Source organism: Amphiura filiformis, chromosome 18 (genome assembly GCF_039555335.1).
Source record: "Amphiura filiformis chromosome 18, Afil_fr2py, whole genome shotgun sequence".
Lineage (NCBI taxonomy): Eukaryota > Metazoa > Echinodermata > Ophiuroidea > Amphilepidida > Amphiuridae > Amphiura > Amphiura filiformis.
The window spans coordinates 1845327-1917415 of record NC_092645.1 but is presented as its reverse complement, the minus strand read 5'-3'; the positions used below and the strand labels follow the sequence as shown (position 1 = coordinate 1917415).

General features: G+C 35.4%; 1 protein-coding gene across 2 annotated transcripts; it reads right to left on the bottom strand.

Moving 5' to 3' along the window:
• Positions 1–27874: 27874 nt before the first annotated feature.
• Positions 27875–56034, bottom strand: LOC140139341 (uncharacterized). 2 transcript variants are annotated; one of them, XM_072161122.1, is made up of 9 exons: positions 40840–40964; positions 39757–39908; positions 39034–39125; positions 37073–37208; positions 32773–32972; positions 31207–31370; positions 29862–30046; positions 28730–28783; positions 27875–28068 (listed from the first exon to the last, which is right to left on the bottom strand). In XM_072161122.1, exons 1-8 carry the CDS (start codon positions 40854–40856, stop codon positions 28731–28733), a joined length of 999 nt encoding a protein of 332 aa, XP_072017223.1. In that variant the 5' UTR covers positions 40857–40964; the 3' UTR covers positions 27875–28068; position 28730. The 2 variants fall into 2 exon arrangements, with proteins under 2 accessions (XP_072017223.1, XP_072017222.1); XM_072161121.1 differs by lacking the exons at positions 27875–28068; positions 28730–28783; positions 29862–30046; ... (2 more) ...; positions 37073–37208; positions 39034–39125 and adding exons at positions 41742–41830; positions 52234–52395; positions 53541–53864; positions 54186–54461; positions 55582–56034 and having other exon boundaries at positions 39771–39908; positions 40840–40975.
• Positions 56035–72089: the final 16055 nt, after the last annotated feature.

Genomic DNA, 72089 nt, shown 5'->3' with positions numbered 1-72089 from the left:
TAGTACAGTGTGGTCCAAAACAACCCAATGTTATAGATTGATTTTGGAACAGTCTGTTTATTGTGTTAATGCATATTCTGAATGAATTTTATTTTAAAAGTATTTGATGAAAAAATGACTGAAACAGAATGCAAAGTATAAATGGCGCCAGAATATCTATATGCTCTATCAAACGTGAATGTTCATGAACCCAAATTTTGGTCCTGTGCCATCTCATCTATCCCCGCACCCAAGCCAAGCTGTTTTGAGGTACTCCGCCCCTTCCCCTATATGCTATTGGGTTGGAGATAACAGCAAAAGTGTGAAAAAAATTAATATTATTATAAATTGCTTAAAAGTGACGGATAAGTCATTCAAATTGTCATTTGATATTTTTGAAATCAAAAATATGGCAAAACACAAAGAAAACAGCAGTATTCATGAAGTTGAAGACCCATTCAAATACCTGTAGCTAATTTATATACTGTCAGTATATAAATTACAGATTCACGTAAATTCCTTATATTTGTGTTAAATACACGGCTTTCGACTGAACCACTAGCAGGTAATGTTAACATTTTTTGACAAAGGTACCAACATCTGAGTTTGATGATTTTTATGATCGTCCGGATGAGCAAATCACTGAATGGGCCTTTAACTGAATTTGATTGCGCAACATAATATGTACATTACATAAATGACGTAATGCGTTCATGGACCGGGTTCACGTTCGAAAAAAAAATCTTTGTAAGTTTTTGACTTGACAATTTACGTACCACTCCACGTAATGATGGATACAGCAATCATATGTCTATTGCTTTGTCCATTTCCGGCGACCAAAGCTCGTAATGGATACGCTATGGCCTTGTAGCGGTCGTAGGAAAGGTAAGCCAAGATAAAACACGTTTCTTGAGAGGTAACCGGCAAGTTTCACGATGTTTCAAATAAGAATAACAGAGGTGCTTAAAGAGTTTCTATTGTAGTTTTAATAAATGCATGATTAATTATATCAATAAATTAAATATACTAGTATATCAAATAAAGAAATCAGAGTTGTAATAAGACACTAAAATATTTTAGTGTAGTGAAATCATTTAGCTTATTTTCAGCTCAAGTTAAATCTTTCGAGTCACTGTACAAATTCACGCGGTCGAGGCATCGAATGTCACTCGGATCAATACCTTCAATACCTTCGAATAACATCGAGTCGGGTCGGAACAAGGCACATAGTTAACGTGGCTGTGTACTCTAGACATTGTTTCTTTCGCGAAATTGAGCTTTTTTGAAATGCATTTACTTTGTTATGGTTTTTATAAATACAAGGAAAGAAAATCCAGATTTGTTAACTCTAACTGCTCTATTTTATGGATTTTATTTCACTCGTTTCCGCAATTTAAAAGGAAAGAAAATCTTTGTTGTAGGCCTACCATCGGGGTACACTCGCGCAACAACGCATCGCGTTTTGAAGTCGCGCAATTTGTTAACGCACAGATACGCAACGCTTATCTGCATTCGAGGCGCATCTTATGGAAGCACCACGGAAACACTGATTTCACAAAAACCTAGCGGTCAAATGGCTCCGTTTTAGCTAATAAAATGTGATTTTTTCAAGTTTTTCCCCCGATTTAAACATCAAGATATGAATAGATTTCGCCCAGACTTCTCAAGGGGTTGTGGATTTACCCGATGTTCACGTAATGTAAGGTAGAAAAACGAGAAATACCGCATTCTCCTGTGAGCTTCGATCAAAGTGCAAAATGTGCCCACTTTAAACTTCAACGGCCTTTATTTCAATGTTCATTTTCTCGGTAAAATGACGATTTAGGTACACGATAACTCAATAAATACAGCATCTATCATGGGTAAGCAATTATGCTCATCATAAAAAGCATGATCGACTTAAAAAACGGTTTTCTCATTTTTTTATATTTTGGTCTATTTCCGCTTTTAGGCATCATTTTGTGCAAATAGGCATTTGTGAATTTTAAAAAGTTCATTTTGATGCCGTATATGGTCAATATCTCAAAAAATAAGGCCAATATCAGAAAACTAAAAAAAAAACGTTTTTGGAATGGTGCCTTAAGACTAAGAAAAAAACAAAACAAAAGTTTTTGGAAAGAGTGTTATTTGGGTTATGACGTACCGAGCAAAAAATTCATTTTTGTGTGATTTTCTTCATAATTGTTGTTTTTACACCGAATCTGTATTAATATTGAGATTCATTGATGTCTTGCCTTTATAAAAATGTATACTTTTATATGTCGTAAATAATTGCAAAGTTATGGCACTTTTACTACATGCATGTCTGCGAGTACACAGCCTCCTTAAGAGAAGATGCGGTATTGTTGCTCGAAGCAGCCAAAATATTGATTTTTATTATCTGAATCAATATATTATTGAAAATTAACTCTTTGATGTTTTGCAAAATTTATTCTAAAATCATATACTTTGAAAACTAACCGGCCCGTTATATACGTTTTACAAAAAGTGTTGTTGTTTCGGCCCTCTTTACAACATAACTCAAGAACCACAGGACCTACAAAAGTATACCTATGATTTTAGAACTATTCTACACACTCGCTATGAAATGATCAATGGAATATTTGTCAAAGCACGCAAAATATCGTTAAGTATAATAATTAAACTTTATAAAAACACAAAGAAACACATGTTATACTTTACTATATTCATTAATACTTACCATTCGTATGTAGTAAATCACTTTACAGATATATTTAAATGAAACCCGGTCCGGTTGAACATTTCGGGCACAGCGAAAAAACGAAAAAACATGAAATCAGTTATGGCTAGGTTGCAGAAGCTGTAATTGATTGGCGTATGCATATCACGGTATCTGATTACGATGTATATGACCATAGCATTAGCCAGGTAACCAATGGGCTATTCCAGTTGGAATCCATACATCCCTATGAAAGACACGACCTAAATCAATGGGGTTCCCTTAGTGGGTGATTCCATTTGAAATCTTAACCCCCCTGTTTGGGAGATTAAGGCGATTTAATACCCTGATTTTCATCAGTACCCATCTTCTTTTTTTGTTGCAAATTTATAAAGTATATAAATATGTTCATCATCTCATGTCCTGAACTTATAAAATATCTCTACATACAAAGTGGTTTTAAACCATTTTAGAAAATCATTTTAGCCCTATATATTTTTTTGTTTACTGTATCCTGGTAACTGAGATGTGTGTTTCATAACAAACCATATAATTTATTCTATTGAACATGTCCAAGTAGATTACATGAATAGAATACATTAAATCCTTTGTTATACTATCTATAGAAATATACTCACTGATTATAACACTGAATAAATTAAATAGGCCTAAATAATCTCTTCCACATAGACAATTTAATACTACTCCATGTATGTATCTTCTATAATATGTTGTTAGGAAAAGAGATTAAAAAAGGCTATAAGGTCATCAAAGGTCAGGTTATAGGTCAATTGGTTCAGGTCAAATTCAGGCATCAATTTTGAATACATGTGATAGTCTGTGATATCATACATGTCATAATGAGGCATCAATTTTGATATTTTGTCTGTTACTGTATATATAATGGAAATGTGTGAGGTGGATATACTAAAATACCTTGGGATGTAAATGGTGAGTACAATTTAGATTGCCTAGTTGAGTTGGATTGGGCAAATAAATATAAAATGGTTACCAAAATCACAAAAATGAAGCTTACGGAAAACTACCCAATATGGTGGTATAGGTGACAAAAAATACACTCTATTTCAACATTGCTGTAGTGTAGTTGTGGTAACCTGTTACCTATGGCTTAATTAAGTTTCAGTGACATAGTGTTGCAAGTTCAAAATACAAAATATAGCTCGACATTGAAAATAGAAGCATTTTAACCGGTTCGTTTTTTGATAGTTGTGGAGCACCAAGTTCATGAAGTCATAAAAGAAATCAGGGACCACTTATTCTCATTTTACATATCAACATTATTTCCCTAATGTGTTAGCAACACATATCCAAAATTTTAACGAAATCCGTTGATAGTAAGCTTTCCAAAATGAAGTGAATTTAAATCATCAGTGATGTACCTCCTTTTGGCTTCTATCTTCAAAAGCATGTAAGCTACATTGATACCGATGCCACCAATAAAACGAGAAGATTTGCCCCTTCATTTTGCATACCACTTTGTCCAATTTTTTTTTGTAATTTCGTCACAAAATGCAAAAAAATGCAAAGCCAATGTTATGCTGCCCATATTATTAGCTTCTACAGGGTGTCCCAGAAAAAATTACCGGGCGAATAAATTTGGACGCAAGTCGAGAAATAGACATCAGAATCCAAATATCTAAAAATCAGCGTGTAGCCCATTTTATTTTGCATCTGATACGCTAATTTGAGTGGAATCGGTTGACTGATTGCGAAGAAATGAGCAATTACATAACGTATGCGTCAATTCACTTCATTCCAAGTTTGAAAGAAAGATCATTCAACACAATGCGCACTAGTGGTTAACTGTCAATCGACTTCATATTTTGTTCGGTGAAATCCTTTACGTTCAAACAATCTGTTTCTTGCAAAACATTTAATTAGGTTTTGTTCAAATTTGAAAACCTGCATGATATTAAAAATGAAAGCTTGCATGTAAGATGATGCTCGGTACTTGTAAATAACTTTTTTGGTTTAATGTTGATTGTTGATATAAATGTTACATAAAGAATTATTGCACAGAGAATTTCAGTTGGCTTAAAAATATTCTCACACACATTAATGTTGTTGGAATATTTCCAAGAAATTGTAATGCAAAGTTTAAATCGTTTAAAACTTCAACATTAATGTTGCATGGTATCAACAATCGCACACATACATCTTTAAGCACTTGATCTTGGCTCAAATGTTCATTGTAAAGTTAAAATATAACATATTTGCACAACCTAAAGAATTAAAGTGGGAAAGCTTCGAATTGCAGAAATCAAACTGTTATTCATCTTCACGTGAAAGCATGAATAAAATAACACCGTCGGATTATAAAATAGATAATGTGGACTAAATTTAATGAAATACACAAACTTTAGGAAGCGGTGAGCGAGTATGAAAAAAGCGCCTGTTGATCAAACTTGGAATGAACTGCATTGATGCGCGCATTATGTAATCGTTAATTTCTTCGCAACCAGACAACCGAATCAAATCATTTTTTTGTATGTGATGCGCAATAAAATAGGCTATGCACGACATTTTAAATTTTCTTATTTTGATGTCAATTTCTCGACTTACGTTCAATTTTATTCACTCGGTAATTTTTTCTGGGACACCCTGTATTACGAAGATTTTCCTAATGCTGTGATACAAGCTGTATCAAAATGATTGGTACCCATCAATTTTGATGTTTATTGAAAAACCTGCTTCTTCCACATGCAATATTGGATACTCTTGAAATATCCAGAATGTATAGTTTATGACTTGTTATACAATTAACCTACAAATTATTTGGATCTCATGTTGAATTCTGATGTGTCAGAATTATCCATTATTAATGAAAACTGATGGGTACCAATCATTTTGATACAGCTTGTACTTAAAGTTATGAAATTTTGAAATCTAAAAACAATAGACCCTATACAGTTACTACACATACGCACAAACCCGCCCACACCTTATGTGTTCACCCTACCTCTGCATAGACATCCTGAAATGACCTTCTACAAAGCCAGGTGGTCTTCCTGTACATGTTAATGCAAAGGCGGTAAAGCGACACCAAATTTTGCAGGAAATTTTCTATTTGGTCAAATTTGTGATATTATTTTAAGGGTTTCCGTCGATAAATACGTTATAAAAGTTATTACTAACTGTATAATGATATTTGTCTAAAAAGTTGCCATCATTTTCTGTATAGTGATCAATCGCGTGAAGATTTGGTAACACTTGGTGGTCGTGGTATGGGAGCGCCATGGGTCAAATGCTTTTTATAAATACGTATTTATAATATAGTCGAAACTAACTGATCATTAAAGGTAGAAAAATGATCACGGGTGACCGTACTGTTGCTGTTGAACTAGTACTATTCGTAGGTACATTGTGTAATCGGGTAGAAGACGATCATGTTTACTGTTATCTTCCTCTACATCTACATCTACAAAATACTCAATAACGAGGGCTAATAGTTTCTGATCAGATCTTGAGTGACTGTACTGTTACTTGTGTAATTGTGTAATCGGGTAGAAGACAACCAAATTTACTGCCATGCATGCGAAAATCCAATATTCCTGTAAAAGGACAACAGCGAAAGCCCATTAGATATTTCGCATGCAGCGGTTATATTAATATAGACAAGAAATTTATATCTTAAAGCCGTATTATAACATTTCTGTAAAAATAGATTTACGCGTCTGCGTGGTTTACTTCGCTCGGGCAGCTAAAGCTGCCCTCGCGAAGTAAACCACGCAGACGACGCGGACGCATCGTTGTTAATCGGTGATGAACAACGGTGAAACATGATTGAATCCCTTTCAACAACGAAAACAAGCTAAAGATCGTATAATTCACATGATTATTTCCCTGATTATTTCATGAGGAATGTTAGTTAATCATTGACAGTCAGCCTTACAAAAAGATCCGTAATTTCTGTTGATATCAACAATCTGAATAAAACGGCAATCTTTATCCGATATTTCCAAAATACTGAATTAAATTTGTAAGCGTGAAACGCACACAGATTCCAGACATGACGAATTTTACGCGCTCACGCGTAATGCGGATGAGAGTTGTTGAATAGTATTTATTTTCCATAAAATGTTAGCTTTTACTGTCAGATATGTCCATTTTTAATTTTGAGCCGAACAAGTGAGGTTAAGCATAGAAAATTGGAATTTACTACTAGCGCCCATGCATGTTACTTGCGCGGTTGTAATACGGTACGATCCACTGGGTGTGTGTGTATGTGTATCACGCACGCCGTGTACGTACTGTGCATACGTGTTCGACTAATTTCAGACGCCGGTTCCATCGTGTTATTCAAAATATCGGATTTTGACAAAACTACAGCACCTAAAGTCTTGATTTTTGCAGAGTATCTTTATTGACTAAAGTACATTACAATCGTGTAAAAACCAGAATTTAAAATTGTTTTGAGGGCGTTCTCCTCAGCAAATGTTATAATATGGCTTTAATTTTTGTGTTTGACTCATTGGTTTCAGTGTAAAGCTTAAGGGAGGTGTTAAGAGCGAACAGTGGTTTGGATTCCAGAGGGAGGGTGTCTGTAAGAGGCACAGCCATCAGAAAATGAATAACTGAGATCGCACGCCAAATAAACTTACTGCAGTAATTATCCAAGTCTTTTAAGTAATTAGAGCATGAAAAAACCCACCGGGCATGCCGAGAGGACTACGATACTTATTCATAGCCAATCTACATTCTATTATTTACAAAAGCCGATGATCAAAGTAAAATTATAAAAGGAGCAGGACCAGATATCAACGTTAAATCCCGGTAAGCTTAAAAACGTATCGAAAACGCCAAAATGCAGTCACAAAATTTATAATATTACTAAATCACCAAAACGAATTGTAACGTAGGTATGGAAAAAAGAGTTGTACATGTATTAGCAATAACAAAGTATGTGCAAAAAATTTGTCTTTGGCATGTCGCCTTCTTGAAATATCACCAAAATATCAAATTTCGGAAAAAACGCCCCAAAATTTAAAACAAACATGAACCTTCCAAAATAAATGCACATTTGCACTTGGTGACCCGGTCATTACATGGCGCTGTGATTTGGGATTCCTCGTTGCTTTCTCTCTCTAGTTACCAGTAGTTTTAGTTTGCCCTTACCCCAGCCCTTAATAAACCCTAGAACTACTGAGCTATATTTTATAACACGGACTACGTCATATACCGTTATATTTGATACCAATATATAGCTATGGGTCTCCGCTATCCAGTGATACCAAAATAAGTACAAACAGTCCCCACTTAATGTCGCTATGACGTCATAATGTGAGGGCGCCCATACAAATTTGGGAAATTCTGCCTTTTTACAAAAATGTAGGGAAAATTGATTTTCGGCCAAAATGTCTCTCCTAAAATTTTCTTCTGAATATAAAAGGAAATGACTATTTCAACATAACTAACTAGTAAAAAGTCAGTAGCTTTTGGAATAATTTTGCAAGAGCAAAATGAAAATCACTGATTTTACTGTAGAAGCCAATGGTGGGCGCGTTATTTATGACAATTAACAAATCTTAGGTGGTTGTACCACCCCCTTGTAGTTCTAGGGTTAAACAAATTCTACAGATTTTTGATAACATTAAAAAAAAACACCCATCTCTAAACCAGTTTTCTGACAAATTGCACCAAAAAGCCGGAAAATGCACCCCACAGAATATCCCTGTATGTCCACTAAGAACTAATTATCAAAGGAATATCAACACGGTTTGAATAATCTGAATCTGTTTTAAATATACATGTAGAGTAAACATGAGAGTGCTGCAGAAAAGTCTTCTTGTAAAAATCATTATCAGGTAGAACATATTTAGAAACGCGACGACTGAATCTCGCCCATTTTGTACTAAAGACAAGAAGAAGATTAGGCTAGATACAAAGACTAGTTTGTATCTAACGTCATCTGTCAATCAAAATCCCCACCACTCTTGATTTGTTAGCGGCGCGTATAAAGGAGGTTGATTCATCTCAGGAATAGCAGAAAATGGCGAAAAGGAAAAGGGTACCTGCAGGCCGGACCATCCACAACTAGTCTTTGATTACAGAACTGTACACATTTACTCTGCCCTAGGTTAGCCTAGACCGTTCGTTTTTTAAGACAATATAAACAATAACAACGTCTGATTTAATTAGCTTTCGCATCACGACTGTTTCCTTTTTTAGTCTTAAACATAGTCAGAATCCTTGTAATTAGGCAACATAATAAATCAAAATGGATTGAAGGTAGAAAAGCTTCGAGTCGTTTTAAATCAGTCTTTAGAAATACACGCTTTTTAAAAGATCACAATACCTTTCGCACATTTGTGACCCGTTCTGACAAAACCAGGAAAAAGTCTCATTTTTGATATTTCATGATTTGAATAATAATGTATGCACGGGACAATAAGCTTCAAAATGATACCAAATTATATACATAGCTAGCATCAATACTTTTCAAGATATAGATTATTTTGTAAATGATACCTTGATATTTTTTGTCGAACGGCTATTTGAGTAATGTGCGCATTAGTTTCCTGCTTTACACAGGGATTATAGGGATTATCACAGTTAAACTTGTTCCGGGTTTTATTGGAGCTGGTCACATTTATTGAAAGAGTAAAAAGGAAGTTGCAAATTGGTTCGGGATTATTGTCTTTAAGGAGGTACTACACCCCTAGCCAATTTTGTGCCTATTTTTGCATTTTTCTCAAAATTATAGCGCATTGGTGACAAGTAAGATATGTATATTATAGGGCAAGGACTACAACTACTGCACTGAAAATTCAGCAACTCAAGGCAAGTAGTTATTGATTTATTGATCAAATATTGGGTTTCCCTCATTTTTTACTGTAACTCCACAACTGTTTTCTGTGCTGAAATAAAATTTCCAGTGCAGTAGTTGTAGTCCTTGCCCCTATAATATACATATCTTACTTGTCACCAATGCACTTTAATTTTTGAGAAAAATGCAAAAATAGGCACAAAATTGACCAGGGGTGTAGTACCCCCTTAAGATTGATCTTCCCAAAAATAAAAACTAATTTTTAGATGAAACATATATTTTTGCTGACAGGAAAACCTTTTAAAATCGAATTAAACCTCATATGTAAAAGTGGGCGACAATAGTCTGTTAGCTTATGTAATAAAAGCAAATTTTTGGGTAGATTCTTGGCAACCATGTTTAAACACATCTAGAAACATCACTGATTCAGAAAAAAGCGGGTGCCAGTTTTTCCCTTTGAATTTCAAAATGGCCGCAAATTTTGTAAACAAAATGGTCAATTAAAGCCATATTATAACATTTTCAAACAAAATAGATTAGCATTTGTTTGCCATAAAATGTTAGCTTTTACTGTCAGATATATCCCCTTTTATTTTTGAGCCGAACAACTACGGCAAAGCAAAGAAAATTGGAATTTACTACCAGCGCACATGTCGCCAATACGTACCACTCCTTCCGTCATGTTGTGGTACGACCCTTTGTTGTGTATATCACCGTCCCGCACGCCGTGTCGTACTGTGTGTTATGAACATCGTGTATGCGTTCGACTAATAATTCCATCGTAATATTCAAAATCTCGGATTTTGACAAAACTACAGCACCTAGAGTCTTGATTTTTGCAGGGTATATTGGTTTAATAAAGTACAATTTAATCGTGTAAAAAAAAGAATTTTAAAATTCAGTGAGGGCGTCTTCCTCAGCAAATGTTATAATATGGCTTTAACCATAACTATTTATTTAAATGTCATACAATATTTACTATATTTTATAAAATCTCATATATAAGGGTCAACGATTCATTAAGAACAAAATAGTAGCACTAGAAATACTCTTAATTAGTAAAAATCCAAGATGGCCGCCATATTTCATGCTTTTTACGTAAAATGCCATAACTTTTGAACCAATGGCCATAGGAAGACGCTTTTGATGACTAACCATATGTTTTGGCATTTGAGGATTCCAATAATAACAACATATTTATGATTGGAACACTTTTACTGCTACCGTTAAAACGTCCACCTCACTTCCAATTTGTAACAAGTAGGTGCCTATGTTAAAACTCATCTCTTTGTTTAATTATATGCTTTTCATTATTATCTTGTTCTTTGAATTGTATTTGTCATGTATTTGTACGCGCTTTGCGCCTCTTGGGAAATATATAAAGCATTATTTTTTAAATGCTATGTAATATAATATAATGTATGAACCAGGGGGTGTCAACATTACTGAGTAATTGTGTTCCTAATTGTCATTGCTTCAATGATCTTCTAGATCTCTGTCAATCATTGGTGGTGAAATGTTCCGACAGCTGTCGCCTTCCCAAAAACATTTGCAAAATTTGGTACAGACCACATTGTTTCCTGTGCATGAGCACCTTCCCGAACACTTTCAGTTCTGACAGTTACATAATTATGACGAGCTGTAGCAACAGGGGTTATTTTAACGTGCAGTGAGAATAAAAATTCGTGCAGTGAGATTTAAAAATCCGTGCTTAAAATATATCTATTCTAGTTTCAGCTCGGAAAATGACCAGGATATTAAAAAAATTCTTCCAAAAAGTAAGACTGATTGATTCGGAAAATCCTATATGGTCAATTCCAGCCAAAGCGGGCCAAAATTCTCTCTGGGGGCCATTTTGAAAATGTTTTCCTTTTCAATTCTAGACTTATCAAATGAGACGATCATGTCTAGTGAATCATCAGGTGGAAGTGCCATCGGATTGAAAAATAACTTTTCTTTCTAGACCAAATAAAGTGTTAAATGCGCATATGCATGTTACCCACGAATTCAAGCATTTTTCACCTGTTGTACGCCATAAAATTTCACTTTCTTTAATATCTTTCAATATTTTATGTGTGACTCATATACACTAGAAATCGGTGAAGACTTTGAACGTAAAATAGAATTTTATTACATATATCTATACAGAAATATTTTGGTTATTACAAACTTTAAGAAAGAACCAGGTGTACAGTTAAGATTGTGTCAATTCTTCGAACTCTTTCCAAAGTGGCTGTCATTTAACATTACTGTATTATTTCGAAAGATTAGAATAAATGCTTCATATAAATATAAAGTTAGATTTTGTATCTCGTCGCAGGATGAGGATCTCGGATGGATTCGTGGGTAACAGCGTCTGGAAAATAGCAATTCCTATTAATTTGTTTTAATAAAAATAAAAAATACTTTTCCGTATGTCAATAATTCAGGCTGCAATGGCACTAAAATGAATTTTAATCAAAATACAGACTACATGAAATATTTAGAATGGATCATTATGGCATTTTGGGTATAAAAATTTTGAGAATAATAAAGTTGCCAAATTCAAATAGACAGAGCAAACAGTTTTATATTATTATTTTAGTAAAATCATTCCATATATTCATGCAGCAATATTCTATTAACTCGTGTTTGACAGTTCCTATGAACTAAAACACTATCAATACATTGTTAACTATAATTTAAGTAGGGATTCGTGGGTAACCAAAATGTTCGTGGGTAACACATATTTGAAGGTATGTATTGGTAAGCGGCAAAATAGAAAATATTACAGAAGGTTGGAAACCACCATGCGGTTATTCCTCCATTGTGTTTCAATGATTCCCGTTTCTCTAACCAAATGCATTTACCAAAAAATGGTAATTTAGGATAATCAATCAAAACTTCATGATGCAGCTTCAGTATACCTTCAAGAGGACGCTATTAAACAGGACTGTTTTGGAACCTATTTCGCATGTTTTCAAAATGTTAAGATGCATAAGAAACATATAATTTACGAGTAAATCCTTGGATTCGTGGGTAACGCCGAATTCGTGGGTAAAGCTATAAGTACTATAGTACCGTTTGGGGTTTGCGTTTCTTAGGTGTATAAACTGTAAGTACTGTCAAAATTATAGCATACCCATGGCTTGAATATGTGCTGATTTAAACTTAAAATAAACAATCTCCTTATTTTTCAAGGTTAGCATCTATTCGGGATTCGTGGGTAACAAAAGTTTAAACCGTCGTAGATTCTTTTTTAAAGCGGTGAACGTATTTTTACGATTTACAATTTTAAGCGCTTGTCAAACTAAATTCAGTGTCCAAAGTCATTAAATGTTAATTTAAGTTATGGCAATTATATTTGCTGGACTCGTGGGTAACAGTTGATACGTGGGTAACGTCAAATTTGATTTTATGGAATTTTATGGGTAAAACGTATTTGCATAAAATAATCACTTGGACCTCAGAATTATAGAACGAAACTTCGTTTCATGATATAGTCATTTATGGCATATTCACTTAACATTTTTCAGAACGATCATTTTATTTTTGATACGCGGGTAACAAAATTATTAGCCAAATTGACTTAATGGCCTCTAGAGTCCACAAACTTTGGTGGAATTCAATCGTTTTACATATGATGAGAGATCGTGCAAACGTCTTTCCAACGGTAATAATTTCATTTTGATTGAAGGACATTCAATGACAAATATGGTGCTTTATCTTTGAATTCGTGGGTAACGCCAATTCATTTAAGCTATCATAATTTGTCCCCTGGTATGACTTGCTAGTAAAGGCCTATATGCACAAAGAGAGCACATTGGGCGTGGCATGATATGCTCCATCAATAACGTGATTTCCTTTATTAATGAAGATCTTAAAAACTCGATAGAACATAACAAATCGCTAAATCGCTCTATGGACGAACTAGAAGATAGAAACAGACGTAATAACCTGATTTTTTCAGGTATTGAGCAGGGACGTGCGGAATCTTGGGAGCAGACGGAGAAAAAAGTCAGACAGGTGATAAAAGACAAGATGGGGATAGATACTGAAAACATTGATATAGAAAGAGCGCATCGTTTACATAATGGGCCTAGTTCGAGAGTAAATAATAGCAAACCAATTATTGTAATGTTCTCTCGATACAAGGACAAAGACAATGTACTTTCAAAGTCTTTTAAATTGAAAGGTAGTGATATGTATGTGAACGAAGATTACTGTAAGAACACCCGTCGAATCCAGGGATCTTGCGAGAACGGCAAAAAGAAATAAAAGCTCATGTAAAAAAGGCCGATGTACGTTACAAAAAACTGGTGGTCGTCGATAACGCGGATAACAAGTCGGTGTTTGTTTTCGACGAAAACTCTAATGAAATAGTGTCGCTATAGGGGCATGGTCAAGGCCTAAATAGTACTATTCCATTGTGCAGAAGAACTATAAAATGTATGTCGTGGAATGTGAATGGACTTAAAAACAAAACAACTGATACTGATTTTATGCAATTTTGTAATACTTTTGATATAATTGGTACCACAGAAACGTGGTCAATTGATGAAAATGATTTCTCGCATATGTTTGTTGATTATGATGTTTTTGCATGTAATGCTGAATACAAAACAAAGTGATTCTGTGTTTTTACTTCTGGACAAACAATTCTTTGGTTTTACAAATGATATTGTTTTTGGAGTTGTTTATTTGCCACCAATCGACTCAAAAAGACATGAAAGAAAGTCTGATTTAAATTTTGATTCGTTGGAAGATGTTCTTCTAGATTTAAGAACGTCTTATTCTACAGCAAATTTTCTTATCTCGGGTGATTTCAATGCCCGGTCAGGTACTGAACATGATTTTATTTTGGACGATTCATATGACTATATTCCAAGCATTGATCATGTTGATGTTTATAACGTAGATTCTTTCTGTGCAGCTCGCTGCTCTAAGGACAAAGTTGTTAATGTTTGGGGTCGTAGACTTATTGAGTTGTGTAAAGTACTTAATATTCACATCATGAATGGACGGTCAGAAAGAGATAAAGAAGGTGAATATACCTTTGTTAGTCACCAAGGTCTTAGTCTTGTGGATTATCTACTGGTGAGCAGCCAATTCTTTAATGCGGTGAATGATTTTGAAGTGACTATGCGTACTGAATCCGACCATCTACCTATCACCTGGTCTATTAAGACAGGAGCTTTGCATAACATGTTCACAAATAATATCAATGATACATGTAGTACAGGTAGCATTCATGAAAAGTATAAATGGAAAGACCAGTATGTTAATGAGTTTAGGTGCAATCTAGCTTCAAATGAGGTTTATGAACTTTTAAATGGGTGTGACAATGCGATAAATTCCAGTGACGTAAGTAGTGCTACATCCCAGCTGATTAATGCATTGAAGTTGGCTGCAAATAACATGCTGTGTAAACCAAGTCGTAGTAATAATAATAATATGAAAAATGATGGTTGGTTTGATGATGAATGTAGAAGTATGAAAAAGAAAAAGCTTAATTTACTTAAGAAATTCAGAACAAAAAGAACTGAAACTGATTTAAGAAATTATATTGCTTGTCGGTCAGATTATAAGAAGTTATGTAAAACAAAAAAAGACGTTTATAACAAAATGTTACAAACGGAGTTGGAAAATAAGGTCAATGACCCAAACGAGTTTTGGGAAACTCTTAGGAACATTTATTCTAAAAATGAGCCTAGAGTTGCAAATAATTTGGGTATTGATGATTGGTTTAATCACTTTCAAACTGTTTTTCAAAAAATGATTTTGTGAATTTTGATCAAAATGAGGTTGAAGAAGAGAATTTGTTTGATCCAAATCGTGACGTCGAAGAGCTTAATGCTCCAATAAGTAGGCATGAAATTGAAGTTGCTGTTTCTAAAATGAAATGTAAAAAGCTGTTGGTCCTGATGGGCTACCAGCTGAGGTGTTTAAATTTTCTCTTGATTACATTTTGCCTTTGTTGGAAAGATATTTTAATTTAATTTTTGATACTGCTGTCATTCCAGATTCGTGGACAGTAAGTATTATTGTTCCAATTTTTAAGAAGGGTGATGTGAATAGTCCCTCAAATTACAGGCCTATTTCTCTTCTCGATGTCATAAGAAAATTTTTTATGTATATTATAAACAGTCGTTTGTATTCTTGGTGTGAAAATAATAATATTTTGCCTGAAAATCAAGCCGGTTTTAGGAAAGGCTATATGACTGTTGATAACATTTTTACACTCCATGGTATTATTCAAAAAATTTTGGTCAGAAAACGTGGTAAATGTTATTGTCTTTATGTTGATTTCTCGAGGGCCTTTGACAGCATACCTCGGGATAAGTTCCTTAAAAAAATTAAGGATATTGGTGTTAATGGTAAATTGTATAATATTCTTTGTAATATAAACAATATTTTAAAATCGTGTATTAAAAGTGGCTCACATCTTTCAGATCTCTTTGATTGCCCTTTGGTCTTCGTCAGGGCTGCCAAATTAGCCCTCTTTCCTTCTCAATTTTTATTAGTGAGCTTTCAAGACTTCTTGATGTTAATGGTGGTCGTGGAATTCAACTTGATAATAACACTGAAGTCAAATCATTGTTCTACGCAGATGATATTGTTTTAGTTGCAGATAGTGTTGGTAGTTTAAAAAAACACATCGATGTTCTTGAATTGTTTTGTAATACTTGGGGCATGTCAGTAAATGTAGATAAGACCAAGGTTATCATAAACCGAAAAGGAGGCAAATCAGGAAGGTATGAAAAGTGGTTTTTCAAGGTAAAGAGCTTGAAATTGTTAGCGCCTATAAATATCTTGGTATAATGGTTTCAACTGGTAATACTTTTACTGAAGCAACCAAAACGCTTGCTATGCAAGCAACAAAAGCAATGTATGCTTTAGAAAGTGCAATGAAAAAGGTTGGTGGTTTGCCCTTCTCTGCATATTTCAAAATTTTTGATTCAGTCATTGCACCTATTTTGCTTTATGGTTCTGAGATCTGGGGTGTAAAAAGATATGATGCGATTGAGAATGTACATATTAAGGCCTGTAAAAAGTTTTTAGGTGTATCATACAATACATCAAATAGTGCTTCTTTGGGTGAGTGCGGAAGACCCCCTATGTATACTTTTCAGGTTGTGCGTTGTATAAAATATTGGTTGAAATTAATTTTTATGTCAAATGATAGATACCCAAAGAAATGTTATCTGATGCTTTTTAATTTAGATCAACGTGGTATGACAAATTGGACTACAAATATAAAACACTTATTGCAGACGTCTGGTTTCGGTGTAGTGTGGCAAACTCAAGATGTTGGTGATTTAAAATTATTTTTGAATATTTTTGCCACCAGAATTAGAGATATTTCCTTTCAAAATTGGTTTTCTGATATGAGTTCAAGGAATAAATTAAGAACCTACATTCAGTTCAAATCACTCCTTGCTCCTGAAAGGTACTTATTATTGATTAGAAATTTTGGTAAAAGAAGGGCCATGGCAAAATTAAGATGTTCCGATCACCCTCTCAGAATTGAAACTGGCAGGTGGAATAAAATAAACGCCGAGGAGAGGTTTTGCGAATTGTGCAATGATGGTAGTGTTGAAGATGAATATCACTTTGTTTTGGTATGTCCCTTTTTCGGATTTTAAGAGATAAGTACATTCCTGTTTTTTATAGAGTCAATCCATCATTATATAAGTTTATCTCTTTGATGAAAAATGAAGATATTAATGTTATTCAAACACTTTCAGAGTTTATTTATATTGCTCTCAAACTCAGGTATAATATGCATTCTGATACATAATGTTTCTCTATTAATCTAAATTGTTGATTTTTCTTTCATATGCATGTAAATAATGTCTGTCACCGTGTAATTATTGTTTGCTTTGTACTATGGGCTGGAGGCCTACGTACTTAATAAAATACAATGAATGAATGAATGAATGACATTTTAAAGTGGAAAGTTAACATAGAGAGAATTTGGTCCCGCTTTCGCTGGAATTGACCATATACAAAAAGTGTATAGTTTGTGGTAATCAGTGAAACATTCATTTGGCGGGAAAATATCAAACAAAAACAAGAATCGTTTTGTAGCCAAACCTTTCCATATGAACATACCCTTCTAAGTAAATCCAAACATTGAAAAATATAGGCCCGTGATGATCTCAAAACATGCTAAAAAGTATCGATATCAGCGCGGGCCTTTAAGATTAACCATGTCATTCCGAGCAGTCAATATTGCTTCCGATTTACCCCGAGCTGATTTAGTTTTCTAATCAAGTCATTTGATCACAGACATTTGTTGGTTTTACCTGGCTGTCAGGGGGTATATATTTCTGAAAAACGTTTAACTGTTGGATTAGATATTTGTCATACTCGTAGACTCGATTTTAGCATGACCGATTACGACTTCTGACTTGCGAGACGCCAGACAGGGACATTTTACGGGCATATGTTTTGCAAACCCAGTCCCGGCCAATGAATACAAAAATGGATTTAATGCACTGTTTAGATAAAGCAAAATATGGGACCAGGAAATTATATCGATAATTATGCTCAAGGTAGCATAATCCGGAGACGTAAAAATTATTGTTAATAAGAGTGAATGCCGAGGTAGCCAGCAGACGGCGAAGAACAAAATGGCGGTCGTAACGATACAAGTCGTCTTACGCTTGCGTTGCTGCTGCTTCTTCGCATTGATAGAACTGATTACGCCCAGGTTAGCATTGGCATGTGTGATCATCAATAATTTACCGTAACAGATGACAATAACGGTGAGAGGCAATACGTATATTGATAATGTGTAGATGATGAAATGGGCCTCTTTAGGATATGAGTATCCGACGAAAGACATTGTACAACTCCCACGCCTGTCGATTGTTGACCAAATGGTAGACGGTGAGTGAACCACGAAGGAAACTAAAATTGAAAAAATTAGATATATATATATATATATAACAGATTTATTCACACATTTATAACCAGTTTTGCTATACAAGTAATTTAACATTTTGGGTGTGTTTTCTGTTGATAAAAACGCTGCGAAAGAATGTTCCTTAGGCGACCGACCGACCCAACTTAAAAGGTCCGTCCGCACGTAGAACAGAGTTTCTTTTTTTCGTCGCCTTAGCGACAACACTTTTGGGAAGAAGAGCAAAGTTGCAACAAAGCCAAATTTGCGGAAAATCTCAACCGCAAAAGATTCGAAAAAAAAAAAAGTCACCAGCGTTTGGAAATCGCAGCGTTTTGCAACAAAATATAAACGTACTTAAAGCAGGACCAAAAAGTGGCTTGGCAGTAAAAAACAAAAAAAAAGAAACCGTCGAGGAGAAGACAAACTCTTAACCAACCTACTCTTTCTGGCGGCAAATTCATACCGTAGAAAACTGGAGCGGCACAATTAAAAAAAGTGATATTTGATTTCTGTTTTCGGCACTGTTTCTGTGCCGAATTGAACAGGTTTGTGTACGGAGATTATTCTCTTGCATCTCAGCCGTCGTGTGGGCGATTGCGATGATTAGAAGTCGGAGTTCAAGTTTACGTTGTTGATAATCAAAATGTCAAGGAATTTTTATCACAAATTGATCGCTTTTTATCTAATTAAGTCGCCAAAATGTGTTATTTACAACACCGTTCAGCATCAGTGCAGCCACCATGGCCACCGGAGCAGATCAATTACGTAATCCAATTAAAATGTACTTTATAACAGGGGATTAAGGCCTTCGCAACAGACAATCTTTATGAAGTAGTCCCAATGAATAAATAAAAATAAAAATATTTATTACTGTGATAACGTGCACAATTCTAAATTATAGTAATACCGTAAAAAATCGATAGCCGCATACGTGCTTTGAGCATATCATCGATACACAAAGGTATAATACGAACAAGTAAACCTGCACATTTGGTAAAGCGCCAGATTTTGGTACAATTTCATGTTTTCAAAAGCGCTCGATAGTACGCACATAATGCTAACTATTGAGTTTTTACGGGATACCGTCTATATGGCGCAAGAAAATCCTAAAAAATATTGTGTTGAGAAATATATTTGGAGTGTATAAATTTAAATCCTTCAAAAATTAAGGAAGATTCAATGCAATCTTGGGACAAAAACTTACTTCCAAGGTTAATAATCCAATAACCACTGATCACAAACAACTAAGGTATATATCAAACCGTAATAATTGAGGTTGAGAATGTTGGTACTGAAAAGCCTCAGAATTTGCTAGGCAATAATTGGGCTAGTCCGGGTACCTTATAATTATAATTCATTCATATTTGAGACAAATTGCTGTGCCCATTTTATAGGTGCACAGGTAGATCCGTGTTTTTTTAAATTTTCATTTCCTTTTAATGAAAGAATTAAGGTTTCCACTGCACTGGGGCCACAAGGGTGATACTAATTTTAATGCTATATTTTCAAAACGAATACGTGTTCCCGGTTGGCTCTGTAGCGATTTCACAGAAAATGTATTTCTAGTGCAATGCAGCGTCGGACTCTAGCTGAGAGCGTAGCCTAAGTCATTACGGACTCCAAGAAGGGCTCTCCATACACAAATGAACAAACACAAGGAGGGTAGTCTCCTCCGTGACCAGCTTGATTTCGATGGAGCGGAACCAAATTGGCTGCAGAGGAGACGGGTCATTTTGCTATGCAAATGAGTTGAGTGTCATAGCCCTGGTCGTCATTTCATTGATTGACAGTGATGTAATGCAAATATGGCGCTAGCCATCTGGTCACGTGCGCATTTATAAAAGCGCATTTATCTATAACCGAAGTCTACTGACAACTGGAGTGGATATTTTACTCTGTGGAAGGTTTTAGATAAACCTTCCACAGGGGAGTGTGGATTTTAAAAATTGCACAAAACTGCCGAAAAAGTGGAAATCTTCGCTGGGGGAGGGGCAACAGAGGGCAGAGTTCTGACTGGGGGCATTTGCCCCCCCCCTTTACCATGCCTTCCACCACGTGACGCCGCCATTGATCTTGACGTATTAAAAATGTGCAAAGAATACGCTTATAGTAATCTTTCAAGTATCATACCCGTCCATATAATAAGTGAAATAGCTATCATGTGCCTGTGACTCCGTCCTTTTCTTTCCAAATACTTGAATGGGTCCGCAATGGATGTGTACCGGTCGTAGGATAGGTAGGCTAAAGTGAGGCTTGTTGCTTGCGAAGTAACCTACAGTGTATCAAATAAAATCAAAATTTTAATGATGGTATTATAAGAAACAACAAATTTTTAGGTTGTTAGTTCCGATCCGATCTTCGATCTGATGCCTGATTCAAAAGTGTCAAACAAACCAAAAGGACTACCTCGTTCGTTTTACTTAAATATCACAAAAAAACTTCTTTAATACGCAAAGTGTCACCTTAACGTCCCCCATCCCTATTACCCCCTCCACCGAAAAAAGAAGCCGGTACCGCCACTGCTCGTTATACTTACCTTTGCAAGGTATTCTTTCACTTTACAGAATATCTTCGATTCAAGCTGCAATCCGCTCCTTTTAAATACACTGGGCACCGCGAATATAAGTAGAAAAATGAAATCAGTTATTGCCAGGTTACAGAAGCCGTAATTTATCGGCGTATGCATATCACGGTGTTTAATTACGATGACGATGATCATGGCATTCGTAATGATACCAAAGCATGATATTAATGCGTACGCAGCGGACATGTAGTAGTTCACATTATTCGGAATGAGGGGTATCAAGTAACCACCATTTGCGTCTGAAAAAGTAGACTCGCTGGAATTAAGATGTGTTGAATTGTCCACGGACAGGCTCATAGTTGTTGAGTGGCTAAATCGTGTATGTACTCTATAATGCAGCTATTTTTGACACCCAATGTTCTTTTAAAGTTGGTGATCACTCACATAACTATTTAAGCTGTGCCATTTTGAACTGACTGTGATGTCATATTCAGTGTTTCTATACATTATAGATAACATAATGCACGTTTTCCCGTAAAGATTTATATCGGATTAAAATCGAAAAGTTCCCTCGGTAGAAATATGGTTCAGAATGCCGAGATGCACACCGACATCGCCTGGCTAATAATTAATTGGTACAGCAGAGATACTAAAATCAATACCCGGGATCGATATACGTGAATGTGCTACGCACGATTTGATATTCAGACGATAAATCTTTGGATACCGGGGTAGAAAATGATGAATATCTCCCGTAATGTTTTTATTCTAAAGAAGCCATATTTAGATCCTTGCACTTGAATACATGTGTTGAACGGATATGATAGTCGTTAGCTTGCGTCTTGAGAAAGAACCGTGCGTCTTGAACTCAAAAACTGACAAAAATTCTGATTTTATATGTGCCGAACTATAGCGCAGCGTTGGCTAGCTGCATTCACTCGTGGAGGCAGTCTAAAAGAGGCCTGACCTCATGGCGTATACATGCTCAGTCACACATAGAGAGGTCAATTATCAGGCTATTGTCAGTAGCCTTAGTCGGATGTCCCTCGGCTCATTATGCGTCTCAAAACTATTAAACAGGTCGGAACAAAATGGCCATGCGTGACTGTGGATTCAACCTACCCTGGCGATTTCGGCCATGAAGATATCGGGGCGACGACACTGTGAGATATCGGGTTTAGTTCCCAGTCTGGTCAATTGGTTTGTTCGTTTATCATAATTAGAAAACACACATGGTCAGCATTACACCGTGGTATAGACAGAGTCTGATTGGTTTCCACGGATAGCATCAATAGGCACGAAACGACTCTTCTAGGAAGTCTACCTATATTAAAGCCTTAATGTACGATCTTTTTAAATTTTTAGATTTTTCTTTTTTTCTTCTAAAATGATAATATGCAATCATTATGAAAGTTCCCAATACATTTGGACGCGAAAACATTGGGAATTTGCAAAGAAACAACATCATAAACTTCACCTCTATCACTCGAAACATCTCGCACTATCTGGATAAGGACAGCGAGTGCGGCCTCAGAGTTAGTCTCCTACGCGGCCAGTTTGGTTACGCTCCCTCCACATGTGGAGGGAGCGTAACCAAGCTAGGTTTGTACGAGACTACGGTTTGCGATCGTGGCCGACATAAAGTCATATCTAAACAAATTATGACTTTATTTATGTCGGACCAACAGAAAATCGTCCCGTTTGACTACAAATAGGACGAATTTGACAGTTTGCTTATAGATTTAAGTTAGAACATGTGTAAGTATTACAAATATGCCAAAAAATCGGTTTTGAAAAAAATTAAGGTAAATTCTGAAAAAAGATCGTACATTATGACTTTAAGAAAAATATCTATCGCGAGGAGCTCATGTTGGCATTGTATGGTTTAGCTGTATTTTCGCCAATTTTGTGCAATATGATCTTAGATGATCCTACCACAGCTCGCCCTCTCTGTTGTTGTTCAAAAATGAACTCTGACATAGTGCGCTAAAACAAGAACGTTTTCAAGGTAACTTAGGTTGACATTATGGTCATTTTGGATCTAAATCAACCAGGGGCTCCGGCGCACAGATATTATTCGGGGGTAAAACGAGGCCGCCAAAAAGTAAATTGTCCTTTAAAATGACAACTATTGACAAATGGGGACGAATTTGGTTTTGTTCCACCCACTAAAATCCTGGATATACGCCACTGAAATCATCTAGTTTCATCGTGTATGGTATTTGATTGTGAGTGTTCTAAATTTGAGAAATTCTTCAAAAAATTGTCCATTTTACCGTTGCAAACTGTAATACGGTCATAACTGTGTGAAGACGTGTATTATTTGTAACCCGAGACCTTTTGATTTCGAAGAGTATATCTAAACCACTACAACAAGAAACTATGACCTGAACTATGTGTGATTGTATATCTAACGAAATAAATCAATGCTGCTATTACCATGCTTACCTATTATACAACAACATCAACATACATTTTTAAATCGAATTTTGGAAAAAAATCAAGTAAAAATACTCCGAACATAGATTCAAATTGCAATTTATTGAGAAAAATCAATCAAATAAAGAGATAGTAACAATTATGAAAAAAGAACGAATGGCATAAAATGGAAATAAAGAAAGAAGGACATAAAATGGAAAGAAATAACAAAAGAGAGAAGAAGGAGTTCGAAGCAATGTTCTTTGTTATATGATGAAGTGACATCCATTACGTCCACAATATAGCAATACATACGTGTGAATATGGTGCGTAAGAAAGGTTGTAAATGAAAGATATTCAACTGCAGTCTAGCAATTACGTATAAAAATAATGTCTAAGCTACCGACGAACAAACATTTCTCTCACTGGAAAATTAAGTTTCGGTTACTGACAAGCTATTCAATAATATGCTTTATTTTGTGTTTCGTACCCAGGTTTATGTTCATGCTCATGCTCAAGGCAAACAATAATATTAAAACACTAATATTCGACCAATTCAAACGTTAAGTACATTTCACATACTACCTATCGCTTGATCAGAGTTCTTCGTACATTTTTATTTGATTTTCCACCCTTTAACATTTAATAAATATGGAAAGGAAAAATGAGTAAATCACGATCTGTTTTGTTTTTGATGGATATGGGTTCTCAAGACCATCAACTTCAAAAATACGTTTACTGGAACTCTGTCAGCATTGAGCATTTTGAGATACGGCGGGTCAAAGTTCACACAGAGGTCAAAATTCAAATTGCTCAAATTAATGCTGTTAAAAATTATGATACCAAAGCTTATAACAACGTTTGCACAGTATTTATTGTGGGACCTGAGAGCACATCAGACATATCAAATTGCTTTCTGAATACGAGAAATGTCCTTCTTATATCAAATAATTTTGATTTAAAAAATCGCGATATAATAACAGATATAATTTTGAAGTAATTAATCCTTCCAACGACACGTCTACTTCTTTGACAATACGTATATTATGCAGAGGTCCTGGGTTCCACCCTCTCCATGCATTGCTCTTTAAAACCCTTACTTCAGTCACGCAGGTCATAAGTTAAGGAGTCGGTCACCTACCTTTGCACAGTAATTTTGTGGGACCTGAGAGCACATCAAATTGCATTTTGAATCACATAATTATATAATCAAGATATAATACAAATCTTATGGCAAATTATTGACAATTTAAATTTAACAGTCCTCGAAGTAAACCTTGTAAATCTAATGATATGTACTTAAAGTGTATGTAGCTTGGAGGAAAAACCGTCCATCATTTGAAAATGTTAATCTTTCATATCGATGATATATACATTTACGTATTTTCGGGGAAATGTATATCTTTATTATACGGAATGTCATATAACGGACGGCTTTTCATCTCAGCTACATAAACTTTAAGTCCATATGAAGTTTGGAATGAAGTCAAATTACTGGACTTACTTACTATTTTTAGCAAAGCTACGTTGCGTGTGATACCATCACACTTTATCAGGCAACTGACCCGCTGGACTTCATATACTACAACTGGATGACTGAAAACATTCATCAATTTAAGTACATATCATTAGACATGTTAGATTGATAAAGTTTACTTCGAGGACTGTTAAATGTAAAAAAATACTATTTTGTTTACAATTTGCCATAAATTTGTATTTACAGCGCGAAGTTAATCTGATCTGCTCTCAGGTCCCACAAAATTGATAATGTAGTTCAAACTTTTAAGTCTAAAAGTCTGGTAAGGGGTAGGCTAGGGAAGAATAGTGGTCTTCCAAGGACACCCGTTCAGAGTTAAACCAGTTTTTTTTATATCAATCCAAATAAAATACCCAGGTTTATGTTCATGCTCATGCTCAAGGCAAACAATAATATTAAAACACTAATATTCGACCAATTCAAACGTTAAGTACATTTCACATACTACCTATCGCTTGATCAGAGTTCTTCGTACATTTTATTTGATTTTCCACCCTTTAACATTTAATAAATATGGAAAGGAAAAATGAGTAAATCACGATCTGTTTTGTTTTTGATGGATATGGGTTCTCAAGACCATCAACTTCAAAAATACGTTTACTGGAACTCTGTCAACATTGAGCATTTTGAGATACGGCGGGTCAAAGTTCACACAGAGGTCAAAATTCAAATTGCTCAAATGCTGTTAAAAATTATGATACCAAAGCTTATAACAACGTTTGCACAGTATTTATTGTGGGACCTGAAAGCACATCAGACATATCAAATTGCTTTCTGAATACGAGAAATGTCCTTCTTATATCAAATAATTTTGATTTAAAAAATCGCGATATAATAACAGATATAATTTTGAAGTAATTAATCCTTCCAACGACACGTCTACTTCTTTGACAATACGTATATTATGCAGAGGTCCTGGGTTCCACCCTCTCCACGCATTGCTCTTTAAAACCCTTACTTCAGTCACGCAGGTCATAAGTTAAGGAGTCGGTCACCTACCTTTGCACAGTAATTTTGTGGGACCTGAGAGCACATCAAATTGCATTTTGAATCACATAATTATATAATCAAGATATAATACAAATCTTATGGCAAATTATTGACAATTTAAATTTAACAGTCCTCGAAGTAAACCTTGTAAATCTAATGATATGTACTTAAAGTGTATGTAGCTTGGAGGAAAAACCGTCCATCATTTGAAAATGTTAATCTTTCATATCGATGATATATACATTTACGCCTAAAAGTTTTATGTCTTTCGGGAAATGTATATCTTTATTATACGGAATGTCATATAACGGACGGCTTTTCATCTCAGCTACATAAACTTTAAGTCCATATGAAGTTTGGAATGAAGTCAAAATACTGGACTTACTTACTATTTTTAGCAAAGCTACGTTGCGTGTGATACCATCACACTTTATCAGGCAACTGACCCGCTGGACTTCATATACTACAACTGGATGACTGAAAACATTCATCAATTTAAGTACATATCATTAGACATGTTAGATTGATAAAGTTTACTTCGAGGACTGTTAAATGTAAAAAATACTATTTTGTTTACAATTTGCCATAAATTTGTATTTACAGCGCGAAGTTAATCTGATCTGCTCTCAGGTCCCACAAAATTGATAATGTAGTTCAAACTTTTAAGTCTAAAAGTCTGGTAAGGGGTAGGCTAGGGAAGAATAGTGGTCTTCCAAGGACACCCGTTCAGAGTTAAACCATTTTTTTAAATATCAATCCAAATAAAATTCGTTTCAGACAGCAAGTTTGGACCTTCTGGAACAGTAGTCGTTACTCTGAGTGTTCACGGCTAAAGACGACGATACATACAACTCGTCACCCATAGTTATAGTACTAAATTGCTCAATAATAGCACTTTATGTAGACAATTGTACGGTGTACCATGAGGGACATGCAAACTTAAAATATTTTTGTACAAACTCAAATAATTTTCTACAAACTCAAATAATTTTTTACAAACTCAAATAATTTTTTACAAACTCAAATAATTTTTGCAAACTTAAATTAATTTCTGCAAACTCAAATATTTTTTGCAAACTCTAATAATTTTTGCAAACTCTAATAATTTTTTGCAAACTCAAATAATTTTTTACAAACTTAAATAATTTTTTACAAACTCAAATAATTTTTGCAAACTCTAATAATTGTTTGCAAACCCAAATAATTTAGTGAGAAAAGCACTAAAAATGTCCCGTCTGTCACGTCCCGTCTGACAGACGGGACGTGACAGACGGGACAGTTTTAGTGCTTTTCTTACTAAATTTGTAGTTTCTAATACCACATTGGTGAACATGTGAAGGTTTCTAAGCTTTTCTATTTCTTGACGAACTTCAAGAGTTCAAACCTTTCTAAATCATACGATCACTCAGCAACGACCAGGAAATCTTGAGAATACACGCTTCTGGTTCCATAAACATCTTTAATGTCATCATAACTTACTCTATATGAAGCTATTTGAAGTGTTTTTGAAGGTTAAAACTCGTATGACCTCCCGGCATCTTGGCTGAAATCTAGGCATCACCGAAGGAACGATGCATCGATAAGCGATCGATCACTAATCAAGGCGCAATACCATCGATGCACCAAGCAAGGCTCATCATTGCACTAGGGCGAACAAGCAAAAGGGGGATCTGACACTAACAAAATTATTTGGGTTTGCAAAAAATTATTAGAGTTTGCAAAAATTATTAGAGTTTGCAAAAATTATTTGAGTTTGCAGAAATTAATTTAAGTTTGCAAAAATTATTTGAGTTTGTAAAAAATTATTTGAGTTTGTAAAAAATTATTTAAGTTTGTAAAATATTATTTGAGTTCGCAAAAAATTATTAGAGTTTGCAAAAATTATTAGAGTTTGCAAAAATTATTTGAGTTTGTAAAAAATTATTTGAGTTTGTAAAAAATTATTAGAGTTTGCAAAAATTATTAGAGTTTGCAAACATTATTTGAGTTTGTAAAAAATTATTTGAGTTTGTAAAAATTATTTGAGTTTGTAAAAAATTATTTTAAGTTTGCATGTCCCTCATGGTACACCGTACAATTGCAGAGTGAGAGTAGAGTATATTAAAATTTAAGCTTGATTTATCAAGTTATGTATCAAAATCCAGTTGTGTCTGAAATCCAGAGATATCCTCATACATAGATAAAGAATCGAGCATCGAGTTCAATTTGAATTTACCCTGGTGGATCAAAGGAAATTCAGTACGTATTCACCAGTTCATCAAATCTGTAAGTATAAAGCAGAAATATTAACGAAAAGGTAAATGCCAAATTGGATATTCATACGTAGTGGTATAGAGTAGCAGAGAAGAATTATAAACGTCAACACTACTAAACTTGATCGCTTACCGGGGGCGCTTTCACAGTAGCAATAAGTGATCAAAGTTTAAAGTGTTGAAGATATTTTTTTTCTAAAAAGGTAAATGATTGAGTTTTGGAGAAAATGTGTAAATACTAGTATATAAAAGTAACGAGATACTAGCAAGTGACTCTAAACTGAGTATGGTTTTTGATATAGTTAATTTTATAGTCATTAGGGTTTCAAGATACTGCCTAGGGGTCTGAGACAGGGGCGTACTGACGGGTGAGTCCCCATGGTTCGAAATAAAGTGACAAATTGACCAAACGGTGTAATGTGTATCTTACCTTTGGCTTGGTTTAGTCGTGATTTATGACGGAAAACCGGGAATGTGGATTCCGGCAAAGTAGTGGATCAGCAGGATGAAATGATCCCAGTACGCCCCTGACCTTAGTTAGTAGCACATATTTTATTAACACCCTTAATGTAATTTAGACTTCTGTAAAGTCTTCTCAGGCAAGGGCGTAATTGGCGTTAAGACATATATGGGTGAGAACAATGCAATATTGAACTACAATCATACACCTACCTTATAGATAATCCATTTTTACAAAAATTGCGAAAACGTCGGCTTTCCCCACATCTGCAAATCAACAGAACATCAGTATTAAGGCATGACAAACGATTATTTGATTAAAATGTTTTGACAAGCGGAACAACCCACCCAAGTCCATGGGAAGTGATTTTGAGAAAAAAACCCTGTGTATCATTTTAATTCCTTCAGTTAGATTTACCTGGTCAATATGGTAAGTTTTACGTGCAAATGAGTAGGTTAAACTGTATTAGGTATGACGATTAGCATTTCAGGGACTTCGTGGGGTTCATTTTAAATGCTGGACTTGGGTGGTTTTTTGAATCATATACAACGACAATACTGTTGGAATGAGATTACCACTAGTAAGATAATATAAAATAAAGCACACAGGTATGTATAATGTTATTAAGCATTCTGCCATGTAATATAAAGCACACACTTTCCTTGAATAAACCTTTTTTTTTTTTCAAAAGTCACTCTACAGTAATGAATGTGGTACAAGTGGACTTTTATACATACTGGTTTCAATCAACGTGTTACATGACTCAAATCATGGACTTTGGTGGTTATTCTCAATAGACACAGAGGATGAATTTGAGTTGTTCTTTCATACATATGACAGGTCTATGTATAGCAACAATTTCCCATGCTTAACTCAATTTGGCCAAAGTATGGACTTGGGTGGGTTTTGTATTCATATATTCAATTTTAAAAGATCAATTTTATCATAATCGGAGCATTTATATTTATCCAAGATAGTGCGAACTTCTTTAATTCAAATATGCAGAATTTATTTATAATGCAGTGAGGTCCAGATTTGAAAGGTGCACTTACAACAACAATAATAAACACTCAGATATCATTGCACGAATTTCCTTCCATTATAATGAATACAAATCAATAGAATTTACTGCAATTTTCAAATCTTGGGTTACATTGATTTAAATGTACGCTGCGACGTCAATATGTAGACAATTGCTACAACTGAGGTGTCCAAATACGCAGAAATAAATTCTGCTTCCAACGCATCTTACAGATTTGTAATACAATAGTCCCGTTTTTAAATAATGGTCATTATTTAAAGGGGGCAACTACTTTTTTTTAGATATTTATTAAACTATCATACCTGAATATGTGTTCCAATTAACGTACGTATTCCGAATACTGTACAAGAACAGAGGTTTTTGTTCAGCGGTCAACTCCCAAGTGCAGGATGGTGATATGTGTGTAATTACTGCAAACCAACCAGTATCGTCCGGGCAACCATTGTGGTTTCTGCTTAGATACCACCTTCTTACAGCCACAGTCTCGCTTTAACGTAAAAATATATCGGAAAAAGATTTGATGTTTTATTGATCCAATATTGTTTTCGATTCAATTTCAACTTTCATTACAAGGTGCAATCAATATTTAATATAATGTCAATAATAATTTCGTACAATTGGCATGACAAATGGCATTTATGTATGTTATTTTGTTCATTACAACAAGTTACCATAGATCGAGTGACAAAATGATAATAATCATCACCCAATTTACATATCGCCGCCCACAGCCAATAGAATTGGAGCACCATTGGCCTGTTTGCATAATATTCATGAGAACCGCACACACTGCCACAAGAGGATGATCATGTAAATGAGAATGTACACAATGACCTGCGCATGCACGGCTATACGCCGTAGAAGTGACGTCATAATCGGATTAACTACCATAGCAATAGATGAATACAATTTTTGAATAGACCGCCCTGCACTACAAGCAGATTACACTAATCACCTGTGTATGTCAGCAAACATAGATTGAATACAATACCGCTCTTTTCAAAGATACTTATCTTACAGGTGCGAGTGATCAGAATTTCTTTGACACCTATGGTTCAATGCATCGGTACCGCGTGAACGTTGTAGTGCAGGGCGGTATAGTCAAAATTGTATTCATCTATTGCTATGGTAGTTAATCCGATTAACTACGTCACTTCTACGGCGTATAGACATCGGTTCAAATCCTTTGGTGGAATCTGTACATGCTATGCAATATCGATCAGCCAAGCAGAAGGCAAATTGCGGCAAGTGGCCATGAGTCAATGTGTGATCAATTTGCATAACATTGACTCGACTGTGTGGTTTCCGAATACCGGCTGCGCCGGCATCCACTACTCAAAATATTGGACCTGCCTGTCGTCTATCACACGGTAGAGGATAGTCAAAATAAAAATTCCTATCGTTTATTCTCTAATTTCTTAACCACATGAGAACTACCTGCCTATTGGTCAAAAAGAAGTTTTCATTATCAATTGGACCAATCAGCAACATTGTTAGAATAATTTCACCACGCATAAAAAAATTGGGGTGAATTATTTGCACAGCTCCATTCTGATTGGTGATTAAAGTGAAGATATCACGGAATTGACCAATCAGAGGCAATGTAAAATCGGCTGGTAGTACTCAGGGGGTTAAATGTCATCTTACCCAATAACACTGAAAACATTTTGTCCTTCAGTAAAAATATCATCATAAGGCGATGAAAGCAACCGATTTTTAACAAACCAGCTGTCGCGGTCAGTTACGTCAGTCATGTTGAAAACCATGTGCATCACTTCCACACCAACACTGTTATATAAACCCATTTTTATCTGTTTTCAGAAAAAATGTGAAAATCACGGACATTAGTCAACGAAACAATAAGCCTTTGTTCAAACAAAGAAAACGTGTAGAAGTTGTGTTACAATTTCACGTTTCTCTCGATGCCTACCCAGTGAGTCGAAGTTACATTACAGGTATCTTTCTTCATTCTGATATTCAGTCACAACATATTTGAGATACATTAACACCACATTGCCGGTTGGACCGGTGGTTATGTTGTAAAGGGCGATAAAAATGCGACCAATAACATAATTTGCAGACAAACGTCATACAATTGGCTCTTAATTTTAGGCCAATCACAATCCTTGCTCTGTTACAGTGGTAGTGTAATAGAGGCCTTGCATGTGACGTATCATCCCGTAGATATGGCGGACTACTCAAATGCATTCAACAAAGGCATGATTGCAATCTACCGTGACAGTTCGTCTCACACACATAACCCTGCACTACGATCAAATAGGTTGATGACAACATTTGATTGAATGGACTGCACTCCGCCATAACTACGGTGAAGGACAGCGGCTTAAATCCTATAGCTACAGCTATATCGGATGATATTTGGCAAAGTTGTGATAAACACTTCTCAAAGTGGATGCCTTTAAGTACAGGGTGTATCAAAATAAAGTATACAGTTTGAAAATGCTACAAGAGTAAAAAATATTAAACATCAAAATGTTTTAGTTGATAGCTGAATCAACATCTTGTACTCTAACAACTGTGAAATCACTGGCGTGTGACCATTAATAAGGACTGATGAGTGGCTTATGTCTAAATTAATTGATTGCATAAAAGTCCGTACATTGGTGTTTGCAATTCGTCGCAGAATCTTGTCAAGGGCATAGAGCCAGAAGCAGCTATGTCCATTTGTTTTCTCAATTACATGGTACTCATTTCGGCAACAAATGCACGGTTAATTATGCCCTCCATAATAAATGCAAGTGACTTTGGGGTATATGCTTGGTCACTTGAACAGTTAGTTAGACGCAAGTGGCCATGCATATACCCCAAAGTAACTTACAATTTCTTATGGAGGGCAGAATTAGCCGTCCATTTGTTACCGAAATGAGTAACATGTAATTGAGAAAACAAATGGACATAGCTGCTTCTGGCTCTAAGCCCTTGACGTTGTGCTTTATAAAATGATTTTTGTATAACATAAAAAATATCATAGAGAAAAAAAGTAATACCTGTAATTAAATCGCTGCCACTTGAGATTAATATACGTGTAATGGTCCTGTTCTTAGTTTCGAGCGAAATCTGCATTATGCATTATATTTATTATGAAGTACACTGGATCGTATTTGCGTATTAGCATTTTCCACTTTTTTCAATGCTCAATGGGTCAATCGAAAATACTTATCTCAGCTTCTATTCTTGTGTTGTGATACCTACCTCTCTGATTTCACCCAAATGCTGGTCTAAAATAAGATTTTTGTAATGTCCACTGAATGAGTTATCAAGAAGTTTTGCGGCTGGATTATCTGCGTTGATTGCCGTCGATGATATCCAGACTTGGTAGGGATCATAAACTAACGCGTCTGTCTCTGTTGGGAGGGCAATGCCGGCGACTGCTTTGAACACCAACATCCAATCTGTGCAAAGTGTTAAAGGACAAAATACCGAAAAAGTGCATTTGCGTTTGTTAGTCAAAAGTCTTCTGATGACAGCCTTAGTATTTCAACTTTATATAACTGTTGAAGATATTTTATTCTATAAGAATGTTCTTCTTGTCAAAACCAAATATATTTTTACTGACCAGTTTCGGCCATTTTGGTAGAAGGCCATCATCGGAGTGATGATACTTGATCCATCTAGTTGATTGGTCACCAACAAAAGGGCACACAGAAGTGGATCATAGTGACTGAGAAATGCTAGTGCGCCCTCTGGTGGTGACCAATCATTAGAAGGATCAAAATATATTTCGTTTTGACAAGAAGAACATTCTTATAATTGTATCACACAAACCTAATAATTTTTTTCAAGAAGATTTTTTATTCTATCCAACAACAACAAAAATCGTTGTAAACCGTTTCCTACCAAAATGCAGGAGAATTCACAAGGAAACCGACCAATAGATATAATGTCAGGCCATTGCAAAGTCAAGGTCATTTGAAGCAGAAAAATAACGCTGCGACACCTATGTTTCAGATATTTTTATTTTTTTAAAAAGAGTTTTGTGTACGAGCCGTAATGTTTAAAAACACCTTTTCTAAGTTGTCGCACGACTAGAATTTTTTAACTGCTAATTTATCTGGCGCGTGATTTGGGTTAGTCCTATTCTGGTAATTGTGTCTGTTATATCCAGCTAGCCGCTCTCTATAATACAAACAAATGTCCGCCCTCTTTACACCCCGTAAGCTTATAAGGAAACAGAAACCAACCATTTGTGCTCAATATAAACTGATATTAAGATTACGCAGCGTCCTTCAGGCTTTTAAGTGCACCTTTTAATAATTTAAAATACCGTCATTCATTCGTACTTTATACGTTTCTTTTACAGATTTAATATTTAAACACGGTGAATTCAGCTATAGAGGATAATTAATTATTCATTTCAAAATGTACACGGTCACTGATTATAGTAGCGTTGCTATTTGATTGATGATAACTACTTAGGTAAATTAATCAGGCTCTTATTAAAAATAAGTTAATTTTTCTACTGAATTAATCAGGACTGAAAATTAGCACGCCCACTCACATAGAGATCGTTTACACCGGTACTCCCAGCAAACACAAAACGTTTTCGACATCGTTCGCAAAAGGTTATAACAGGTAGTCAGAAAATGTTTAAATGTCGGGTTATATAAAGGGTATATTAAGGGTAGAAAACCTTTTTATAACATTAAAAATATGTTTTGATAATCTACTGCCTAACAAGCACAAAATGTTTAACATAAAACGTTTAAATGTCGGGTTATATAAAGGGTATAAAAACGTTTTAATAACATTCCAAAACCATTTTTGAAAACTTGGTATACAAAACATTCTAAACAGAATGTTATTTTGGGGTTGAAAAAATATTTTGTGCGACAAATGTTTGCCCAAAATATTTGCAATAACGTTTTAAAAACGTTTTCATGACCTTTATATAACCTGACATTTAAATGTTCGTTATGAATAAAACATTTTAAGAACATTTCTGTGTTTGCTGAGTGCAAATGTATTAACATAATGATATTTAAGTGTTGACAAAATATTTGGCATAAAATGTTTGCAAAAATAGTTTACAATAGCATTTTGAAAACATTGTAAAAATATTGTTGTAGTGTGTTTTCATATAAAACGTTTTAAAACGTATTCATGACCTTTATATAACCCGATATTTTAATGTTATTAAAACGTTTTTACCTAAACCAAAAGCCAAAATATAACTTATTTAAAACGTTTTTAAAACGTTTATGTGTTTGCTGGGTTGTTATAACCGTCGGGGCACTCGTAGATTGTGTACATTTATTCGAGGCTTTTTACAGGATATTTAATTAATGAAGTTAATTAAGCGTGAGGAAATCAGAATTATTATAGAACATTTGAAGGTCGCTTCTTAAGCAGTTTTATCAATTAGGCTTTACTTAAATTAAAAATTCATTAAGCTACAATGATATACGAGATGGTATACAATTATAGGTTTTTAATTTAGTTGATGGAGACGGTATAGTTATACTCAAACCAAAGGTAAATAAATAATTGATGTTGCTAAGGAATAAATCAGCCATCAGAATTTTGACAATTGATTACTCCAATCTTGAAATAATTATAGGACTTGTACGACATCACCTCAATTTCAAACCGTTCCACAAATTCAATATCATTCAATGATCTGTATTAGGAGTGCCAATCGCTGCGCATGCGTCGTCTATTGTCATTGTTTAACATTTGACTCCGTGGAACAGATTGAAAATATGCGAGTTTCGTAAAAATTCAAGAACGGAGCGGTCAATTGTCAAAAATAAAAATAAAGTATGTGATAGCAGGTTTATTCCTTAACTTTCCCTTAACCACGTCAATTATTTAGTATGGGCTTGTTCGGGGACTAAAATACCTACAAATTAAAGTTTCCGACGATACAGTTCTTTCAGGACATGTAGTGAAAGGGACGACGAGTAATTCAAGTCAGAGTAAGCGAAAAACCAAAAGATCGATGACGTCCTATAAACGTAACTAGTTTCGTTTCTCAGCCAACCCCCTCCCCCTACCAGAAACGTAATAATGAACTGTTGAAAATTTTGACATGATAATAATAAAGACACATTCTTCTGACCGATGTTTTTGTTCAAACGTAATCGAGTATTTTTACCCCCTCCCCCCTAAACGAAACTAGTTTCGTTTATAGGACGTCATCGATCTTTTGGTTTGTTCCCTAACTAGGCCACTGTTGCTCGATGTACATGATTTATAGATAAGGAAAAGGAAATAAACCAACCAAACAAACAAGAAAAAGAAGGAAAAAAAAACACCTGAGATTTTGGCACTACCATTCACCTTTTTTGTAAATCCCGAAAGCCTACATAATATTACGCCAATGCGTACATCATTACTGCGCAGTTCACCATGCGCAGTAACCAGTGTTCTTCGGTTATATCTATAAATGCGCTTTAAAAAAATGCACACGTGACCCATGGGCACGACATACCAATACCAGCAAGCGTGACCAAATCTTCATGCATTGACCACTATACAGAAAGGGCATCAAACTTTAAGTATTAATTGAATTGCAAAATTATTACACATTTAGCAATTCCGAATTTGTAATATGTTATCAAAAACAACATTTTGAAAGTATTTGACGACGAAAAAAACACCATTCAACGACGGAAACGTATACAATATAATCACAAAGTTGAACAAAATAGACAATTCTGCTGCACAGCAGTCTCAAGTTGTTCCACCTTTGCATTCAAATGCATAGAAAGACCACGCTATGTAGAAGGTCACTTCGAGACTTACTGTCTATAAGCTGTTATGGCAGCGCGAAGGTGGTCACTTGCGCATTTATATATATAATCGAAGTACACTGGTAGCGATGTTCGCTAACAATATGCGCATTGCTGTAACGTATTTTGGATTAGATCACAAAGGATCTCGGATCTCGTTTAGAAAAGAGTCCATTTTCTCACCTATTTACAAAAAAGGTTAAAACCAGTATAACAAGTTCTCAATCATGATGGGGTTTTAATGAGCAGATCTTCAATCGTCTTTTTCTGAACATGGCAAAAGCGTAGACGAGACAGTTTTGCCAAAACCCACACGTTGGATAGTTTTATCATTTATAACCGCCCTACCCAGCAAACACAAAACGTTTTCTACATCATTCTCAAAGGGTTAACGAATGTTGCCAGAATACGTTTTAAATGCCGGGTTATATAAAGGACATAGGGTATAAAACGTTTTCATAACATTTAAAAGCATTTGTTGATCAAACCTACTGCAAATATTATAACATAAATTCTTTTTAAGTGTTAACAAAATATTTGGCAAAAAATGTTTGCAAAATATATTTTACAATCACATTTTAAAAATATTGTTGTAGTGTGTTTTGATACAAAACTTTTCCATGACCTTTATAGAAGGTCCCGAGATTTAATGTTATCAAAACATTTTTATCTAAACCATAACCCAAAATATGACATGTTTAAAACGTTTTAAAAACATTTTTGTGTTTGCTGGGTACTTCCAAAAATTATATGAAAGTTACCTTTGGTTCTCTTACAGATGTACCCTATTGAGTTACCACAAGAATAGTCATTCCATAAACTCCCCGCTGATAAATGTACGCAGTCCTCGTTGTTGGAATTATCTGGATTAGATGATGCCCACGCAGAAAAAACAAACTGAGAAAATAAAATGAAGCATAACAATTTCATTAAATTAGAACTGTTTGCTCATGTATAATCATTATGTAATATTATTTCGTACTTGAGGTTGGCAACTATTTTAAACCGTTGCGATTTGGTAGTTCACAGCATCTTGCGAATGGTAGTGAGGTTTGGCAAAAAATGCATTGATCATTTCATAGCGAGTGTGTAGAAGAATGCAAATATTACAGATATACTTTTGTAGGTCCTGTGGGTCTTGAGTTATGTTGTAAAGAGGGCTGATACAACAACGCTTTTATATAACTATATAACTCAATAAATCAAGCAAGTTTTCAAAGTATATGATTTGTAGAATGAACTGTTGCAAAACTTCAATGTTTATTTTTCAATAATATATTGATTTAGATCATGAAAATCGATTTATTTGCTGCTTCAACCAACAATACCTCATCTACACTTAAAATCGATGGAGCTCCAAATCAGATAAAGATCAATAAGGTTATTGCATTGTGGTAATGCTGTGGCCAAGGAGGCTATTTTGGAGAAGTGTCCGATTGTCATTAAAATACCGTGGAATTTCATCTACAATCATGTATGCTTCTAAATGAGGTTTTTTTGACAAAAGAGACGAAATGCAGAAAACCTCATTTATTTTAAGACCAATGTATTGCAATGTATTTGGTGGAGAGTGTGAAATTAAACCTTTATCAGCCAGATCAAACCATGATTATCTTTTATACACAAAAGTTCTTTAATTTGCAAAAAACAAAATAAAACAAAATAATAATTTTACACTCTGATGTAGTTGCGCATCTATCGAGAACTACCCTATTGTTATGCTTAATAGGTTTTGAAATTACTCATGTGCTCATTAGGAAACGAATTTGGAGAAAACCTTCTGTTAATAAAATACTATGCTGAGCCACCAGCCTGGGTGGTTCACGCTCCAGTAATTTCAGATGATTGAGCTCAGTAATACATCAAAGAATGTCTTCCAATATTATTCATGAAAACAAATATATAATCAGCTTATCGGATTAAAAGCTTAGAGGGAAGGCCTTGCTGCTCAGCGAGTGTTTGTAATTATCAGAAGGTTTTCTCCAAATTCATTCTCTAATGTAAAGGTGATGGTCTACATACATCAGTGAACTTCAAAAGAGAAGCTAGGTTGACAGCTGTGTCATTCCAAATTCATAACCCTATTTTGTCTTACTTTCACGAACTCTTGTAATGAGTGCATGACGCCCCAGTTACTAATCGTTAATGGGAACTTGCATGCATCAGGAACCAGTTTTAGGGTGTTTTTCAAAAGCATGGTGCATTGTGGTTATGTGGTAACAACAGTCTTTGATGCTGATCCACGTGATTTCCCGAACACTAGCCTTTCATGTACACATTTGCCAGAAGTTTTTACAATTTTATAGTTGGTCTTACGTATGTTTTTGTATGGGATGTAGGGGTGTGCTCATCTGTGTGGGGGTGGTTGTGTGTACGTGTTTTCCGGCAAACTTGGGCGTGAATATGAAAGTTTATATTCCAACAGGGGAGGTTACTGTAACAGGGGACCTTCTCCTTTTACCTGACTTGTAGTTGACCGTAAACAACTTAAACATTTATTTGAGAGTGAATCCTCTATTGTTATGAAAATCAGACCCCTGTTGATCGGTTAAAATTGATATAATGTGTGTAAAATAGGTCAACATTCAAGGTTAGGCGCAGGAAATCGGTTGCCGGCGAATGCATGTACGAATGTGGGTTATGTGCGGGAATGCGCAGAGGGTCGGTGTTGGTGGGTAAAAGGAGAGTGTGATGATGTACGTGTTTGAGGGTGTTTACTCACCGTGTTACCGTCTTCCCACACGAAAGTGTTTTCTATAGTTATATCATTCAGACCTATCCACAAAAACGTACCACCAACGTTGGCATGAAGTTCTGCAATATGATATAGTATATATTATAATAATACATGTATATTATATTAGGTTTAATATAATTATTATTTGGTGGTGCCATAATTGTTGCTAACCAAATTACTAAGTGATAACGGTTATTTAATTTACGGGTTTTTTTTAAAAGTTTTTAATTTTTAACTCCAAAGATTACCACTCAACACTATCATCTATTCCAGCTCCAGTGACACCTCAGTAATTTCCCTAGCATTGAAAAATCAATGTTACAGGGCTATAGACGAATCCAACGAGCCAAGTCATGGTCAGGATTTGGTCGGCCATCTTTGGGTCCCCGCAACACCAAAAAGCCGCTTAAAAATCGATTTTAGATTCTTTTGTGTTGTAAACTGTCATCATTATTTTGTCTACGTGTAACACGAGTGATAGAATGCAGTTTAAAATACCCTCCAAGGTCGCATTATTTCACATTTTATGTGAGATTGAGCCGACGGGGACCCAACTTTGGCAGCCATTAAGGTATAGGAATGCGTGAATTTGGATTCGTCTATAGTGATAGTTTTAATACCCATGTACTGAACATTGATCTTAATCCTACCCAGGATAATATGCATGAGGTGTCACTGGAGATTGAACAGATAATAGATAATACTTACGCGCCAGGAAAGCCTGTTCATCTGCGTCGACTACACTGGTTAGCGTTGCAGCTTCATTCTCACAAGCAACTCTTGCTTGTTCGTAGGTAGAATCTGTTTGACTATGAACGTAATAACAATAGTCGCCATACGCTATCAATTGGCAGCACATCCTTTTAAAATGTTAAAGAGAAAGGTACGAATATTTGAGTTGGGGCAGTATAAGCAAAGAGGTTCGCATGCAGCTAATTTCAGAAACCCATAATGAAGTACATCGATCTAGGCGAATTCACTTGAATATTTTATTGAAGGGATTATACCCCATACACTTCAGACAGCTGTTTAGAGTGTATTAGTTATAATAAAACTAAATGATTAATTGTTGCATTATAATATAGGTAGCCTATAAAGTAGAATATAGAAAGATTCGAGTCAGGTATACCAGCTTCGTGTGGGGACAAAGACAAAATAAAAACTAATGCAGTACATGTAAACCATGATGGTGTACACTGTTACTGCACTAGTAAAAATCTAAAACCACAGGGATAGTAGACAAAGTTAAACAAAAATACAACCAACGTTTTGTGCAGATAAACTGCCCTTCCACAGGGACTTACAACTAAAAATAGTAACAGCAAATTATTGAATCTAGTTACAAGTGGATAGCAAACATAAGAATGAATAAAATCATAGCAAATAATTAAACCAATGTAGCAAGCATCGTTTGTCAGCGACCTGTTTTGTCAATCGACCATCTTGACGGAGGTATTCTCTAATCTGTTCTCTCACTATCTCCTCTTTCCGAGTCATTTGAGTGAGAACATACTTTTTGTCTTGTGTTTATATAATAGCCATTAGTGTCACTCATGATTGGTTCCATCAGTAATATATTTTAAATGTCAGAATCAATTCCGCACCTAAGTTTGATACGCTATCTGCAGTGCCCCCTCCACTGAATAATTTCAGGGATAAAATGGGGACGGCAAAGAGTAACGGGTCCATTATGAATGACTAAAAATGGGACAAAATTGACAAACGGGGACAAAAATTTGGCTTTGCTCCCTCACACCAAAATCCTGGCTACGCTTTTGGTTAATTGCTTACCTTTCGGTCTCTTGCATATGTAACCTAATGGATGTGTACAAGACTTGTCATTCCATCTGCCACTTAGCGTCAAATGGGCGCAATTCTCAGCACCAGCACCGTTAGGTTCACCAGGTATCCAGGCAGTGAAGGGATTCTATAATTCATTATGAAATGATAGATGTCGACAAAACCAAAATTAGTGATCAAATTGGCGTACGTACTTATCAGCACGTTTATTGGATGCTATCACATTTACCCCGATTTTACGTTCAGCACGTAGGCTACTTGGTTTAACAGGTATTGCTTAGTGTTGACTTTGACAAAATCAACTGATGTAGAGTGGAGATAAAGTATGAAACAATCATATCCAGAAGACTATCAAATGTATATGCATATAGAGTTTTCTTATAATTGGCCCCTTCTAGCAGTTGATGGCGGTTTGGCTCGGCTAACTCTAAACAAGCCGGAATAGACGAAGCGGAAAACTGAAAGCGAGGATTATTGTGTAGCCTGGCTTCGCTAATTCGGGCCTGAGTGGAGTTAGCCGAGCAAATAATAAGAAACTCCATAACTAAACTTAACAAATGTCCACATATCTTCAATCTACATACCGTCGCAAACTATTATTTTCTAGGCCGCCGAGAGAAGACACTTTGTGCCTGAGCCTGCCACGAGGTTACCTAGGCCTAGGGGAAGATGATATGGCCCGAACCCGAGGAGGTATTGACGAAATTTTAGGATCAACAGAAAACGTCGAAGATAGGTTTACCGAAAACCTTTTGTATCATTTAGCCAAAAGCTCTACTACAAACCATACAGAGATAGTGACGTCTAAAGTTTAGTGGAAATAGGTTATCAAGTTTATATTCGCTCGGAAGGTCATGATTAAAATTTTTATTTTTACTTCAAACTGTCCTCACCTGTGATCCATCTTCCCATATCCAGATAGAGTCTGTTTGGATGTCATTGAAACCAATCCACAGTGCAACATTATGAATGGCTACAAATTCTAAATTATCAAATAACCGTACAAATTCTTAGTATTCGTATAAAAGGCGATTATTTGAGGTGTCGCAATTCGTAGTATAAAATGTAACGAAAACTTTTTTGAGTTGTGTAGATACACCTCACCTCCACACCCCACACACACCCACCCCCACACACCGCACACACCCACACCCCTCTTAATACTTGTACTTGTGATGTGCCCTGAGTAATTTGATTTAATTTAATTATTTAACTTTGTTTACAAGCTGAAAGTATTTCATGAGATGGGAAACCCCCTTGTACGTGCAAGACAATGGTGGGGAAAGTAATTTTGGTATTCCCCCAAATTATTGTAAACAAAGTCAGATCTATGTTTGGAACTTGGAAATCCCCAGTTCAGTATATTGCACCATAGTCAGAAACCCCCAGGAAGTGATGTAATGTGAAAGGTGAATGTGTATAATTAATATTGGGAAATCCCAAGATTGCAGCAATGTTGTGAAAATGTGATTGAAGTAATGGCTTATTAATAGATGATGGGTTTTTGCATGAGTACTGATATAAAAAGCTGGAGGCTTTTGTTGGGACTTTACAGAATGCCATGGGAGATTGAGATACTCCACATGTGTGTGATGGTCTTCGTGCTTTTTAATACAGCAACGAAGGAGATAGCGAGCAAACAAATGTGCTCGTCCTCATCGAAGGATTAAAGTTCTTCAGTCGAATTGCTAGAATTTGCTGGTATTTTGAAGACAACGCATCTGTCAAAAACAGCGGAGCTGTGTTAAAGAAACCTGTTCCCTGGAGAAAGAGAGAATGGTGAAAGAAACACCATTTTTGGAGAAAGCAGCGCAAGGAGATATATTTGTGGAGAAAGCAGCGCAAAGGAGATTGGAGAAAGCATCATCATTTTTGTGTGAGGATTTCATACACAAGGATAATTATAACCGCAAGTGTACACTGGACTTCGCTGGTTTTCGCAGGACAAGTGAATAAGGATATATTACATCAGTCGTCCAGAACATTGCAAGAACTCTAGAATCACCAACAAGAAGACCGCTGGTTAAGTACCGATAGAATAAAAATGATTGTGTGATTTTAGTGTATATTGTTGTTATATGTACCAAGCATACTTTGTTTTCAATTAAAGACTTAGATTGTGTTAGCTTAATCAAACAGTGTATTTGTGTTGTGCATTCGTGTGAGTTCGGGTAAAAGGTGATTTTGGCCTTGAGTCAAGTACGACTCGTAACATTGTAAACACCGGCAACCGGGGACGCACACGCACGCGTCTGAGAAAACACCATTGAACCGGAGACACACACATTTAATTTTTTTTCTATCCAACCGGGCCACATTTAAGAAATCACACTCCAGCTGAGACCGTCCAATACAGGGTAACTGGGGACTCACGTTTATATGCTTTAACGTGCACATTGAGCCAATTGGGTACGTCCTGACAAACGCAGACGTCCGCAGTTCCTTTGTGGCCGCATGTCAACCGTGGGTTTCATGTGTGTGTGTGTCCCCGGTTAGGAGGTGGTTACAAACTCCAAATTGTAAAGACCTGCAAACGACTCGGAGGATCTTAAGATTAACAAATGAGGACCTTTAACATGGAAATATCTAAACGATCGCGTTATACACCTGCCAGTGGACCCATAACAGTGGACCCATATTAAAAGTTCACTATACCAGAATACTTAAATAATACTAATATACAAGACATGATCTTATAATATTAATTGATTATAAGTTGTTTGCAACATGTTTACATGCTAGTAAGGGTAAGACAACGCTCACATCCTTGGCTGGAGGGGGGTCCACTCCTATCAATTGTGTAACATTGGGTATCATCATTTATAAGTTAATACCAATCAACCACATACACACGGGGTGTGTGTGTTTGCCGCCAAACGAGGACAGCGTGTATTGCTATCTAACCGAGGACGTGTGTATCGTGTTTTCATCGCCTGACCGTGGAGGATTTTTTTTGTATATAATACGAAATGGAATTTTATCCATCAACTGCTGATTGTAGTTTTTACACGTATGGGCCGCGGTTTGGAGCAAATATCACTATAATGGATTTAGCATGCATTTGAGGTCAGCAGTTTGAGACTGAGGACTGTCCTTGGTTGGTCCTTGGTTGGTCCTTGTTTGCCGGCAAACACGTACGCCAAACATCCTGCGCCGGCAATCGCGGATCTAAACGAGGGCGTCTGAAATGACGTTTAATCGACATACAGATGACCAAAATGGTGGATTTGTGTGTAGGGGTGTGTTTGATGAGGTCGCTGTTTTTAATGCACAATAGCATCTCTCAAATGAAACCTCTTGAAGCTGAGGACGGTTCTCGTTTGCAGGTCGGTCCACAGTCTAAATGAGGAGAGCGTGGCCTAGCGGTTAAGGCATAAGACTGTGAATCCAAGGGTTAAGGGTTCGAATCCCAGGTCCGGCTCTTTGTGTCCTTGAGCAAGACACTTCACTCTACTTGCTTAGTGCTTCGGAGGGCACTTTAAGCTGTCGGTCCCGTGTACATGCATATTTTCTCACATTAATGTAGTGTGCACGTTAAAGAACGTCACAGGCTATTCGAAAAGAGCAGGGGATCATCCGGTCATGTTGACTGTACTTCAAAATACACTAACCTACTCTAGGTTCCAGAGTAAAAATAAGTACAGCTTGTCTGTACGCAGTGCGATAATACTCATACATAGGAGGGAGGCACTTATAAGGAAGAAGAAGAAGAAATGTCAAACGTGTGTATATTCGATTCCTGGCAAACACGGACGCACACCATTCACATAAAATCATAACATACACTAGTGGAAGTTTTGGATGAGAAAACGGACATTTTGATGAGAATCGGCCAAAATGGTGAGAATTTAATTTTCTCATTCTTTTGGATGAGGAACTTCCTGGTGCGTGTGTCAATCATTATTGTCTTATTAACACTGGTGAGAATTGCTAATCCCCGATTATTATTTTCCCATCCAAAAGAATGAGAAAATTAAATTCTCACCATTTTGGCCGTTTCTCATCAAAATGTCCGTTTTCTCATCCAAAACTTCCACTAGTGTAGGCATCATGATACTCTATGTACTGCTGGCTATCTTTTTTCTCGTGTTTTGTCTTAATTTGATTTGTCTGATGACCATGGTCACAAAACCCCAAACAATGAGGCTATCATACTAGCACGTGTTACTTTACGATTTTCTAGTATAGTTTTTTTTTAAAAAGTTATATAAAGAATTTAAAAAACGATTTTAGGAAAATTTATTTTCAGGTGCTAAATTTTTCTTGAGAAAAAGGCATTTGTGGGATTTTTCTTGTATTGACGACAATGTTAAAGATATTTTTGTTTAGATTCCCCAGCAAACATAAAAACGTTTTAAAAATGTTTTTAATAAGTTACATTTTGGCTTTTGGTTTACATAAAAACGTTTTAATAACATTAAAATGTCGGGTTATATAAAGGTCATGAAAACGTTTTAAAACGTTTTGTATGAAAACACACTACAACAATATTTTTAAAATGTTTTCAAAAATGTTATTGTAAACTATTTTTGCAAACATTTTTGCCAAATATTTTGTCAACACTTAAATAATATTATGTTAAAATATTTGCGCTGAGCAAACACAGAAATGTTCTTAAAATGTTTTTTTCAAAACGTTTTAATAACATTTAAATGTCGGGTTATATAAAGGTCATGAAAACGTTTTTAAAACGTTATTGCAAATATTTTTGGCAAACATTTTTGGCAAAATATTTTTTCAACCCCAATATAACATTCTGTTTAGAATGATTTGTATCAAGTTTTCAAAAATGTTTTTGGAATGTTATTAAAACGTTTTATACCCTTAATATAACCCGACATTTAAACGTTTTCTCTTAAACATTTTTTGTTTGCTGAGCAGTAGATTATCAAAAAATGATTTTTAATGTTATGAAAACGTTTTATACCCATAATATACCATTTATATAACCCGACATTTAAACGTTTTCTGACAATCTTTTATAACCTTTTGCGAATGATGTCGAAAACGTTTTGTGTTTGCTGGGTCGTTTGTCAAAATGGAAACTCGGGTGGCTTTCAAAATAGAGTATCATGTGTCCACGGCCATAATGATTAAGATAACAAAGTTTGAAATTGACGATAAAAATCCCTCTTATTGCCATTATATACCAAGAGAGATTTTTCAATTCAGAACAAAATATTTGAACCGTTTTTTACGAAAAATTTGAATTTTAAGCTGTTGAAATCCCAAGTGGAAACAAATTTGGATTATTCAGGTTGCATGAGATATGATATGCATAGAAATTATCAAAAATGTTGGTTTTTTAGCACTTTAGAGATATCGTATTTTCAAATTACTGCAGATATCTAGTTTTGTCGATTGCGTAGGCCTATACATTTTAAACATTGAATATTGATAAATGATTGATTATCGATAATCGATAATCGATAATCGATTATCGATTGTCGATTTTCCTCCACCACCCTCAACCACACACATATTACCCCCCCCACCTAATCATCCTTAGCGACTGCGATTGAACATGACAGTCTGTGATCATCATTTGTGTGTTTTAGAATTTAATTGAATATTGACAATTAATTGATCATTGATTGTCGGTTATCGACTGTCTATTACACCCCCCCCCTCCTCCTCCCACCACCACCACCAACTCAAACACTGCTTAACAACGACATCTACCGGCGTGGCGTGTTAAATAAAGACTGTGATCACGAACTCCTACACTGGTGGAAGTTTTGGATGAGAAAACGGACATTTTGATGAGAATCGGCCAAAATGGTGAGAATTTAATTTTCTCATTCTTTTGGATGAGAAACTTCCTGGTGCGTGTGTCAATCATTATTGTCTTATTAAAACTGGTGAGAATTGCTAATCCCCGATTATTATTTTCTCATCAAAATGTCCGTTGTCTCATCCAAAACTTCCACTAGTGCTCCCCAACAGTATCCCTCCAGACAGAGGCGTCAATCTATTCTGAAATGTGTGTGTGTGTGTGTGGGGGGGGCATACATTTTGCGATGGAAGGGTGTGTGTGAGGGGGATGTACCTTGTCAGAAATCAGATTTTAAATTGCAAAATGAAACAATTTGGTGCATGTTTGGTTTTATATATAGTAGAACAGACTTCAGTATGTTAGTCTCATAGACTTTAAGAGACGCAGGGAAGGTTTTTTTTTCAAAATCAATCAAGCCATTTGGTGCACATTTTTACACTATTGTTGATTTAGGGATTCAATCATGTTTCACCGTTGTTAATCACCGATTAACAACGATGCGTCCGCGTCGTCTGAATGGTTTACTTCGCGAGGGCACCGAGAAAACAAGCTAAAGATAGTATAATTCACATGATAATCATGAGGAATGTCAGTTAATCATTGACAGTCAGCCTTACAAAAGATTGGTGATTTCTGTGGATATCCGCAATAAAACTGAATAAAACGGCAATCTTTATCCGATACTTCCCAAATACTGATTTCAACTTGTAAGCGTGATACGCACACAGATTCCAGCCATGACGAATTTTACTCGCTCACGCGTAACGCGGATGTGCGCTGGCGTTCGCGTATATGCTTACTGTAAAAGTGTGGATTCATCACGGATTAACAACGGTTGGCTCCTATAAAAAGTATAGGAAGAGTTGTTGAATATAGTCGCACATATCTCAAAATGTGGTCTATTATAATCGTTTGCTTTCTCTAATCAAACAACATTTTCTCGTGACTCTATGATTAAAGTTGCCGAAGCTGGGGGACTGTGATAATCTAAAAACGTGGATGAATGCCCCCCTTTCACCAACACCCTCGGGTTGACACCCATGCCTCCAGGTGTAAGCGATCCAATAACTTGGGATAATCTTAATTAGGGTCGCCCCTTGCGCACATTTAAAGCGAAAACATTATCAACATACCAAATTGGGTGTAGGGGTGCACGATCAAATTTCTATGGCCGAAGAAACCTTCTGGCCCATTCCATGTCAACTCCAGGGATGTGCACCGCAGCACCTCTTCAATTTTTGTCATTTTCTGTGTGGTGGTAGATATTGATACATGAAAGTAAAATCCTGAAAATTTGAGCTTCATACTCCATTTCGTTTTCCCGTGGCATCAATTTGAAATTTAGGGGTCAGCGTAAAAATGTGTCGCAACGCGAAAAGACGATGTTTGGAGGTCCATAAATGTATAAAGGAACCCTTTAAAACTGTGAAAAGTATGTATCCTGGGGTACTTTTGTGTGTAAAATTCAAATCTGCTATCAGAAAACTTGTAACTCCTTTACTTTAAAAGATATATGCAACTTCGTCCAACCAGGACCAACTTTGGTTTTCAGGGGGTCAGAACCCTAAAAAAATGCGTCAACTTCGTCAACCAGGACCAACAATATTGAGCATATTAGAATACATTTAGGGTCAAAAACTCCAAAAAAAATTAATTTCAAAATGTTGAAGATATTTTTTTTTGGAGTTCTGAGCCCAAAGTTGGTGGTTGGACGAACTCTTGCAATATTGAGCATATTAGAATACATTTAAAGATAAAGGAGCAAAAAGTTTTCTTACAGATTTGACCCCCTAAACCAAAAAATTTACCCCACCATCAACTTTTCAAAGTTGAAATATGTTCTTTATACATTTATGAAGATCGAAACGTCGTTCTTGATGGCTTGCGACACATTTTACGCTTTCCCCTAAATTTCAAATTGATGCCACTGAAATCAAATGGACATGAAGCTCAAATTTTCAGGATTTTACTTTCATCAATATCTACCACCACACAGAAAAAGAAAAAACATGAAGAGGTGCTGCGGTGCACATCCCGTTAGTTGACATGGAATGGGCCTTCTGATATTTATTTTTCTGTTACAAAACAGAGTTTAGTGATCTCCTTTCATATTTAGCCAAAAATCTGGTACAAATCGCCTATATTTCGTTATTGTAACATATAGGGGATAGGAAAGCATGTAAGCAAAAACACCTAAGTGAAACAAGGGTAATATGGTTAAGAACATTTTCCAATTGTAAAACTATTAAATTAAAATAACATAAAATATATCCTAAAAGCACAACAAAAAAAGCATGAAAGAAGCAGAAATAATGAATACAATTTTTTTTCTAAGCTATAACATACCGTTTTCTCTTCTCTTCCCTCTTTTCTGCCCAAGATTGATCATATTGAATACAAAATGTTCACTCACCTGTTAATGTTATGATGACGAGAAAAATGAAAGAAACGTCAAATTCCATTCTCATATTCTTTACATTTGCTCATCTGCTTAAAACTCCAACGCTAATAGTGAAACAGATTGATCTTTAGTAGCATCTTAAACTGCTATGCCGATCATAAGAAACTTCTTAAACGCTATGCAGGTCAATCGACAACGAATGCTACGGTGGAATCATCGGAGTTATCTATAAAACTGAGTGCCACGTGTCGAAATTGGGTGATAATTTGAGTGCCGATTGGTTATAGTGACATCACGTGACATCACTTACCTAACTGAAGAGAGCAAACTGTATTTATATTATTAACTAGACATCGCCAACCAATGTTCTGTCCATAGGTGTTTAATCGTTGAGTTAACACTTATCAAACGTGTGCTGTATCACCAGAAGATGACATTAAACACTTATGAAGACTGTTAAAAAGAATACCAAATATCAAACACTAGCTGAGATAGCGGGATGGGTTTGCTTGTTATGTTACTATGACAACTCTAGCGCCTTTTTTCGTATGCACCATTGCTATGACACAGTTTAAACTAATAAAGATAAAGGTCTTTTCTGTTCATTGTTTTATTCAATTATCCAAATTGTTTCGGCTTTTTGGTCCACTAACCCACATTTTCAATTCATTAGCTCTGTTGCTTTGTTATGTTACCTTTTCAACTCTAGCGTCTTACTTCATTTGTTTACATCGTTGCTATGTGGTACAATATGAAGATTCTCGCTACGGATTGTGGTTTTTCCCAGTAACGTCCCAGTTAAATATAAAAATATATAAATATGTGGTCCCTCATACATTACGGTAATTGGTTTTTCGCACAACGCATTTGAGTAAATGGACTGTACTGTGGTAGTCGAAGAAAATATATATTCCGTTTGCTTTTGCTTAAATTATGCTACACAATATGATTACTTTAGTAGTCAATTTTGTGCACACGTACATAATGGGCGCTGTGCTTATCCCTATGGGCTATTGGGTCAGTCTAATACGTCTAGGCACTGTGATGAAACATAAAAAAGTCAAAATTGTGATGTATATTTTTATTTGGATTTAAATTCATCTAATACAAAGTCCATTTTAAAGATATTTATAGAGGGGTGTGTTTAGACACTCCATAGAGCCAAATGTACATGCTTCCTACAAATATATTTATATAACTTTAACCACTTGTTAAAAAATGACAATCCTTAAATGCAGGATAAAAATACATCCATTATAAAGGAGCAGATTGTGCCAAAACAAAGGGAGGCTAAAAACAAAATCAGAATCCCGAAAAAGTTTCAGTGAGAATGTTTCATACCTATACCTCGTCAAAAATAGGCCAAATCGGCCAACCTTGATGTTTCTGCCACTGCCTGGTTTTCTCCGGCATAGACACGTCATGTACACACTTAACTACTATGTCTTCTATATGACCAATTCGAGACATTTGATGCAAGGAATTAATAAAAGTAGAATGCTTCTCAGTGTCATAAATGTGTAAAATACAAATTTTGACAAAAATACGAATGTTTCATTTTATATACATGTAATAACCCCACCCTTCTTAGTTCAAGGGTTAAACTATTTTGTTTTTATCTTGCTATGAGTAAAATGTGAATGGTGACAAAGAAATACACCGTATGAAAAAGTTGACTTAATGTTTAGTACGGTTTTTTTCAACCGCTTCCATTAGAGCCATAAATTATTATGATATGTCATTTCTGTTCACTAGTGGAAGTTTTGGATGAGAAAACGGACATTTTGATGAGAATCGGCCAAAATGGTGAGAATTTAATTTTCTCATTCTTTTGGATGAGAAAATAATAATCGGGGATTAGCCATTCTCACCAGTTTTAATAAGACAATAATGATTGACACACGCACCAGGAAGTTTCTCATCCAAAAGAATAAGAAAATTAAATTCTCACCATTTTGGCCGATTCTCATCAAAATGTCCGTTTTCTCATCCAAAACTTCCACTAGTGTAGGAGTTCGTGATCACAGTCTTAATTTAACACGCCACGCCGGTAGATGTCGTTGTTAAGCAGTGTTTGAGTTGTTGGTGGTGGTGGGAGGGGGGGGGGGGGTAATAGACATCCGATAACCGACAATCAATGATCAATTAATTGTCAATATTCAATTAAATTCTAAAACACACAAATGATGATCACAGACTGTCATGTTCAATCGCAGTCGCTAAGGATGATTAGGTGGGGGGGGGGGGTAATATGTGTGTGGTGGAGGGTGGTGGAGGAAAATCGATAATCGATAATCGGTAATCGATTATCGATAATCAATCATTTATCAATATTCAATGTTTAAAATTTATAGGCCTACGCAATCGACAAAACTAGATATCTGCAGTAATTTGAAAATATGATATCTCTAAAGTGCTAAAAAACCAACATTTTTGATCATTTCTATGCATATCATATCTCATGCAACCTGAATGAACCAAATTTGTTTCCACTTGGGATTTCAACAGCTTAAAATTCAAATTTTTCGTAAAATACGGTTCAAATATTTTGTTCTGAATTGAAAAATCTCTCTTGGTATATAATGGCAATAAGAGGGATTTTTATCGTCAATTTCAAACTTTGTTATCTTAATCATCATGGCCGTGGACACATGATACTCTATTTTGAAAGCCACCCGAGTTTTCATTTTGACAACGAATCAAAACAAAAATATCTTTAACATTGTCGTCAATACAAGAAAAATCACACAAATGCCTTTTTCTCAAGAAAAAATTTAGCACCCGAAAATAAATTTTCCTAAAAAACGTGCTAGTATGATAGCCTCATTGTTGGGGGGTTTTGTGACCATGGTCATCAGACAAATCAAATTAAGACAAAACACGAGAAAAAAGATAGCCAGCAGTACATAGAGTATCATGATGCCTACGCTAGTGGAAGTTTTGGATGAGAAAACGGACATTTTGATGAGAAACGGCCAAAATGGTGAGAATTTAATTTTCTCATTCTTTTGGATGAGAAAATAATAATCGGGGATTAGCAATTCTCACCAGTTTTAATAAGACAATAATGATTGACACACGCACCAGGAAGTTTCTCATCCAAAAGAATGAGAAAATTAAATTCTCACCATTTTGGCCGATTCTCATCAAAATGTCCGTTTTCTCATCCAAAACTTCCACTAGTGATATCATACACAAAATAACTTACCCTCATGGAATGCTTGCTCTTCTGTGCTTAGCACACTGGTGAGAGTAGCGTTTTCTTTCAGACAATTAATACGCGCTTGTTCATAAGTATATACAACTTGGTTATTAACATAGTAACAATACTCGCCGTAAGGTGTCCAATTAGATGCACACTTAGGACCATCTAAAATAATGAAAGTAACAAACAAAAAAGCTAAAATGATAAACACATTAGTTGTTAAAGGTATATTATAAACAGTCTCTCGAAATTTTCATTGTTTTTGGTGAAAAGTGTTACGTTTCTATAATGTAATGAAACAACAAACAATAAAACAACTCCTTGCTCATACGCATTTAAATTAGTTATTTATTCTTTAGAACCGGTCGCTAGGAGGTTAAAATTCAGGGATATATACTCCGACCGAGGATGGTCTGATCAACAGTGTCGTCCCAAAATTTCTCAAAAAAAAAAGAAAAGTGTAAACTTCGTATTTCTTGTGTTGACCCTGTCAAATAATACAGCTGAAAGACGTATGCTTGCATTTTGTAAGCCAAAGCCTGCCGTTAGTGGGTTACCCACATATGTGACCCGGCAGCACAAACGAGCCGTAAATTCCCTAAATTGTATTCTGAGTTATGGTGTAAAATGTGTACGAAGGTCGTATTCATCGGTCACTTAATCTGGTGCGACATGTTTCTTATTTTGATAGTCACAACACCAATCAATAATCCTATTATTGAAGTGGATAATAAGCTTCTACCTTAGATGGCTATAGAACTTTTAATAGCTCTGGTCTTTGTTTGCTTTTGCTAAATCCTTTTCAAGTGGTGGGTTATTTGTATAGGTATGCATAACCAACAATTAACAATGAGAGAACCTTCTTAAACCTCGTTGACTTGGGGATGATTTGAAATGACCGCCAATTATGACTGTTTGATATTTATTGCCAGCAATGTGGAAAAAGAGACACACATAGAAACGAAACAAGCTATAATTTTGTTGAAGGAGCAAAGTTTAACTAACCATAACTCCGCTTCTGGATATCGTTTGAAGTCAAATGATATACCATTTTTAAGTTTATGATGTTTATTTTTAAACACGAAATAAAACAAAATTGACCGGGGAGGAATTTACGGCTCATTCGCCGTGGACGGTCACATATTATTTACATAATATCCTATGAGGCTACCAATGTTTGGCATTAAACTTTATACGTGGAAGTCAAGGTCATTCGACCAAAGTGGAAATGGCACATGATGAAATCGGACCATCCTCCATTAACAAAATTAATATCGACAGACCGAAAGATGGTATTGGGCTTAGCTTACCGTCAGGCTCTGTAGTGGTTGTATATGTCATCGTTGTCATGTGTTCTGTTGTAGCGGGTAATATTGTAGTATCAGCAGATGTAGATGCAGCAACTGTTGTGTCAGCAGCAGTAGTAAAGGCAATAGTTGTCTCAGCAGCAGTGCTCTCAGCTGCTGTAGACTGAGCAGCACTTGTGACAGGTGTAGTATCCACAGCAGTAGTCTCTACCAAAGTTGTATCTGCAGTAGACTCCTGAATTGTTGTTAAATCATTGGTCGTGTAATCAGTTGTTTGTAAAGGAGCGCTCGTAGAAGCCATTGTTTCTGTTGAGGTACTGCTTGGTTCTGATGGGAAAGAAACTATTAATTATTTTCACTGAAATTGGGGTGATTTAAAACTCATTGGTAGGCATACATATTTTGTTTGCTTCCATAAATTTAGCCACTGGAAAATGGCGTAAAATAAGCTGTTTGGGGCCAACATTTAGACTTACAAAATGCAAGGAAAGCGAGAGAAAATATGCAGACAAATTGGGTTTCTATTTGAGCGTCACTTTTCATTTGCTAAAAACGGACCAAGCACCATTAATGTTAAGCGAAATGAAATATGACAACTGGTTAATTCAATTGACAACAAATCGAATGCCTACATTTATAAATACATACCATAGCATATCGTGCGATTTAAAAGCCTATCCAGTACATCCTGAGTCCAATTATCAGAAAGTGTCAATAACTCTGCTTCTGAAGATTCGACATACCACAGATCAATCGGCGCAGGTTGTGTACAACCAGGCAGGCTTACATCTGTTACTAAATATACTTTCTGACAATAGCATATATCGCTTTGATACATTGACCATCTTAAGACACCATTGTTTGCAGGGTCTGGCCGTTTTATTAGTAAACATACGTGATTTTCAACACGACTGACGAACATGCCTGCAAGTAATAGAAAGAAATAGCGTTTTGTGATAATAGCATCTGTTAAATGACTAAGAGCAATTAAATACAGATTTTTTACAAAATGGGTTTTAATGTTTGTTTGTTTTTTGTTCCGCAGGAACATGTTTGCCCACACTGATCAAAACACCCAGTACTAATTCTTAGCATATTCTGTTTGTAAAACTTGCTTGAAGCGTGAATTATGATGTCTGAGAAAGATACTTGTAAGAGTTAAATGTTGTCTCGTGCACACTATATTCTTGAATAGTTGCTTGGTTCAACAGTCATGAAAGTGCATGGAGGTTAGGATATGTAGCAGAGACATTAGTCCTATGTTTAGATTGTAACAAGGCATCTCATTGGTCCTGCTGTTTGACATCACAATGGCCGAGCTCTCAGTGTATTGACTCTTATCTGTATAAGTGTTATTGGATCTTGGGTTGTGACCCAAAGTAATGAGAGCAATACAGTACTCTCAATACCCAAAGACAACCAACATTTTTACCATGTAAACTTTCTAACTTTTGCCGTTGAGAGATTCAGCTAAATTTGTAAACAATATATGATTTATATTGCATTTGCTCTTAAGACGTTGATTAAATGACCAAAGTACCTGCCCGGGGTACCTGCCCTAATACCCCACACCTGGATTCTTTATTAGTACATTATATATTATACTGGGTATATTATTGACTATCATCAAGAATGTTACTTTTGATAGTTTAAATCTATCCAAAGCTTAGAGTAAAAGTAAAATACATGTAGGTTAGATACAAAGATTTCCGTTTTAATGGTGAAAATACGTTGGATATTAATGAAAATCAATCAAAATATGATATGCCTACACATTTACATATATATTATTATCTGATATGTGTATATGACTGGCGCAGCACTGGAGTAATGCATTCACATTTCAAAATGATTGAAATTCACTGGAATGAGTCAAGAAAGAGTAGATTCATTTCGTTTATACCAATACCAGTTTATCCTTCTTTAATATACAACACGATGTTGTCTTAATTTGTCGCACGACGTGTAATAGCGGAAATCGAGGTCAATCAGCTTTTGATATTGGTACCTTTACAATATAATGAGTAAAACGATCTTCACTTACCAATGACGAAGATTGTGAGGAATTCTAAGAATATCATTGTATCCAACAGTAAATCCTGGATGTGTGCTAAAACGTGTGTACCAAGTAACTCCTCAAACGACTCTGATGTTCAGAATGATTCTGCTGGCGATAATGTAAAAATTGCAAGGATAATACAATACAATTATAGTAATGGTACTGAATACAATGTTTGTCATTAAATATGCACTTCACCATGATAATTGATTTCCCTGTCACTGAGGCACATTGTAATCATTTCGCTTATAAACAATGTCATTATAATCAGTTGTGTTGGGTTGTCTTTAATCTACACACGCTATTAAGCACAGTTGACACGCTAAGCACAGACTCTGCTCTATTAAGCATCTAGTTCCAAATATCAGAGAATGCCAACACATATTTTACACCTTTTCTGGAAATTATATGTTGATATCGTACCAATTAAAATCGAGGAAATCGAATCTGTTGCAGATAAATAACATGCGCAGTACACGTTACCGAAATGCGTGTCGTCGATTTAATACAGCGACTTTATAATGAACTTTGAATCAAATATTAAGGCCTTTACCTTGGGTTTTATATTACATTAGAGCTTTGTTTGAAGAAATTGAAAACGCCATCGCGAAAATTAAACACGACAGAAAAAAGTGTGACATACTCACAATTGCTTTACCGTCAGAACCACTGGACCAGTCCTTGATATGTTACATATTCATTTGATTTTTACATATGAATGGATAATTTTACAATATTCTACTATATTGGAGACTTTTGTGAAAAATATATTGTGCTACACTGGATATATATGCGCAGGGGATGGGTAATGTCGCAGTAAGCAGTGGGTTGCTAACAACAACTGGCCATGTCAGTGATCTTCTAATTGATTTGGATGACTCTTTAATTAAAAACTCGTCTGGATTTATTTTTCATTAAAAAAGCAATAATACATTGATCTTATAATAAATGAGTAATGAAGCCAATACTTGTAGTTTTTGAGTTAAGGACAATAAGAGCAAAACGAATATTTGTGAGTTTTCCCCTCCCGAGAAATATCTTGCATGTGGGGGGGGGGGGGAACGACACCCCTTATATCAAGCTATGTGATATCCTTTATAGAACCCATACTATTCCTCTTGTGTGTCAACTCCTCTTTTAAGCTATGTCATGCCTTTTTAACTACCCACATTTCCAGACGACTAAGGTCATCATCATTAGCTTTTTCGAGATATGGTGGACACAATGGGATGGCGCTGCACGAAGTGGGTAAAGTCTTTTGAATTTACCGGGTTTTACCCAACTTGAAGACTGCCCTCCTTTTGTGTACGCCCTACTTCGAAAAGGCTAATGATAACAGAGGGGAAGCCACAAGATCAATTTAAAAAATTTAATGGCATTTTTTTGTTACAAACAATCAACCATGTAGAATCACATCATCATGAGGTACACATTAGAGTCTGAGGAGTTGGCCGTTGCAATTTTAGATTTTTAGGTCAAAATTGGCATAAAAACAAAATGGCCGCCAAAATCATTAAATTAGGCTCTACTAGTGGGCTAAACGAGTAAATATATTCTAAATATACCTTATTAAGACAATTTTGGTATGATTCCCAAAATTAAATTAAATTTGCATAACATAAAAAAATGGCCGCCAAAATAGGTACTTTGGTCAAAATACAATATAACAACATAACAATGATCTGACAATAACAAATTATCAATGGAATGAATGTTTCTGATCAAAGCTAAATATTTTTGCCAAATTTGTTTCATTCACATCATAATGAGGTAAGAATAGCAGGTGCGGTGGTTGTTGGAATTTGGTTTTAAAGGCTTCCGGCTAAATGGATATAATATATTATCACACTGGAATACACTTAGCCTACTACTGATTATTACAGCTACATTTGCAAGAAGCAGTCTTGCTCTTTGACTTGCAACCATAAGTCACACGTTCACTGCAAGCTACTGCAGGCATCTGGAACTGAAGGAAATCTTGACACACTCTCTTTAATCTTGTCTCTCCCCAACCCTCTGTTGTTAATGTTGAGCAAACTTTTTTTTTACTTCAATATGGTTATCAAGTCCTATGACTAGTTTCCGCTAAAAATACAAACTGTATCAAAATAATCGGTACCCATCGATTTTAATGTTTATTGAAAAGCCTGCTTCTTCCACCTGCAGCATTGGATACTCTTGAAATGTCCAGAATGTATAATGTATGACTTGTTATACAATTAATCTACAAATTATATGGATCTGATGTTGAATTTGGATGTGTCAGACTCATCCATTATCAATGAAAACTGATGGGTACCAATCATTTGAATACCCCAGCAAACACAAAAACGTTTTTAAAACGTTTTAAATAAGTTATATTTTGGGTTTTGGTTTAGGTAAAAACGTTTTAATAACATTAAAATGTCGGGTTATATAAAGGTTATGAAATTGTTTTAAAACTTTTGTATGAAAACACACTACAACAATATTTTGAAAATGTTTTCGAAATGTCATTGTAAACTATTTTTGCAAACATTTTTGGCCAAATATTTTGTCAACACTTAAATAACATTATGTTGAAATATTTGTACCCAGCAAACACAGAAATATTCTTAAAATGTTTTTTACAAAACGTTTTAATAATATTTAAATGTCGCCGTGGTTATATAAAGGTAGTCAAAACATTTTAAAAACGTTATTGTAAATATTTTGGGCAAACATTTTTTGCAAAATATTTATAAATAAAATAACTTTCTAAAAATCTTTTCCGGAATGTTATTAAAACGTTTTTATACCCTTTTTATAACCCGACATTTAAACGTTTTCTGTAAAACATTTTTGTTTGTTGAGCAGTAGATTATCAAAAAATGTTTTTTAAGGTTATGAAAACGTTTTATACTCTTAATATATCCTTTATATAACCCGACATTTAAACGTTTTCTGACAACCTTTTGTAACCTTTTGCGAATGATGTGGAAAAGTTTCGTGTTTGCTGGGGAGCAGATACAGGAGAATTGGCACTTGGAGCAACTGATTTATGCTCCTTAAGTCTGAACTTGAGTTTCCTTCCGGTTTCACAAATGTAAACAGATCTACAATCCGTGCGTGGAATGTGGTATATAACTCCTGTTTGATCTTCTTTTTCAGTACGGTCCTTAGGTGCTACCAGATTCTTACGCAGCGTGGTAAGGGGTCTAAAGGTGGCAAAAACCCCATACTGTTGAAACACACGGCGAAGTTTCTCACTGATACCCTTGACATATGGCAAGTTGATATTAGCTTTGCATTTGGTGTTAGCATTCGCCGCAGTGAAACCAACTGGCAACTCTAGTAGAAGATCTTCTAGAAACACTGATCTCAGCAGCATCTCACACACCATCACCCACTGAGGAAGGAACCAGTTGGTTCTGAAATATTTGGGAAAATAACCTGGTGAGTGCAGTTGAAAGTTTTAATCTTTTTACTTCTCATTTGAATACAGCTTGTAGGATGTTCCTCCAGCTATCACGGTTAACTTGGCTGTCTGTAACCATCTTGCAGCCATTAAAGTCCTTTCATACTACATCCCTCTGTCTGTTGTATATAGATCAACAAGCAATAGCGTAGCGCGTATCATCACATTGGGGAGGGGGGAGGGGCACCGACCATGGGGGGGGGGGGGTGCACCGGATCCGAGGGGGGAGGCACAAGCCGTTTTTCGGCACTTTTCCTATAGGATGTTTACAATTTCAGATAGATTGGGGAGGCACGTGCCCCCCCCCCCCCTGCTCCTATGACACTACGCCACTGTCAAAAAGTTGTGTACCTCTTTCTGTGGAAACTAAGGTGAATACAATAAACGTTACGGCTAACGATATACTCACAATTTCTTTAAGCTTTATTCCGCGTATATCGGTTGAAATCCTTCTTCCAAAATTCAGCTATAAAACATGTTTTCAGTTCTGAAGTGCTAGTATTATGCACAACTAAAACGACGCTTTACATAAGATAATTCGTTGCTACCAACGCTAAACGTGCGCAAATCACACAACTATATATATAAAATCCAGTACCAATTCATAATAATTGGATAGCATAAATGGCTGTGGTAGATCAAACATGATAAAAAATACCTCACTCTCGTCAAAGAGGGCGAATAGAGTGATAATATGTCCTACTGAATACATCAAAAGGCAGACAAGCGCGTTGAGCTTTGCTTGAATTGCTTGAATTATTGACCTGTTTTGATTAATGTTTTGCTTCTCTGATGGTTAATTTTTCAAACTTGTTGAAAGACTCCCCGGAAGGATTCAAATCAAGATTTTTAAATTCGGGGTTTCTCTCTGTAGCTTCTCCTCTTTATAATAATTAATAATTTTTTGGATTTTTAAAGCGCCTTTCTCCAGATCTTAAAGGACTCAAAGCGCTGTAATTTTGCTGCAACGGTGAATCATCACAATCAGGTCACATCAACTAGGTTGCTGCCGAACGGCGCACACCTATCCGCATTTAGATTGTAACATCCACCAATTATCTGTGCAGCTCCCCAAATTCCATTGGGTGAAGGAAGTTTTGATAACCAAACAACTAATCACCGATTTTTGCGATACAGGAGGAAACCGGAGATCCCGGAGAAAACCTGCGAGAGCGAGCATGGAATCAGGATAAACCAAGTGCACATGAGTCATTGGGCCGCGCCGGGGCTTGAACCCGGGACCTCAGTGGTGCAAAGCGAGGGAACTACCGCTGCGCTAACTCGCCCTCTATTTACAAATTAAAAGTATTGCTAAGGGTGGTCTTAACCCTGAAATTATGGAAACTTTTGGTTCTCATAACTGCTAAATTATTGGTCTAAAGTATATCAAAGGATACATATTTAGAATGGCAAACACCATTTGTCAGGTCAAATTTAGGCCAAAATGCTCATTTTTGGAGAAAATCCCGTATTTTAAATTAATTTTTAAAAACTAGATACAAATATCTAGAAACGGGTTTTTTTTTATTTCTTTTTTTATTTTGACCAACTTCACAAAAATATTTTAAATTTGGGCAAAAAATCAGGCTCTTTTATGATTTTTTTGAAAATGTAGCATTTTTTGACCAATTTAGATTTCTCAAAGGTCAAAATTCAAAAATATAAAAAAACGTCATTCGTTGTCATTCAACATAAATGTATAATTTCGCAAACTGGCTATTTTAAATATTCACTAAAATGGTGGAAGGGTCTAATTGTCATAATACCAACATGACCGATTAACCAGGGATCAAGTGTCAAAGTTTGTCAAATCTGGATATAGGCAAAAAGTTAAGTCAAGTTTTGGATATGGAAAAAATGTTCCGATTTTAAAGAAAATGGTCTCAAGCTGTATTGGTAAACAAAAAGCAAATTACGAAATAGTTTGCCATGTTTTGGATACTTGTTACAATACCAAATATGTCAGCATTAGTATATTATGCTAATTACACAAACTTCCCGTTCATTTTCAGAATTGTCCCATAAATTGGTTGTAACAACAACTAGAAGGCCTTATATTTGTACACAAATACGGCTTTACCCGCATGTTATCGGTGTACCCAAACTTACAGTCCTTATTTGCCGAGGACTGTGTAAAAAAGTGAAAGTCCAAGTCACAAGCTTTAATCTAATGGAGGTTGCACTTAAAATAAAGAAATTGTAAAAAGTCCCCTCCCAGGTTATGCAATATGATTAGGGGAAAACTATTCCAGAGGGAGTATGTAAACTAAATAGAACAGCCATTTCAGAGGGAGTGTGTAAATTAAGCGGGAACAGCCTATTTTGGGGCCATTTCAGAGGGAGTATGTAAATTAAATGGAACAGCCAATGGGTATGTAATATAATTTGCAAAAAGTGTAAGATTCTCTATGTGGGTGAAACCCAACGCAGATTAGCAGACCGTGTAACAGAACATTTTAGGTCTATTAAGCTAAATTCTGCCGGTTTTCCTGTCGCCAAACATTTCAACCGACCTAATCTTTGCAATATCCAAGACTTTTGTATCACTGGTGCTATTTCATGCAGAGGAAACAACAAAGACCGGCTTGATGCCGAGCATCGGTTGATTTTCAAATTGAAGACAATTCAACCCAAAGGATTAAATTTTAAATTTGACTCATTTCAATTGTTTTTTCAGTGTATGCATACTAGCAAAATCTTTGTTCGTGTACATGCTTTGTATTAGCAACCAGTGTTGTAGTCAAGACCTCTATGTCCGAGACCGAGACCGAGACCAAGACCTACCCGTCCGAGATCGAGACCGAGACCGAGACCAAACCTTCCGAGACCAAGACCACCCCTTCCGAGACCGATACCACTAAGTTCCGAGACCAAGACCAAGACCGAGACCTTGGTCTAATCCCGGGGGATACTCAAGTTTGGTTTGGGTGGCGGTGTGCCACTGAGAATTGGAAAGGGAACCCATCATTGTATCAAGCTACAAACTTTTCCAAGAAATTTGGACCCACAGTTTAACACTATACTAATTACTATTTGTCTTAATTTTAACAATTTTTACTCCAAATTTTGGGAAAATTTAAAAAATGTTGGCTATAGTGGAGGCAAAATTAGCCTAGTGTTTGAAGGTCCAGTGTGTGAAGCGCAATTTTACCATATTTGGGCCCAACACACAGTGTTTTTCGTGCTGAAAAGAAGAAGTGGGATCCTCGCTTCCGCCACCTGCCCACCTATGTTTAATCAAATTGGAAGCTCACATCCGAACATACTCACTTATGATTCATTTATAACTTTATGAAATGATTTCTGTATCTTTATTCTTAACAATTTCTTCAACATTCATTGAAATTTAGGGCAAGGAATAAATAATGAACAACAACAGAAAATCATATCTTTTTCTTCAGGTCTCGACAGATCTCGAACAAAAAAACGTTCGAGACCGAGAATTTTGAGGTCCGACTCCGAGACCAAGACTTTTGAGTTCCGAGACCGAGACCGAGACATCCGAGACCGAGACACTGCAAAACAAGGTCTCGACCTGGTCTCGAGACCTACAACACTGTTAGCAACCCCACCAATATATCTTTCATTAACTAATAATTATAATTCCTGTAAAATTTGAGTCATTTTTGTTGGACAAATCTGCAGGCTTTCTCCTAGTACTTCAATAATGCCTTCAATTGCAACCAACTACTTCCAGACGAAGAGGGCTCCAATTATACTGATACCATGCTGTAGGAATGATGCGCAGAATCCGTGTACTGATTGGTTCTGGGAGATCTATGGAAACAGCGGTGTTTTGATCGGTATTTGCAGTAAATGTCTAAATTAGAGATAGATAGATAGATAGAGAGAGAGAATTATAACATTTCACACTGAAAAATACATGATAAGGATTTAACTATTATATCCCTTGCCACGTCTGGTTGACGACACTAGGTCTATTCATATAAAACCTTCCACCTCTGCGACCCAGTCGTGGACGTACATACTACTTCCGTGCATGTATCATGTGTATAGTAGTCGATAAATAAAGTTCAATGCCTCTAAAAAGAGCCGTTCGATCCGATTCGAACATCTCTTTTCGGAGCCATCGGATCTTCAGTAGTCTGATGAAGAACCCATCAAACCCTTAAGTTGTATAATTACGTCCCTTTAACTCACGATAATGATTTAAAATCAGCATGTTTTCAATCCGACATTAGGTAGCGATCGGGTCATATATTATAGTTATCCCTGTTTGTTCATGCAATACGAAACATATCACTGGTCTAAGGTATGCGCAAACAGGGGGTAATGAATTTGTCACTACCCAGCAAACACATAACGTTTTCGACATCATTCGCAAAAGGTTATAAAAGGTTGTCAGAAAACGTTTAAATGTCGGGTTATATAAAGGGTATATTAAGAGTATAAAACGTTTTCATAACCTTAAAAAACATGTTGTCATAATCTACTGCTCAGCAAACAAAAATGTTTTACAGAAAACGTGTAAATGTCGGGTTATATATAGGGTATAAAAACGTTTTAATAACATTCCAAAAGCATTCTTGAAAACTTGATACAAAACATTCTAAACAAAATATTTTCAATAACGTTTTAAAAACGTTCTCATGACCTTTATATAACCCAACATTTAAATGCTATTAAAAGGTCTTGAAAAAAACATTTTAAGAACATTTCTGTGTTTGCTGGGTTCAAATATTTTAACATAATGTTATTTAAATATTGACAAAATATTTGGCAAAAATGTTTGCAAAAATAGTTTACAATAACATTTTTTGAAAACATTTACAAATATTGTTGTAGTGTCTTTTCATACAAAACGTTTTAAAACGTTATCATGACCTTTATATAACCCGACATTTTAATGTTATTAAAACGTTTTTACCTAAACCAAAAACCAAAATATAACTTATTTAAAACGTTTTTAAAACGTTATTGTGTTTGCTGTGTAAAAAAATAAAATAAAAAAAATAACAAAATAAATAACAAAATAAATAAATAAATAAATAAATAAATAAATAAATAAATAAATAAATAAATAAATAAATAAATAAATAAATAAATAAAACCAGACCAATCCATATATTTACAGTTTTCAGTCATGCGTCTGAGACCATGTATAACGGCGCGCCATTGCCAACGCACGACGCACAGTTAGCAAGCATCATGATGTAGCACGTAATTAACGCCTCTTCCGCATACGCGATCAGCACAGCTTACAATGCAACTCGAATATGCAGAGAACTGAATAAAATGGCTATTATAATGTACGGTTTTTATATGAAAGCTGAACAATTCGAGATTATACTATTAATGCTCTGCGTGCTAGCATGCGCTTCAACGGAAAAAGTTCAGGTTTTGAAATATTTTCTCAAAATATCAAGAGCTATCTTAAGAACTACTGGATCAATACTAGGCATGTTTGTACTCATTTTAATGCATTTTTCATACTGATTCCAAATTTGATCATGAAAACTTAAATTTTTGAAACTTGTCGTCTGCAGTCGACACCCGCGTGAAGAGAGTTAACCAATGAAATGTCGTTATTCATGTCTACTGAATGATAAATATATATATTACCGACCTGTGTGAAGATATTGGGGAATTGTGCTCAAAACAACTCTATGCACGCGTCCACTTACTATGATATTATTACCGTCATCCCTTATGAGCAGCAAGGAACTTGCAGAATCTCCGAATGCAATTTGAAGCGTTGTTATCCAATTTACATATAGCTGGTGCGTATTTCCTTGTGTTATGATCCCTGTTATTGTGACTACAGATAGGAAATCAACCTGGAACCACATGTCGGGGTCATTTGGTGCAGTAGCCCAAGGTTCGTTGTTGTTTAATCTGCCTTCTGAAGGGGTATAACGAGAGTCATAGTAAGAAGAGGCACTGAGCTGGCTATCACTGATGGCTCCACTCTCTAAGCCAAGAGCCATTGGTTGACTGCATGCTATGGAGGAAAGGGCACGCTTGAATTTAATATTTTGAATCTTAAGTAGCAGTTGACAATATCATGGATTCCTGGGAGGCAACTTTCGTTTCGCCCTCTTGTCGCTTATCACCATGGAATATAGCGGCTGTTCCATGTAGTCAGTAAGTAACTGCAAGTATTTGTTTATTAGGCTACAGGTGCGTTCAAAGGTAATTATTGACGAAGATCTGATGGTCTTCTCCTCTATCTGGTCGACCTTTATGTACGCCATGATGAATTACACAATATAGAAAGAATAATACCGATAATGATATTATATGAATAATAACAATAACAATAATAATACAACTCGAAGGGCGCGACCATTCGCAATCATTACAGGCCACAAGGCATATTGTCCGTGGACTATAACAAATACAGAAATATACAAAAATTACATGCAAAATAGACTAACCTGACATGCTTGAACATGTTATCCCATCTCCAGTATAACCGTCATTACATGCGCATGTGAAGGAACCATCGTTGTTGGAACACACAGCATTTACGTCACAGTTATCAGTATTCAAATCACATTCGTCCTCATCTGTACAAGTATTAATAAAATAATATAAAAAAATTGTTTCAAAATGCCCTATATAAGAAAAATTAGCACTTTGTGGCTTAGTAAAAGGATGAATTACACGATAATATAATATATACAAAATAGCCTAACCTGAGCATGTTACACCATCTCCAGTATAACCGGCATTACATGCGCAAGTGAAGGAACCATCGTTGTTGGAACACACAGCATTTACGTCACAGTTATCAGTATTCAAATCACATTCGTCCTCATCTGTACAAATATCAATAAAATAATTAAAAAAATTGTTTCAAAATGCCTATATAAGAAAAATTAGCACTTTGTGGCTTGGTAAAAGGATGAATTACACGATAATATACACCAGGCACAAAAAGAAACTCGTCAGTTATATTCATCCTTGCTGTTCAATAACTTGATAATTTTGGATTATTCTGAAAGATACATTTTGTTAATTGGACTTTTCTTTCTCGTTTGACACCCTGTTCGTTAACATCGAGCAAGAATTGACCAAGATATGCGCCTCCAAACTCTCAAACCCCAAATGAAAAGTTGCAATTTTAACGATTCAATTGTGCCTGTTACACTGTGTGCTTTATTGATTGGCCCGTGGTGCTTGTGTGCAATACAACGATGCGTTCCCATTGAAAATCGTTGAAAATGCAACTTTTGATTTTTGGGTTTGAGGCTTTGGAGGCGCATATCTTGGTCAATTCTTGTTCGTTTTTCACGAACAGGGTGTCAAATGAGAAAGCAAAGTCCAATTAAGAATAATCCAAAATTATCAAGTTATTGAACAGCAAGGATGAATATAACTGACGAGTTTCTTTTTGTGCCTGGTGTATATACAAAATAGCCTAACCTGAGCATGATATCCCATCTCCAGTATAACCGGCATTACATGCGCAAGTGAAGGAACCATCGTTGTTGGAACAAACAGAATTTACGTCACAGTTATCAGTATTCAAATCACATTCGTCCTCATCTGTACAAATATCAATAAAATTTAAAAAAAATGTTTCAAAATGCCCTATATAAGAAAAATTAGCACTTTGTGGCTTGGTAAAAGGATGAATTACACGATAATATATATAGCCTAACCTGAGCATGTTACACCATCTCCAGTATAACCGGCATTACATGCGCAAGTGAAGGAACCATCGTTGTTGGAACAAACAGCATTTACGTCACAGTTATCAGTATTCAAATCACATTCGTCCTCATCTGTTAAAATATCAATAAAATAATTTTAAAAAAATTGTTTCAAAATGCCCTATATAAGAAAAATTAGCACTTTGTGGCTTGGTAAAAGGATGAATTACACGATAATATATATACAAAATAGCCTAACCTGAGCATGATATCCCATCTCCAGTATAACCGGCATTACATGCGCAAGTGAAGGAACCATCGTTGTTGGAACAAACAGAATTTACGTCACAGTTATCAGTATTCAAATCACATTCGTCCTCATCTGTACAAATATCAATAAAATAAAATATAAAAGAATCAAAATGCCCTATATAAGAAAAATTAGCACTTTGTGGCTTGGTAAAAGGATGAATTACACGATAATATATATAGCCTAACCTGAGCATGTTACACCATCTCCAGTATAACCGGCATGTAGCGCATGTGAAGGAACCATCGTTGTTGGAACAAACAGCATTTACGCCACAGTTATCAGTATTCAAATCACATTCGTCCTCATCTGTACAAGTATTAATAATATATTTTGTTTCAAAATGCCCTAACCAAAAGGTATATTGTGAACTATTACAAATACTAATATACCAAAAAATCACATACACAATAGCCTAACCTGAGCATGTTACACCATCTCCAGTATAACCGGCATGACATGTGCATGTGAAGGAACCATCGTTGTTGGAACACACAGCATTTACGTCACAGTTATCAGTATTCAAATCACATTCGTCCTCATCTGTTAAAATATCAATAAAATAATTTTAAAAAATTGTTTCAAAATGCCCTATATAAGAAAAATTAGCACTTTGTGGCTTGGTAAAAGGATGAATTACACGATAATATATATACAAAATAGCCTAACCTGAGCATGATATCCCATCTCCAGTATAACCGGCATTACATGCGCAAGTGAAGGAACCATCGTTGTTGGAACAAACAGAATTTACGTCACAGTTATCAGTATTCAAATCACATTCGTCCTCATCTGTACAAATATCAATAAAATAAAATATAAAAGAATTGTTTCAAAATGCCCTATATAAGAAAAATTAGCACTTTGTGGCTTGGTAAAAGGATGAATTACACGATAATATATACACAAAATAGCCTAACCTGAGCATGTTACACCATCTCCAGTATAACCGGCATTACATGCGCATGTGAAGGAACCATCGTTGTTGGAACAAACAGCATTTACGCCACAGTTATCAGTATTCAAATCACATTCGTCCTCATCTGTACAAGTATTAATAATATATTTTGTTTCAAAATGCCCTAACCAAAAGGTATATTGTGAACTATTACAAATACTAATATACCAAAAAATCACATACAAAATAGCCTAACCTGAGCATGTTACACCATCTCCAGTATAACCGGCATTACATGCGCATGTGAAGGAACCATCGTTGTTGGAACACACAGCATTTACGTCACAGTTATCAGTATTCAAATCACATTCGTCCTCATCTGTTAAAATATCAATAAAATAATTTTAAAAATTGTTTCAAAATGCCCTATATAAGAAAAATTAGCACTTTGTGGCTTGGTAAAAGGATGAATTACACGATAATATATATACAAAATAGCCTAACCTGAGCATGATATCCCATCTCCAGTATAACCGGCATTACATGCGCAAGTGAAGGAACCATCGTTGTTGGAACAAACAGAATTTACGTCACAGTTATCAGTATTCAAATCACATTCGTCCTCATCTGTACAAATATCAATAAAATAAAATATAAAAGAATTGTTTCAAAATGCCCTATATAAGAAAAATTAGCACTTTGTGGCTTGGTAAAAGGATGAATTACACGATAATATATACACAAAATAGCCTAACCTGAGCATGTTACTCCATCTCCAGTATAACCGGCATTACATGCGCATGTGAAGGAACCATCGTTGTTGGAACAAACAGCATTTACGCCACAGTTATCAGTATTCAAATCACATTCGTCCTCATCTGTACAAGTATTAATAATATATTTTGTTTCAAAATGCCTAACCAAAAGGTATATTGTGAACTATTACAAATACTAATATACCAAAAAATCACATACAAAATAGCCTAACCTGAGCATGTTACACCATCTCCAGTATAACCGACATTACATGCGCATGTGAAGGAACCAAAGTTGTTGGAACACACAGCATTTACGTCACAGTTATCAGTATTCAAATCACATTCGTCCTCATCTGTACAAGTATTAATAATATATTTTGTTTCAAAATGCCCTAACCAAAAGGTATATTGTGAACTATTACAAATACTAATATACCAAAACATCACATACAAAATAGCCTAACCTGAGCATGTTACACCATCTCCAGTATAACCGGCATTACATGCGCATGTGAAGGAACCATCGTTATTGGAACACACAGAATTTACGTCACAGTTATCAGTATTCAAATCACATTCGTCCTCATCTGTTCAAATATCAATAAAATAATATAATTTTTTTGTTTCAAAATGGCCTATTTAAGACATCTTTTTTATTTTTTGGAAGAATTAGCACTTTGTGGCTTATAAAATGGATGAATTACACAATATAGAAAGAATAATACTGATAATGAATAATAACAATAATAATATGATAATAATTAGAAGAGACCTTAGCACCCGAAGGGCGCGACCATTTTCTATCCTTACAGGCCGCAAGACATATTATGAACTGTAACAAAATAATATACCCTCCCAACCAAAAAACAAACATGTATTTAAAATAGACTAACCTAAGCATGTTATTCCATCTCCAGTATAACCGGCATGACATGCGCATGTGAAGGAACCATCGTTGTTGGAACACACAGCATTTACGTCACAGTTATCAGTATTCAAATCACATTCGTCCTCATCTGTACAAATATGTATGAAATAAGATACTTTTTTTTGTTTCAAATGGCCTATTTAAGACACTTTTTTGATTTTTTGGAAGAATTAGCACTTTGTGGCTTATAAAAAGGATGCATTACCCAATATAGGAAGAATAATACTGATAATAATATTATAAGAATAAAAACAATAACAACAATAATATAATATTAATCAGAAGAGACCTCTGCACTCGAAGGGCGTGACCATTCGCAGTCCTTTATACAGGCCAAAAGGTATATTGTGAACTATAACAAATCCTAATATAGCAAAAACACATACAGAATAGACTAACCTGAGCATGATATCCCATCTCCAGTATAACCGACATTACATGCGCATGTGAAGGAACCATCGTTGTTGGAACACACAGTATTTACGTCACAGTTATCAGTATTCAAATCACATTCGTCCTCATCTGGGGAATTATTGATAAAATAATATATTTTGTTTCATAATGCCTATTTAAGACAATGTTTTGATTTTTTTGGAAAAATTAGCACTTTACGATATAGAAAGAATAATACTGATAATGAATAATAACAGTAACAATAACAATATAACAATATTTAAAAGAGACCTTAGCACTCGAAGGGCGCGACCATTCCCCATCAATACAGTTCACAACTATAACAAATAAATATACCAAAAAATCACATACAAAATAGACTAACCTAAGCATGTTACTCCATCTCCAGTATAACCGACATTACATGAGCATGTGAAGGAACCATCGTTGTTGGAACAAACAGCATTTACGCCACAGTTATCAGTATTCAAATCACATTCGTCCTCATCTGTACAAATGTGTATAAAACATGATATTTTGTTTAAAATTGGCCATAAGTCTGAAATACACCATATAGAAAGAATAATACTGATAATGATATAATATTAATAATAACAATGTACAATAATAATAATAATAATACAATAAGAATTAGAAGAGACCGAAGCACTCGAAGGGCGCGACCAGTCGCCATCCTTACAAGCCGTAAGGCATATTATCTATGAAGTATAACGAGTACAAGTATACCAAATTATTACATACAAAATAGACTAACCTGAGCATGTTACTCCATCTCCAGTATAACCGACATTACATGCGCATGTGAAGGAACCATCGTTGTTGGAACACACAGCATTTACGTCACAGTTATCAGTATTCAAATCACATTCGTCCTCATCTGTAGGAAATATGTATAAGATAAGATATTTTGTTTCAAAATGGCCTATATAAGTCCTTTTTCTTAAGAATAGGCACTTTATAGCTTATAAAAAGGATGAAATACAGGATATTGAAAGAATAATACTGATAATGATATAATATGAATAATAGCAATATGCAATAATAATAATAATAATAATAATAATAATAATAATAATAATAATAATAATACAATAATAATTATAAGAGACCTTAGCACTCGAAAAGCGCGACCATTCGCCATACTTACAGGCCGAAGGCATATTGTGAACTATAACAAATACCAATAATAATATACCAAAAAAAATACAAAATAGCCTAACCTGAGCATGTTACACCATCTCCAGTATAACCGTCATTACATGCGCATGTGAAGGAACCATCGTTATTGGAACACACAGCATTTACGTCACAGTTATTAGTATTCAAATCACATTCGTCCTCATCTGTATAAATATTAATAAAATAATATATAATTTTTTTGTTTCAAAATGGCCTATTTAAGACACTTTTTTGATTTTTTGGAAGAATTAGCACTTTGTGGCTTATAAACTCTTCAAAAAAAGTTTTGAAACTTTCCAAAACGGCTTCATATCAGAAATATTTGAAATCTATTTCCATATTGTTTCATATCATTACAAAAATTGTTCTTTCCTGTCAAAAATGACACCAAATTTGTGACCATAACTTATTCTACCAGATATTATACGTAACATATTATCGATTTTACGTCATCAAACATTCGTTAGAACTTTAACATTACTGAAAATAGAATGGCAATAGATTAAATAACGTAGATATGTTACATACAATATTGTACGTCTAATACTCGGAGTCTGCATACTGCTTTACTGTCTTTGAAAGACAAGGTGGTCTCAAACAAAATGTGCCAAATCAATCAAGATTTATTAATTTAAAATTTCATTTAGAAATTTTAACATTATACAATAGGGTGTTTGCACGGAAGGTCATTTGTTCAAATCATCCACCAGACACGCTCCAGAAGACATACAAAATGCATGGAGTACAATCGTACCAATCGTCTGGAGGATGATTTGAACTAATGACCGTTCGTGCAAGAACTCTATACAGAAGAAATGTAAATTGTCAATATGAAGAAAAAAGAAAGAAAGAAAGAAAGAAAGGAAGAAAGGAAGAAAGGAAGAAAGAAAGAAAGAAAGAAAGAAAGAAAGAAAGAAAGAAAGAAAGAAAGAAAGAAAGAAAGAAAGAAAG

Excerpts from the sequence above, each read along its gene's own strand:
- LOC140139341 (XM_072161121.1), bottom strand. The coding sequence starts at position 55,618 with ATGATATTCTTAGAATTCCTCACAATCTTCGTCATTG. Across the intron at positions 53,865-54,185 it reads AAATCGCACGATATGCTATG|AACCAAGCAGTACCTCAACA; the intron begins GTATGTATTTAT and ends CTTTCCCATCAG. Across the intron at positions 52,396-53,540 it reads AACCACTACAGAGCCTGACG|ATGGTCCTAAGTGTGCATCT; the intron begins GTAAGCTAAGCC and ends TCATTATTTTAG.